Source organism: Lagenorhynchus albirostris, chromosome 12, assembly GCF_949774975.1.
Source record: "Lagenorhynchus albirostris chromosome 12, mLagAlb1.1, whole genome shotgun sequence".
NCBI classification, from domain to species: Eukaryota; Metazoa; Chordata; class Mammalia; order Artiodactyla; family Delphinidae; genus Lagenorhynchus; species Lagenorhynchus albirostris.
In genome coordinates, this window is record NC_083106.1 from 28,759,749 (window position 1) to 28,831,837 (window position 72,089).

Here is a 72,089-nt window from a genome sequence, read left to right on the forward strand (position 1 = left end):
AAACACTGTCTTATATTTTTCTTTTATTATCCAGAATCTATAATGAAACAGTTCTGTTTTCAAACTAATTTTTACCCAATACGCACCCAATTAGAGCTTTTTGACTTTCAAAAATAAAAAGGGGGGAATACTTATAATTTATATGTATATATTCACAGTTTTTATTTATTAAAAAAATGTACAGCACTTGTGAAAAGCCAGAAGACATCAGACACACTCATTTCTTACCAGCTTTGTTAAGTATAGTGGGTCACCCATGACACTTTGCCAGGCGATACTCAAGCAAGCAGCCCTGAAACCAGACCCGGTCAGATTGTCTTTCTCCCTCTTTTCTGAGAAAGCATTTTGATGAGCTACTGATCTACATAGTTTTCAAGTCACTCGAATACTGAAAAATATTACAACAAACATCTGGATCATCGTGTTTCCCCCCCTTTCCGCTATTTCTTTTTTGTGAGCACTGCCAAACAGGAGGTCACTTAATTACTGTTAATTAAATCTAAGTGGAAAACCTCAAATTTTTGAAACAGTCTGCTCAGAACCTATAACTTTCATTGAATTTTCTTCTGTATATTTTTTGAGGTTGCCTATCCCACTGGATCTCAAAATGAAGCAAATAAACACAAATGTAAAAAATGAGAAGTCTTAAAATCACAATTAAGTCTTTCCCAAGAAAGAAAATATAAAAGTTAGCCATTGGCCCCAACTTATGAGGGAGTGAGAGGCAGGGTAGGGGAAGGCATTGAGAAGAAAGAAGATAAAAATAAACATAAAAAATAATACATATTGTTCAGTGCAGCTTTCAAGATTTTAGAATATGGTAGGGAAAATGGAGGTTAAGATGCTCCAATTTTTCACAAAGGTTTCAAAACATTCTGGAAATTCAAGGTTTTAGTGGAAAACTGTGTTGTACTATTACCTCTATTAATTTTAACTGAGAAGTTAATATGACGCTCCACTCAGCTTTATTTCTAGGTAAAATCATTGTTAGTAATTACATTGTTAGTAATACTGAACTCCTAAACACAAATGGCCAAGCACCACTGCAGCCTGATCCTATATTACCATTCCTGGGCCCATGGGTGAGCCAGAGAGCCACTGTTTCACAAATGCATATTTATTATAACTTTAAGAGGAGCAATCCCATATACTGAGTAGTCGCTCTTTAGCTTCACTAAATAAGACACAGCAAGGGGAAAGACTTATCTTGCAAAATGGCTTTCAAGTTCAAATTGAACTGTAGTATAATTAATTACACTGTGGCACAGAATCAGCTTTTGGGCACTTCTTGCTAAAACAGCACAATGTTTCAACTTCTGACAAGACTCTTAGTAAAGCCTTGAGTACCAACCTAAGATTTTTACTTTCCTCTAACCAGAGTTGAGTCTTTCCAGAATAACAAAGGTACATATGAGGTACAACCCATCACAGCTTCTTTCTTATATTCATCTTGTAGGTAAGAGTTTCTCTTTTTAAAACTACAACTTTATGACTTTTAAAAGATAGTTAACATTTTCTATCATGTTAAATTAGCAACATAAAACATTACGCTGAATTTATAAAGTTCTACTCCAGTTCCCTAGAATTTATATACATGTTTTTATTTCTAATCTGCAAGAAAAAAATTCCTATTTGATATTTGGTAACAGAGCATTAAAAGATACTATACACATGTGGCATATATATATTTACAAAATACACTTCAAAAAGAAGCCAACACACTTTAGCAAAAGTCTAAGCTTGCATAGATTAAAAAAAAAAGAATTATGAATACAATTTTTGTTAAAATAGAAAATGGGGAATAGAATGGATATGAAGAGTGATCTTTTCCAAACTTTTATTTGTGCACATTCAATTGAAAAAGATAACTTTTACAGGTTCTTTGGTGCCCATATTCAGCATACAAAAATGTAAAAGACTATTCACAAATAAAACACATCAGCTCAAACTGGAAAAAAATAATGACAACAACAAAACACTTTAAGGTAGTGCACACTGTGACAGCTCTGCTCGTGGGGACATGAAATTACTGCGAAAATAAATAGAATGTCCTTTTGTAAAAGCAGCAATGTCATGTCTTGTAAACTTCCTTTTTATATTACAGCAAGGTTTGAAATAAAATCCAAAGGGACTGGAGCTTACACTGTAGCCGTGAATGAATAAAAGAGTCTATTTCCTCAATTACTGTTGGTCCAGTTTTCCTTTTGTTCTGAGTCCAATGTGCAGCAGGTTTTAAAAGGTGCTCAGTTTGGGATTCTAACCAATTACGTGATGACTTACAAAATTTCTTTCCTGCTTTCAAACACAAATGGGTATACCTGTTCCACAGCAGTAGCGACGGCCTTTACGTTGGGCCCTGTAACAACACAGTGGAGGAAGGGGTGAGAAGAGGCAAAAGAGCACTAGGAAAAGCTGATTTCCCAGAATTACAAATAACCAAGTACTTTAGAATTTGTCAGGTTGTTTTAAAAAAAATCTACACTTACATAATTATACACACAGTCACAGCAAGAACCAAGAGAATAAGATTTTTTTATGGACAATTAAAGGGAATCAAACACAAAATGATGATATTCATCTTGTTTTAGGGCACCCTTGTGAAAAGGGAGTATATAAAGAAACCACAGAGACAATCACAAAGTACTATAATACGCTTATTAAAGGAAGGAGTAACAAGCGGGACTACACAGCTATTATGCTTTTGGTCACTGTAGCCTGGCTTTTGGTTAGGCTACGACTGAAGCTCACAGGAGTATCGAGGAACCCGGCAGAGCTAAGCAAAGCTGCTACCAGAGCGTTGGGAAACCAGAGGGCCGTTATAAACTGCACGGTCTAAACATCCCCACAAGTTTACTGCTATTTGGTACTCACATGTTTACTACTAATCTGGCCATTCACCCTTACAGCTTACTCTGCCCGTTAAAAAAAAAGCACCAGGGATGAGGTTATGTTATGTGTTAATTAATCTATATAGTGCTAGGACTTTAAAAATGTGTAGCCTTTTATCTAAATAGCTAAAAAAATATATAAAAAGGATAATGAAAAAATATTTTGATAAAACTTATTCTGAATAAATACGTGTTTTCTACTAACGTAAACTTACCTTTTGAAAGATCCTAAAAAACGTACATATGCATCCACTGTGGACCCTTTGAAGGTACTGACCACGTCCTACCCTGGGCCGATCCTTCCTGACTCACCTCAGTCCCTCCACAGAGTAGAGCTTTGCCCATGGGAACCACTCAGTATATGTCCACTGAATTAACAGTTCATAGGGTATTCCAGAGGTTAATATGTAACGCATACTAATTAACCAGGTCAATGGTCTTCAGTTTGCTACTGTGTTGTTTAAATCTATTAACTTAATATATATTTTACATATGCATTATTTTCTTCCATACTTAGCAGGGACTTGTCAATAGATCTGGAGGCCTCTGTAAGGTCTGGGCTCCAAAGTGTAGAAACAGAGAGTCCAAAGAAGGAAAGAAATGGACTTGCTCCCCCATTTTTAAGATTCAGGCATGACTCTGGCAAGAGCCTGTAAGTCTCCAAGGAAGATGTGAAAATCCATGGCTGAATCAGAACTAAAGCTTTTTTGTTGAAGGCTTACAGGTGTCAATAATTTTTATTTTCCTCTAAGGATTGAAGGAATAAAAAGAAAATTCAAGGACACTACAGAAATTTTCCTTAACTCAGTTTTGCCAAAGGTTGGGTCTGACTCTCAAGTAATGTCTCTGAACAATTTATAACCATAGTACCATTAAAAAAATCATCCTGCATGCTAATACTACCGTTGGACATCTATGCCTACCTAGTATTCTGAAACTACCCCTTCCAAGTAATTAAAACAATTCAAAAGATATAACAAAATACACATAAAACATACCAAATAGGTACCAATTATATATGAATATTTTGCTCATGTAAAACCTCTATGAAGTTCATAGAATGGGTTTCTCTTGAATATTTTAAATGCAAGATGTCATAAACTTAAAAATCATATATAAAAATACATACTAGAATATTTTAAATTCCCAACTGAAAACTATCCAAATGCCCATGGAACAATATATTCACGTACTGGGTACTAAATAGCAGTAAGAATGGCTGATCTACAGCTACATGCAGCAATACAGATGAATCTCACTAGGGTTATGATGAAGACAAAGAAGACCGACACAAAATAGTATACGTAAGATTTCAAAATAGTATATAAAAGCAGGTTAAACTAATCTACTGTGTTAAAAGTGAGGAGACTGGTTCCCCTAGAAGGGCAGAAGTGGCTAAAAGGGACAAAGCAGACTTTATCTCTATTTTGGTACGGACACCTCTTATCTCATTCAATCCATAATTGACAAGCTTGGTTTCAATATCATAAAATACCTGTTACTGTGATACTTCCTGTTGAAAAAATCTGTAATGTAGCTCTTAGAGATTTTATCCGATAACACACAGCAGGATGAAGTTCAGGCTCGTAACTATGCAAAAAAAGCCAAAATTAATATAAATACTTATAGCCGGACAAGTAACTTCAAATTTGCTAGGTTATCTTGATTCTTCAAAGACCTACCTGGCATGAGGTCTATTGTTCTTTGTGAATTCTGGCAAACGTATTTCAAATGGCATGTTACATACTGCCAAAACGTTAACAACCTTAAAATCTGTAAATATTACCTTTAGGAGAGAAGTAAAATGAATGAATTATTTTGAAACAAACAAAAAAATCTGCTCATCATGGCAATCTTAATCATTGAATTGTAATCCTTAAATATAAGAACAAACAAGATAAACAAAAACATTTAAAGCATGGATTTAGTGTTTTAAGTTATCAGGGGCTCCTTAATGCTATAATTAAAGGGGGGAAAAAGGGTCAAAAACTTCATTAAAAAAATAAACAATGCCTGAGATAACTGCATGATCAAAGTGCTACATCTGGGGTCTTCTGAATCTTATTTCAGTTTAATTTTTCAATACTTTAAACCCATTTAATATTTAATCTACTGGGATAAGAGGGAGAACAGTGAGGAAAAAATTAAAGCAGAGTCCTCCTTGAAGTGTCAGAATGCAAAGCCATCACTTAAAACTCAGAAAGTACTGGACACTGAGCTCCAAACGCCTGACTTTTTCTTATATGCAGTCAGGTAAAATGGCATTTCTGCGAGTTTAGTTAGATGTTTGTTTCTTTTGGGGGACAAAATGAGGAATAGTGTGATAGAATTGTGCTTTTAACTCACTGGGATTTCTCTCAACATTTCTAATATTATGCTAAGAAAAGAGGCTCCGAGGCTGAAAATAAAGTCCTCTCAATATTAATAACTTCAGCCACTCCTACCAAGATCTTAATGGTTTTACCCTGTCATCTTTTCAACTGCCCCTAGTAAAACCACAGATCTGGATGAACTATCCTCCAGCTCAGTACCGGCACAAGGCAGTGGGAGAAAGTCACAAAACGTGCACAGTGGCCCCGCTGTCAATCATGGCTCTCTACCCTGCACGCCCATCCAGCACCAACACACCCATGTCCCCCCAGCACCTCAGTGCCTTCCTAGCACCTTCCACCTCAGAGGAGACTGAAGTCATCAGAGAGAAACTCAACCTCTCATCACCTCCCACCCAAATCCCAAACTGCCTAGGCCCACCTGTTCAGGAACCACAGCTCATCTTTTTCTTTCATTTACTCATCGTTTCCAGGTGACCTAGCAAGTCCAGGATATGTATTAATTTTATTCAAATGCATGACTCTACAAAATCACATTTGATAGGGCTGGCCTGCTAGTAACAGTCATTTTACAAGTGTGAGAGCCTGCTAACCAGTGTATACGTGTCAACAGGGTCCTGCAGCTCTCGCTCATCATCCTGATACAGCATTCTTGTGATGATCAAAAACAGAATTTTTTTTTTGGTGAGAAGTGAAAAATGTAAAGAGTTGAAAAGGCAGTTAATCTGTAAGGAAACAAGTCTCTCTCTCTCTCTATGGCGAAAGGATTTGGGAGAAAGCCAGGATTCCTGACAAATACCCACACGGGCAAGGTCTGCCACTAAATTTTTGTGTTGAAGGACGGTATTATACAATGTAGAAAAAGGTCAGTCATAAGAGGACTTTCTGTGGAGATTTCTTTAGTCCGTTAAAAAAAAAATGCTAACTTTACAAAAATGAATCCTTGAGTATCTGCAGCTCGGACAGCTTTTGAAAACGTTACCTGAAATCCTAGTTTCTGGAGACTCCGGGCTAAACGTCTGGCACCAAATTTAGCTTCTTCTTCACTGTGGTTTGAAAGAAAGAAAAAGACGATCAGTTACACAGGAAATAAATTTTATACTGAGGAACACAACAAACTGTACACGTGACTTTGTTTTTAAGTCTAGAAAAATGTCCTTCCCATGAGGGGAAAATTAAAAAATGAAAATCGAAAACCCAAGTAACATTTACCTTGTTGCTCCAGTGCAAATAATTTTTCCTGAGGACCAAATCGTAGCTGTAATTCTAGGCTTTCTAAGCTTCATTAATACTTTCTGCAAAAAAAGACAACCAGAACTCCAACAACCTGATTACACAGTAAGTGTTGATTTTCACACACGGTTCTACTTTATGTGGCCATTTCATGTTTAAGTACTATGCCAAGCTTACCCAAGACTGAAAAAACTGTTCTCCAAATCACCCATTCTGAAATCAAGAACCACACTGAACACAAAGAACGTATTAATCCAAAAGGACATTTAATCCATTAAAAATTCAAGGCCTGTATAAACCTCTCACTGTATACCTGAAATCAATGTACCACAAGGATGTACACACTCCAACTCTCGTTCCACTCTGTTCACATAACTGGAATTTGCAATTTGCACACATCCTCAAACATGCCAAACTTGTCCACGCCTCAGGAGCTTTGCCTAGCTTACTTTCATCTGGAATATTCTTCCTTCAATGTTCTCCCTTCACTCAGGTCTCGTACCAGATGTCATCTCCACAGAGAGGCCTTCCCTGATCATTCCACCAAAGTACCCATCCCTTCACCCCTCCCTGATTTCTAACCCTGCTTTTCTCTGCTTCTTGGTGCCCGTCACTACGTTATACTGCATCTTACAGCTGAGATGCCCATTACATATTCAAGGTTGATGTGCAAATCCTGAATGCAGGAGGAATGCTGGAGCTGGAGATGTAATTTTAGATTCCTTAGAAACGAAAGGCACTTAAAGCTATGGGTTTAGAAGAAATTACCTACAGTGTGAGTATAAATAGGTCAAGGACTAAGGTCCAGGATAAAATGTGAATTTAAATTTTCACTGCAGCTTTTCATTTATGGCAGTATTTATTATATGGCCATTATGTATAAAAGAGATAAATGTTTACTGAATACGTAACAAATATATGAATGAGACATTTCTTCTTAAAACTCTTGTTACATTTTTAGTTCCTTCTTTTCTCTGTCATATGCCATATTATCAAACTAGAAAGCTATTAAATCTGGGGAGACAAAATTTACCACAGATGCAAAATAAAATCTGAGCTAAAATACATTATAAAATTTCATACGTTAAGTGGCTGTGGCTGAGAAACATTGAGGTTATTCTACGTTTAACTGTCTTGCACTACCAGCTCGTCCATCAACTCAGTTTTCAGTTAACCTTCCTAGAAAAAATGACTTCTCTACCATATGGCATGCTAAAGTTCCAAAGCAGCATAAGCCTTTTCCTCTCTTTTTAGCAGATATATTTGCTCCTTTTTTAAAGTGAAGATGGCATTATTGATGAACCTGAAAACCTTTCATTGTGATTCACTGAAATCTTTAATTGAGTTTAATTCATCTTTACTTAGTTTCTAGCATGAAGAACTAATGAAAATTTATCAAGGTATACTGACACCTGATTTTTAGAGCTTAAACAGAGCCTTCATACACATTCTTAATTTTTATAATAAATGTATAAGGTATTGTCATCATTGTTTACTTAGTATCTTCACAGCACTATAAAATTAGGGTAATGTAGCACACACGACAAAATTCAGATACTCACTCCAACGTCACGCTTATAAATTACATTTGCTCCCTCCAAAGCAATCTTTCTTAAGTTCAAATGGCATCTTGTTCTAAAAACACAGACTACATTTGTAATTAGAATGTCCAGTGCAACATCACTGTCTGCATCCATTGGGGTAGTTTAAAAACTTAGCTTCCCACCACGAAGATCACATCCTGAGAAATAAAACAAAATAAGATAATTAAACTCAAATGTTTTGTTAATATATTGTTCACAAGTAATCTTGAAAACTAAAATGCAAGCAGTCGATCTCATTACTTATTGTTCAAATGGTACTCAAATCAAATCATATCCTTTCTTCTCCCACGAAAAATGTCACTTTTTAAAAGATAACATGTCATATAAAATCCTTCCAAATCTGGACCTAACTTTCATTCCTTAAAATTAATCAGTAACTTTTACACGCCAGGAGCTTGCCAGACGTAACTGCAGCAACTCGCCTTTACAACCACCATGCTCCAGGCATATTGCAGTTATGGCCATTCTCCGTTTACACCATGTTCAAGGGCTGGACTTTGTGGTCCCAATGTCCAACCATTAATGGTACTATAACCCACCTCATACAACCTGCAAGGGCTATAAAAAGAATGACCTACTTTTCCGCTATTTTGGGTAGAGCCATTGACTTAAGTTTAAAGAGGCAGCAATATTAATTATAACATTTATTAACAGACTTTTCTCACTTACTAGTCATTCATTCATTATTCACTTACTGAACACCTCCATCCACTGAGGATGCTGGAGGAAAAAAGGAATAAGGCAAGGTCTTTTGTCCTGAAGGAGCTCACAAACCTGTGTGTGTACGGGGGAGCTCTAACAGTTACTTAGCACAACAGCATTTTTATCAAGATCCCAATCTTCCAAAATATGTATCTTTTCAATTTGAATTTCTATAAACAAACAAGAAGAAGCCCTTGTTTTTACTAAGCACATGATCCATGTCCAGATAAAATATTCTCTGAGTTTCCACATCTTAAAAAATAAGTAATGGTAATTCAGCTTACCTACCCCACAAAGAGAAAATCAGAAAATAGTAACAATACTATTATAATTATCTTTACAATTCCTTGAAGCCACAATATGAAAATGAGCTAGGATTCTTTATACGGATTCAAGTTATTATATGACTAAGGATTCAAGTTATTATATGACTAAAAAATGAAGAAGCCAAGAGTCCAAATAAAAAAAATTCAGTTTTGTTTTCCTGCCTTTTAGTTTCTGATAGGACACAATGAGAAGTCAGACCGAAACTTTTAGCATCTCTACAGGATCATATAGCACTGAACTCTGTACTACTTGAAACTCAACGTCATTCTATTTTCTCAATCTTATATTCCCTTCAATCTGCTTATCTTTTTGTTTTTCTGTTCTTTGTGTATGTTTGAGCAACCTCATATGATTCTTATGCATAAGAGGCAGGGCAGGGGTGGCAGTGGAGTCTGAGGGATAGATATATAGGTGGACAGATTAATAAGCAGAGGACAGAAACAGTTATCAGTGGTGATCTTAAGTGCAGACTCCATGTTTGACGCACCACCGACTAAGTTCTCAGGACTTAGGCCAGTTATGCATTCTGTCTGTGTCTTGGTTTTCTCACCTGTGACATGGAATAGACAGTGCCTACCAGACAGTGTTATGGGAATTACATAAAATGTACGAAAAGTACTTAGCACATATACTTGGAAAATAATAACACAAAAATAACAGTGATTAGGGATAAAAATAAGCTCAAAGCCACAGGCAGAGCAGAGATTTCTTAGCATTACTTCCCACGATTACATCACAACCCAGATATCGAGCCACCTGCTATTTTCCTATTAAAAGTAGGAAATAACTGTGAGGTAGAGGCTCCTGGCTGCTCACCCCAACATCTATTAGGGTCACTCTGTACTGGTCAAAGAAATGTAAAATAAATGGTTTTGTGTCTTTTGAGAAGTCTGCTTAGAGGGACCAAATTAACCAGCGAAGACCCTTTTGCCTTTCTGCTCTTCTTCATTCTTGCTGCATGGAGTCTGGACGTGAGAGCTGGAACTCAAGAAGCCATTTGGGATCATGAGATTATGAGATGAGTATGGAAGAATAGTAAGACAGAAGCAGCCCGAGTCCCTGATACTGTGAACCTCCTTACTAGCCCTGTACTTTCTAATTCTAGACTTTACAAATGTGAGAGAAAAATCAATTTCTATCTTAAGGCCCCATGGTGGACTTTAGTTATATGCAGCCTGACACACATCCCATGATAAGAGGCCACAAAAAGCACTACTTAACAGAGAAATTACATATGAAGAAACGATGTCAAATTTACTGTTTCACATAGACTTTTTACAACAAACAGGCTAAAACAAATTGACTCAGATCTACTACTCTTGAGTATTAAACTGCTGAACTGTCTGGGAGAGAATACAAGGATAACATATAAGGTAAAAAATAAGTCAAGAAAGAAGGGGTAAAGCAAATCTTTGAGAATGCAAAGAAGCCTTAATTAATTTGCAATTAATTCAAAATTCATGATTGTTTCTATACATAAGCAACTTAAATTCTAAAAATGAAGTCATGGGCATAGACCATCATGTTAGGAATATTCATATTTATATGAGTAAGCTGTCAAACAGTCTCAGAAGATATATCATTGCTTTAATAGGTTTTAAATCAAGAATAAAATATGAAGAAGTCAGTACTTAAGAAAAAAAAAAAGGCAAGGCATACTACATGAAAGATTCCACCTTTTTCAAGCAGTACCAAAAAAAAAAAAAAGCCCATTTGCAGTTTATCTATCTTGTAAAACACGAGTAGTACTAAATATTAACAAAGATTAACTTCTTAAAGCTAAAGCATTTCATATCACTTTTAAATAGGATAATTCAAATGGCAATCCAGTGAAAGAGACAAATCTCAACTTCTACAGAGCATCATACCCCTTTCAATTCTGAGTGAAGCTAAATCATTTATCAATGGGTAAGAAATTCTACCTGAGGAAACTTTATTGTCAGCATTAAAGAGGAATGAATTGATTACCTCTTAAAGTAGTTCAAAAGGCTTAGATTATTCCTAAAAATACACACACATAACTATTTAAACACAGTTTAAACACACACACACACACAACTATAAAAAACATGGGGACAATTAATTCCCACTAGGGAAGAAATATTCCAAATTGCTTGTAACTATTATGGTACCTACAGTTAAACATCTGGACCATTTATTTCACCTACTAAATTCTGAAAGTCAAAGACTACATCTTAAATGTTTGTACACACCCATGGCTCAGCAGCATATCTGGCACATAGTAAATGTTCTCTTACTATTTGGTGAATGAATGCTAGAAAATCCAACATTTCAATCTTCAATCTATATTAAATTTCTCATCCACCTAGAATTCCAAACTATTTCTGTTAATACTAGGCATGGAAAAACTTTTTAAAAACTAAAAGCAAGTCTGAAACTTTACTTCCAAAGGCACTCATTTTCATATAAATGAAGAAGAGCTAAGAGTCTTTTTCTTTCCCTTAATATAATATCCATGAAAATGCATATGTAGTACACTTTACTATATTGCTTGATGGTTTACACATAAAACTTTTTAAACTTGTTTGTACAGTTCCAAGGGAAATGTGTTTAAGCAACTCCACGAAAAAGAATAGTATTTTAGAGTGGCATTTAAACTTACAAAGCTGTTAAGCCTGCTGACACTATAACATGAAATACTTAAGATACATAAATGGCAAAAACGAACATCTATGTACCTACCACCCAGCTTAAAAATAAAATTTACAATACAATTGATGTCTCCTCATGCACTTCTCCCAAATTACATGCTCGTTCCTTCCCTCTGGAGAAAATCTCTACTCTCGCTGAATTGTTTTATCATTCTCATATATTCCTCTTAAAGTTATGACATATGTATTACATCCTTGAACCCAGTAAGTCATGTTTTCAAAAAAAATACATTGATGGATTTGGTTTGCTAATATTTCAGTTAGGATTGATATGTCTATGTTTGTAAGTAGAATTTGCCTATAATATTCCTTTCTTGGACTGTCTTTATCTGGTTTGAGTATCAAGGTGACACTAGACTTATATACAAGTTAGGTTGGTTTCTTCTTTTTTTTTTCAGTTTTTATTTTTTAAAACATCTTTATTCGAGTATAATTGCTTTACAATGTTGTGTTAGTTTCTGCTGTTTAACAAAGTGAATCAGCTATATGCATACATACATCCCCATATCCCCTCCCTCTTGCGTCTCCCTCCCACCCTCCCTCCTATCCCACCCCTCTAGGTGGTCACAAAGCACTGAGCTGATCTCCCTGTGCTATGTGGCTGCTTCCCACTAGCTATCGATTTTACATTTGGTAGTGTATATATGTCAGTGCTACTCTCTCACTTTGTCCCAGCTTACCCTTCCCCCTCCCCATGTCCTCAAGTCCATTCTCTACATCTGCGTCTTTATTCCTGTCCTGACCCTAGGTTCATAAGAACCGTTTTTTTTTTTAGATTCCATATATATGTGTTTACATACTATTTGTTTTTCTCTTGCTGACTTACCATAATTCAAAAAGAGTCATGTACCACAATGTTCACTGCAGCACTATTTACAATAGCCAGGACATGGAAGCAACCTAAGTGTCCACTGACAGATGAATAGATAAAGAAGATGTGGCACATATATACAATGGAATATTATTCAGCCATAGAAAGAAACGAAATTGAGTTACTTGTAGTGAGGTTTCTTCTTTTTTTAAAAAAAAATCCTCTGGAAGACAGTTTTAGAAAACCTTATCTGAAAATTGTGTGGACCTGTTTCTTGTTTCCTTGGGGGATTTTAAAAGATTAATTCAATTTAAGAGATTTAAGACATTTGATGTCTTCTATTTCTTCTTTAATCAGTTTTCCTAAATTAAATTTTCTTGGGACATTTTGCATTTCTTCTAAAATTTAAAATTTTATGGCATACAATTTTTCATGGTTTTCTTACAAATTTTAAAAACTCAACTTTAGTATACTTACCTCTTTTTCATCATAGTATCATTTATCCCTGCTTTTTTTCCTATCATCAATCTTGCTGAAAAGTTTTTCTATTTTTTGTTTCTTCAAAGGACAAACTATTGGCAGTTAGTTGATCTTTATTAAATTTTTTGCCTTATGCTCATTATTTCCTTCCTTCTACAGATCTATTTTTTTCCTAATTTCTTATATTAGAAAGTAAGTTGGATGCTTAATACTTCAGTTTTGAACTTTTTCTCTCTTCTCGTATGAACATTTAAGGCGATTATAACCAAGTGCTTTCGGTACATCTGAAGTTGGATATATTATGTTTCCATTATCCCTTGATTCTAACAATATTTACATTTCCATTATTATTTTTCTTAGACTAATTAGCTATTTATTTAGAAAGTCTTTGCCTTTAGACATATACAGTTTTTAAATTTACTGGTAATGAGGAAGTGCTAACTTAAAAGAATGAGATACCACTATTTATACTGGTAAGCATCAAACACTGCTGATGAAGATGTAAGTAAACCAGCATTCTCTTAGAATCTGGAACAATTTCTACAGGAGATAATCTAGCAGTGTGTATTCAAATAATTAAAAATATGTGTATATGATGAATTGCAGTCAACCATTAAGAATGCATCTTGAAAAAAAAAAAAGAATGCATCTTGAGAAATTATTCAACTGAGCAAAGTATAAATAAGATTATATACACTGCAATTCTGTTAATAACAGAAACCTACGTGCCCATCTAGAAGGGATTGGTTAAATAAAGTATAGCAGTCTCATATAACAGACTACTGAACAGACTTTATAAATTACAACTACATGGATGTAGACGGAGGTTCATAATGTAAAAAATAAATATATGTTTGATAGAGTTCATTTTGGTTTATATATCTCTGTATGTACTAAAAATGCCAAAATGTTAACAATTATTCTATTCAGAGAATTGGCAACAGAGTGACTTTGGTAATTTCCCCACTGCCCAAGGCCTAATATTAAGACATGGTTTAATAATGTGTTTGTCCTGTTTCTCAAGTAAATGCCTAACATGTGTTTGTCAAATATTTCCTTCTAATAAAAAGCAAAGTTGAAAACTGAAGCTGTCCTACTTCAAGAAATAACATTTCTAGCACTGTATTAAAATGCATTATTGAAGTTGAAACAGCTTCTTCCCTGCTCACTGACTTTTATGGACAAGTTAGATCCTCTTTCCAGTGGTATTCCAACTACAACCTTAAAGCATCATCTGGAAAACATCGCCACCTCCTGGTTTTTAAGACAAATTACATCCGAGACTACTACATTTAAAATTTTCCACACCAGGAAAGACATTTTAAACTAAAAGGGCACAATAAACACTGTTATAAAAACAATGCAAAAATAACCCTAAAAATCTAACTAAAAGCCAAAAGAATAAAATAAACATGAGAATACAGAAAAGTAGATTCTAGCTACTTTTAAGTGTACTCAAATTGCATCTGAGGATACTGTGGGTGCGGGTCCTCAAAGGTTTAACCACGGAACTACTGTCCATGATTTGAGAAATGGCAGAAGGAGGGAATGACTGGATATAGTACAATTGCAAACACAGTGTGAACCCAGGTGGTGTCCTAGAGATCATTCTTCTACAAATAAGGTACGCCATTCAAACTAACCTCGTATTCTTTATAAAGCCCCCAAAACAGCAGCTTAGGAAAGAGACATTTTGTGTTCCTGATCCCAACAGATTACTCGATCGTCTCTCAACACATGCCTAGGACTAAGATGGACAAAAGCCTTTTAGAAAGAGGGTCTTCTTTCATATCTGTTTAATACTACAGCATAAACCTTACAAAAGGGCAGGGTGACTTAGTGTTTACATTTAGGTGTGTGATACTGGGTAAGTTACCTGACCTCTTTCTAAGTCTTAATTTTTTCTTCTGAAAATCGGCGATAACATCACTGCATCTCCCCGGGTGCTTTTAAGGATTAAATATGATTATTTATGTCAAGTACACAGCATACAGCATGTGTTCACTAAATGGTAGCTATAACTGTTTAAAGGATTCACAGGTAGTAGAATATCGCAACCAGATAGTATGATTTAGTGAATTGACACAAAACTTGAGAACAGTCACATTAACAGAAAAAAACAGAGATCATAAGAGGTTAGCCAGGGGTCAGCAAACTACAACCAATGGGCCAGGGCCTGATTTGTTAAAAAAAAAAAAAAACAAGTCATACTGAAACACAGCCATGCTCATGTGTTTACATAATGACTCTGTGGCAGAGCTGAGTAGTTGTGACAAAAACCAAATGACCTATAAGCCTAAAATAGTTACTATCTGGTCCTTTAAGAAAAAGTGTGCAGATCCCTACACTAGTGCAATGGGGCGACAGCGATAAAATAAAATTTAGTGCTAATAAATGTAAAGCTCACATTTTTACCTAGAGTCTGTCATACAGAGTGAAGTAAGTCAGAAAGAGAAAAACAAATACTGTGTATTAACACATATATGTGGTATCTAGAGAAATGGTACAGATGAACGGATCTGCAGGGCAGGAACAGAAACGCAGGCATAGAGAACGGACGTGTGGGCACTGGGGTGGGGGGAAGGGGAAGGTGGGATGAACTGGAAGATTAGGTTTGACACAAATACATTACCATGTGTAAACAGATAGCTAGTGGGAACCTGCTGTATAGCACAGGGAGCTCAGCTCGGTGCTCTGTGATGACCTAGATGGGTGGGAGGCGGGGGTGGGAGGGAGGTCCGGGGCGGGGGGGGGGGATATATGTAAATATATACCTGATTCACTTCATTGTACAGCAGAAACTAACACGACGTTGTAAAGCAATTATACTCCAATAAAAAAATAAATAAAGTGAATAAAACATCTGTATATCATGGTCCTTGATTGGTTCCTGGTTTGAACAAAACAGTTATAAGAGGAAATTTGGGTATGATAGATGACATTAGGGAATTACTGTTAATTCTGTTAGGTGAAATAATAGAGTGGTCATGTAGACAATTATGCTTATTTTTCAGACATGCATATTGAAACATTCACGGGGGAAATGCCATGTCTGTAATTTAAGATACAGGAATCTTCCACTGTCTGAACTCGGTAACAAATAGATTTGGATAAAGTTTCAGATGAGTCCCTCATTATCTGGAATCTTACCACAGGAACCAAACAAATTTGGACAATCTATTCTGAGGTACAGAATGAATCTGGATAGTAGGTATAATTTTATTTTAAGACAAAAAAGTACCATACTACTGCCTCATCTCTTACTAATGATTAAATCTAGGTGATAGGATATATGCGTATTCGTTACACTACTCTCCCGACATTTCTGTCTAAAAATTTCCACAATAATTTTTAAAAGCTGTTTTAAAAGAAAAAAAGAATTTCCTTACAGTAAGTCACACTAAGACAACATGGATTTTAATTATATTACTTACAAAGAAAAAGAAAAACTAGGTTAGAAAGGACTATTCAGAGCAAAGGAATTACTAGCCTCTTTGCTACTAAAACATCTAGAATATCCTGACCTTATCATTTAAAGAGGGCACTGATATCCAGATATCCAGAGGAAAGTAGGATGTCATGAGATATAAAAATAGTTGTATGAGGAGAGTCTCAGGACATTTAGCACAAGAAAGGAAAGATAGCAGTTGCTCTCAAATGTCTGAATAAAAAGGAAACTGAAAGATCCAAATGAAGTCGCACGGAAGCAGGCCCCATAAAGCCACACCCAAAAGCAAATACCTGCAAAGCAGAAGCCTCAACAGAAGGTAAGTGTCCCAAAAAAGGGGAGGTAGGGCAAAATACTTAACCAAGTTGGGAATGTTATAGGATGATTCTCTTATTAGGTAGAAGATGCCACTAGATGGTTTCTAAGATGCCATCTAATTCTCAAATCCCAGGATTCCAACATCTTACATGAAGACATACTATAGACAAATTTACATACTAAATTTCATACTAGAATTACATACTAAATTTCAATTTTCATTCTAGAACTATTATGTTAGTTTAGTTAAATTAACATCCCAATTCTGAACTTCCCACCTTCCCTTCAACAAGCGTTCGTGTTCAAACAGGCAGTAAAGGGAGAAAGATGGGCTGAGGGGCAACGGCGGAGGCAGATGACCAAATTGCAAATTCTTTGTTTGGCATGGTGACATCATATCATGAAGACATTTCTCCGCACGGCCCAACAGCTTATACTTTATACCAACAGTCCTTGGGGTTGGCATTTTTGTGTTCTAGCCACATGAAGAAAGAAAGTTTTATTAACAGTATGCCTGGGCACAAAAACCCTTGTATATTCCAAAGGAAAGGATTATGTAGTATACCACTCATATAAAACAGTTAAATGCTTAAATAAAAGCAAAAGTATTTGATGTACAAAACCATCACTGCATTAAGTTAAACAGAAAGTTAAACTATCTTCATTACATATGTCTCCACCTTCTATCTCTGACTTAATCTAAATACCAATTCTGAAGACTGGTAGCAAAATGGTTATTACAATTTTTAAAAATCTACATTAAGAGAATTACAAAGATACTGTTTTTATTTTATTTTTTCTTTTACACTGGAGCATAGTTGATTTACAATGTTGTGTTAGTTTCAGAGGTATAGCAAAGTGATTTAGTTTGTTGCTTAGTTAGTTTAGTTTTTACGTATATCTATTCTTTTTCAGATTCTTTTCCCATATAGGTTATTACAGAGAAAGATACTGTTTTTTAAACAACTCTGAGGGTTGCCAGCAACTATCTATTAAAAAAAATAGTAAAGAGGAGTATATTAATATGTTTTAATCAATGAACATATTTGTAATGATGCCTAAAAGGTGGTGGAGGAAGATTTAAATGATGCTGATTTTCTGAAAATGACTGCTTAAGGAAAGATAACTCAATGGTTTACACTGTCATGAAAAAGTTCCAGTATAAAAAAGTATTTTGCAGTTTAAGAATACATAATCAATACTTACCCCATATTAATAATGCTTAAACAGTAGCCTGCTTAAGAATTTCACTATTTTTTTTTTTTTTTTGTGGTACGCGGGCCTCTCACTGTTGTGGCCTCTCCCGTTGCGGAGCACAGGCTCTGGACGCGCAGGCTCAGCGGCCATGGCTCATGGGCCCAGCCGCTCTGCGGCATGTGGGATCTTCCCGGACCGGGGCACGAACCCGTGTCCCCTGCATCGGCAGGCGGACTCTCAACCACTGCGCCACCAGGGAAGCCCAAATTTCACTATTTTAATATGTGCTAATATGTATCTGTAAAGTAAGAAATTTTGGATGTCTAATGGATGCTATGTGACTAGGGGCTGGCTCTAAACTGTTTCTCCCCTTATTTGCAAAATACAAACAACACTATTTACTCACCATATGATTGATTTGAGGTATTAATGAGCACCTCACAAATTATAATATGCTCTATTAAAGTGTTGTCACATTAGTCAATGCTAACATTAATATTAATTTTAACTAATGTACTATTATAAGAGGAAAAAAGTATTTTACTGAATACAACTTGAAATCTGGCGATTCACACTCAAAGATGAGAAATCTGGCTTACAGATTCCTTATTATGTAAAAGCAAAATTTATTTTGGATAGATTTCTTAGTATTTCAATTACACGGTCTTAATATATGATTTAATATATGATTTTAAAAGATGGCATGTCATTTTCTGATTACATAAGAAATACTTAAAGAAAAAAAAAGTCATCCATAATCTCACCACAGTGATAACTACTGCTGTTTTTCTATGCTCATGTAGGCACATGAGCCTGCTAAATCCATATATTTATCTGTGCATATTAAACAAGATTGAGATCATATGCATATGGTGGTGTATCTAGTCAACAAAGGATTTTATAAAAACCTTTGACAACCTGAGATAAGAAAAATAGCAATATTGAATTGATTTTCCTTGAATACTAATGAAGGTGAACTTTGCAAATATGAATACTTGTATTTATTCTATGTTAATTGCCTCATACCCTTTGTTCATTTTCCTTCTGAGATATCCTACTGATTTATAAAAAGCTCTTATATGTAAAGAAATATCAGCCTTTTGCTTGCTTATGCTATTCCTTCTGCTAAAAATGATCAATCCCGATTTCTATACCTAGCTCATTCCTACTTGTTCTATAGCTCAGCATCACCTTCATTCAATCAATTCTATAACAATGAAACGGAAATCTAAGCATCAGGCCCAGTCCCAGCAGATGGGGGTCCAGCAGTGACCAAGACTTGGCAGAGGGAACAGCTGGTGTTCTCAGCTCTGAGGTGAGTGGGCAGTGTGAAGTGTTCAGATGTGAAGAAGGGCCAGCCTGGCTAGAGCGGGAAGACGGAAAGTGGCATGAGACCTGGCTGGAGATGCAGGGAGGGGTTAAATTATGCCTTCTAGGCCAAGTTAAGGATTTTCATGTTTATCCCAAGATAATGGTGGGCTAAAGAGAAGCAAGAAATGACATAATGTATTTGCTTTTCATAAAAATCTATCACTGCCATTTCTGTAACAGGAGAATGGACTGCAAGGTTAGAACAGGCAGAAAACTCAGTTAGGGTCTAGTGCGGCAGTCCTGGTGAGAGAGGACAGTTGTGGGAGCAGGGTGGATGAAGACGGAAAGAAGTAGACTGAAGAGAGACATTTTTGGGAGGCAGAGTGAACAGAGCTTTGTGACTGATATGGGAAAGAGGAAAAGGGAGATGGAGGATGACTCTAGGTTTGTGGCCTAAGATACTATCTACTGGGACAGGAACACTGAAGGGAGAGCAGGTTTGCAAGGGGAGATGGGGAAAGGAGGAGGGGTAAGGATTCTGTTTTGGACATGTTAACTTGAAGGAACTTGTGAGACATCCAAGAGGAGATACAGACAATCAGATAAGAGCCACTGCTCAGGACAGGCCTAGGTCTAGACTGGAGGTGAAAACTTGGAAACCCTCATACAGAAGGTAATTAAAACCATGATGGGTAAAATAAGAAATCAAAGGAACTAAGACATCTGATCTCCAAGACTGAGCCAGAGCGTCCATTACCATGATGAATGCTCCGAGTCTCATGACCACGCTGCTAGTTGTACTACTACACAGCACTTTCCCACACTATAGTGAAATTTTGTATTTCTGTCTCCTTGGTAGACAATAAGCTCCTTGGACGCGTGATCAATTCTTACTTATTTTTGTACCCAAGTCTTGGAATAGTGCCCAAGGCATGAGACACATTCAATAAAGTGTCTATGAGAGGTTAACTGCTAGCTTGAGATTATTAAAAAGCAGCATCTCTACACATGCACACACAAACACACGTTTTAAGAGCGCAGGCTCTGGAGCAGATTACTTGGGTTAAATCCAGACTCTACCACTTATCAGTCGTCGTGTGACCTTGGGGGAAGTTATTTAACGCCTTTGTGCCTCAATGTCCACATCTGTAGGATAAGGCAGATAACAGCACCTAGTGCCAAGTGTTGGGAAAACTAAAATTTCATGCAGAGCATTTAGCATAGTACTTGTACACGGTAAGCATTCAAATTTAGCTATTCTTATTGTTTCTATAATTATCTCCTTTCTTCATCTTCCACGGATAGAGAAATGTTCAAAAATGGAAAGGATTTCCAGTTATTCATTGTGGTTCTCCAGCTTTGGAACACAAAAACAGATCATGTTGCTTCAGGGCTAAAAGCAAGGGTAAAAATAAAGAATACAATTTTGATGTATCTGGTAAATGATCAGTATTTAAAAAACAACTAAATTTAACAGTGAATTAAAACAACAACAACAATAACAAAACCGTTTCAAACCAAAACAAAAAGTAGTTGTTGATTGTGTGGGTTTTTTGGGGGGTGGGGAGTAGGGAGTCTGGAGGAGAAGGAGAGAGAAGAGACGGGGAGAAGAGTCTGACCAAGTCTACTACAAATTACAAAACGGACATTTTGCCAACATTTACTTAGCTAGGTACCTGCAAAAACAGGAAAACTGAATATTAAATTGTAACAAAACTATTCATCTGTTCATTTCATGTAAAGTGTAAATTTATCATGTTCATTTTAAGTGTAAGGCCTCAGTTCTTCCCAGAAGGTCTTACATGCATCCCTATTTTCCCATATTATGAGCTATTATTTAAAAAACGAGGAAGTTTGTCTCTTTACAGAGAATCTTAATATTTGCCCTAAGTTACCCATAATAAGCAACTACAATTTGTGAGACTACTCTAGCCATTAAGCTGATGCTAATAACACAACAGAATTTTTTAAAGATTATCATTTTCTTCGCAAGTAAAAATATTAATTAATTAGGTTGCTAAAAAAGGGAATAAACTCCCTTTCAGCTTGTGGTTGGTGTCAAGGTTGGCATGCATAAAGTTCAATTTTTTTCCATAATCTGATTTTTATTTCAAGGGTATGAACACAGGATTCAAACTTGAACTGCTGACAGCTCATCAAGAATTTAATCCAGAGAAAACACTGCAAGTTGAAAACACAACAGGTGGAATTTCCTATTTTGACAGTTTCCTTTCAACTGATTTTATAGGTTTACCCTTCATATAAAATGTCTGCTCTAATGGAGACAACCTGTTTAAGGTCTAGGTCACGTATGACTGCCATTTTTTAAAAAAAGGAAGGTAAGATTATGAAATTAGCTACTTGGAAAATAGTGTACAGAGTTCAAACTTTTCTAGTTAAAAAATAGTTTTTACTATTTAGTAAAAAATGTAACATACTTAAATAAAAGTAAAAGGGACTGCAGAATGAATACTCTTCCCACATGTAAGCACCATTAAGAATTTCCTGTCTTACTCAGAAATGGGCAGATCTTTCACTGATTGAGGGCTGTACCACTCAAAAAAGATAAATATGTAGAACTTGGTTGAAGATCAGAAGAAAGCCATAAAATTTTTTAAATTGGAAACTAAGGTCTGTGAGAAGGACTAAAGGGCACTGATTTAAACCTAGCACAACAGTAAACTGAGTAATTGATAATAACGTACAATTAAAGAAAGTATTCTAACACAGACGCATAAAAAGAGTGATAAGGAGGTTTTCTGATGGGAACATTGGTTCTTAACTTTTAAGAAAAACCCAAAACAGAACAAACAAAATAAAAGCTACAAAGAGGTACAAGCCCCAAAGATATTGATTAACTAACCTTTGTAGGGCCCTGATTTTAAAAACATTTCCAAGTTGTTTCTAATGGGGCAGTCAGTTGAGAACCACTGGGCTGAAACGCCACAACAGGTCAACAAAATAATGGAATTTCCCTTTCAGCAGGTCCTTAAAATGGGTTATATTCTCATATCAGGACTGTTTATCATACAGAACATCAAGACTTCTGCACTCTTTCCCATGCATTGTTTCCTTAACTTGGATTCATGCATTGAACGGTCACAATCTGCCTTCTGCCTCTGCATGGGATGAAATGTTACAAATGAACTGCTCATTGCTGAATCCAATGTCACAGCTGACACTCCCTCCTACTGGACCTCTCCAGAGCATAAGCCCTGGGAACCCCTGATTCCCCCGATTCTTCCTCACCATCCCCTATCCTGGGCTTCTGAGGCACCTTTCCTAGGTTCTCCCCATCTCAAATACTGCTCTGTCTGCCTCTTATGTCATAAATTCTTCAGGGAAGTCCACGACAGTCCCTGAAGGGCTCAACAATTGGTTTCAGAGGTGCAAACCCCCTTGAAATCATATCCACACAAATGTGGATGTACATCTGAGGAGGCCATTATTTTCTTCATATTCTCAAATGAGTTTAAGATCCTTGAAGGTTATAAACAACTGCCTTAAATCCCTTTCCAATTTAAGCTTTCCAGACTTCGACTGCTACCCATAAATTTATGGCTCTTACTTCAATCCTGACCTATCAGAGATTTGAAACCATATTCCTGTCTGGTAGGCATATTCATTAAGGTAAACCAACACATCCAACACTAATAATTAATCCCCTCAGAAACACCTGCTGTCTCCAGATTCCTAATTTTAGTTAATGGAGCCGCCACCCCTCTCAAACCTGAATCCGAAATTTCAGAATCATCCTTCATTTCTCCTTTTTCTCCTACACCCAGTTAGCTTCTCGTCTAGCTTCTTTTCTGCATCCCAAGTGTCAGTGTTTGACGTTAGGCTTTCACGTGCCATTAAGGCTACAGCCTTCTAGTGGAATTCTCTGCTTGCAGTCTCCACAATTTAGTCCATCTACCAAATAAGCTACCAGAATTGTCTTCCTAACTGTGCCACACCCCTGTTTAAATAAATCTCTTGGCTCTCTTACATAGACAGCTTGGAATGCAGTGAGTTTCATGTCTCCAAATTAAGTTTTATAACCTAATCTTCCACTTCCAACACACCTTAACTGCTTCACAACTTTTTACCACTCCTCTTGCAACAGCTGACCCTTTCCTGATTTTATATCTGCCTAGGATGCCCCTTCCCCACTCCTTCAACTAACAAACTCTTACTCACAACTGTATTCATTAGCATGCAATGGATGTGAACCAAGCACTACGGCTAGACACTGGGAATACAGCTCAGAACAAAACAGTCAGGTAAGAAACCCTCATGGCAGTTGTATTCCAGTGGAAGAAACAGACAATGAAAAAGGACAAGCCATGAAAATAATTAGAGAATGTGATCTATGTTATAAAGAGAAACTCTAGAGTGATCCAGGAAGGTCCCTTAACTTCCTCAGAGATGAGAAATTATTCTTAAAATGAGATCTGGAAGGCTAAGCAGGAGCCAGCCACATGCAACACTGACAGAAGAGACCCCAAGTGAGGGCCCAACAAATGTAAGGGCATTGACTGTATTATAACTGTCCACTCTACTAGACTGTAGGCACCATGCTCCTTAAAGAGAACAATTTAATATAAATGTCTTTAGAATGTGGCTTAGTGGCTGGCACTTGGTCATCAACTCAATAGACCGGTTTTAGTTCAGACCCCCAAGTCCTAAAGGGCAACTGTGTTCTAGGAGTTTTCACAAATACAGAAATATAATACCGTTCTGATGTAAGGAAAGAATAATTTTGGTTAAAACACACATACAGACCCTTAGCACTTTTGGTATATATTCTCTTTCCCTTTTCCTAAGCTACACTCTCCATTTCAGCCCCAAGGGTCCTAACTCATCCATATCCTAAGTTTATTCCATGAAAGCTGGTTATAGACTAGCTACCCTGTCAGTTACCTTCAGCATAACAACCATCCTTTAAACAGGGTGTGATAATAAAGCCATTATTCCTCTCTTTAGAAAGTGAGAGTGAGGATACAATACAGACAAATTAAGTTAAGAATATAGTTTCAGACATCTGAAACTCTTCTAATTTAACAGGCCCTAAACAAAAAGCCTACAAACAGTAACTAAAAGGCACACATTCTTAATGTACAGACAAATTAAACTATCACCTAAGTAGGTTTACACTATGCATTGAAGCAGAATTTTCAAGATTACCGGCCAGCCAAAGGTTTTCTCTAAAGACTTACATTATCAATATGCTGCTGAGATAATGGAAAAAGTATTATTCATAGAGCTTTTTATCAGTTGTGAACTGTTGAGCCACATCACATCCCTTACTTCAGGTCCTCCCCCATCAACAACAAAAAAGAGGAGAGAACTGAGTTAAGCAATCTGGTGGACCTTTGAGATGAGCACACCAGGTTGGTGTTGAGGAAGATCTAATGAACTGGTGACTGTGCCTTCAACATGGCTGTGGCTCCTACCACCACCCTAACCTGCCACGTCCTGGGATGTGGTCAACCCATGAGCAATTAACGGTTGCTCATTACAACCTCACTAGGTTGCACATACATACAAGAAACTGGAGATGCCCAAGAGGTTCACTGCAGCCATAAGCAGGTGAAAGATAAAAGGTTTTGTGGTTCAACAAAAGTATCTGGCAAATTAAAAAGAATGGAGAGGTTCTTGCTCCACATAAGCTGCAGGTTCATCGTGAATCTTAACAGAGGTTCAAACAATGATACGGTCTATAAGTGTTGGCCATACTCATAAACCAAATGCCCATCTTCAGATTTGCACTTTTGGGTTACACACTGATTTTATTATCTTCATATCTGAAAGATGGCAACACCTGTCCCTGAAAAAGGGTGGTGTTAAGAACACCGGAGAAACATTAACAATGTATTAGACAGAATAAAACACCCAGGTTTTATTCTGGGCAACAGTATTGACACTTTGGAGACCTGCTGTCCTAAAAATCTCCCAATACAGTCCTCAGAATATCTAAAATTAAAGGATATATACATGTGCGAGTATATATATGAAACAGCCATGATCATTTCCTTGCTTATCTCAATATTTTTTTAGACCCAGAATCCATGATGGCTACAGGAATTATGTTAACAATATTATATCAATACCTCATCTATTCTGGCCAATGTAGTTATTAGTACGCAATGAAATCAACAGTATCAACTAAATGTCACTCTCTTCAATCAGGAAAACAGAAGTCATGCCTCTAAATACAAGCATATTTGCCAATCTTCTTGGCGGGGTGGTTATAAAAACCAACTAAAACAAAAACTGCACAATATAGAAGAAAGAATTATAAAACTTTATCCCTGTAGATTTAAAGCAAAACATACTTTTAATAATGTTTTATATAAACTTCTATATGTTTTATAAAAAATATGATTTCAACTAAAAACCAACACCTACATATTAGCCAATATAGGAAAGAACAGTTTGTGATACATTGTACTTAAGAGAAATATTTATTTTCTAGTCAACAGTTTCAAAGGTCCACACAACTAAACTAAAACATTTGGATTTAACATTAAAAAGTTAGCCATTTCAATAGAAGCCTAATAAACAAAGCTATAATGATCAGGTTATCCCCTACCAGGCAGCCTCAGTATTTGGTGTCAGCCTTACCATAAACAAATAATCTTGCAATCGTATGCAGTCATTCCTGAGCCACTTGAATTATTGGAGCACAGCAGTAGTTTCAGCTACCTCTAAAATTACAAGAAAGCTACTATGTAGAGCACATTTATAGTGACACAGAAAACCCAAGTGATAATGACACCAATAAGTTTCAAGTTTACCACCACCTAAGGCTATACAAGTAAAAAACAGTGTCTTCTAAAAAAGGGCTAATTCTGCTAAATGAAACCACTGGGGTCTATTCCTTTTATTCAGAAGTACCACACAACTAAACAAGCAGTGAAGTCCACAGGGAAATAGCATTTCAATAGCTGCAACATGGTGCCAGACCGGGCTTTGTTGGCCGTCCTTTTCCAAGAAACAGAGATGTCTCTTTTTACTGAATCCATCTGCCATAAGTGATAACCAGATGTCTGTGTGATGATCCAAAATTAAAACAAAAGTGCTTCCCCCTCCCAAGACCTAACAGCAGAGATGAGTCCAATAGCCAGCATCACAAACAATTTCACTGTTTTAATAGCCTCCAAAGGAAAGAAACAAAGCATCTGAGTGGTCTAGTGGTTCACCTTTAACGTACTACACCTCACACCACTGAGTCAAGCACCAGCTAGTATTTTTTCAGCTAACTCTGCAGAACAGTGTGCTAAGTGCCTTACACTTACTTTTCACAGCAACCCTATGAGGTAGTACTTATATGAACCCCATTTTGAAGATGAGGAAACTGGGGAACGAAGGCAGTGAAAAAACTTGCTCAAGGCCACACCACTAACAAGCAGCATCGCCACCACGCTGAACATAGGCAGCCTGTCTCCAGAGTCCATACTCTTAAGCGCTATACTAACCCTAATCCCAAGAAAGCGTAACTGATTTTGATCAAAACTGGTTTTACAGGGCTTCCCTGGTGGCACAGTGGTTGGGAGTCCGCCTGATGATGCAGGGGACACGGGTTCGTGCCCCGGTCTGGGAAGATCCCACATGCCGCAGAGCGGCTGGGCCCATGAGCCATGGCCGCTGAGCCTGCGCGTCCAGAGCCTGTGCTCCGCAACGGGAGAGGCCACAACAGTGAGAGGCCCGCGTACCGCAAAAAAACAAAAAAACACAAACAAAAAAAACTGGTTTTACGATGAAAATACTTGTAATTTATCAGAAGGAAAAAGGTTAATGCCTGATCTCTGGAACCATTTAGTTAATAAAAACAAATTCTGACTTTCAAAATGTTGTGAGTTCTCACCTAGTGAGTTAAAAAACAAAAACGTATCATGGATCAAGGTCTATGGACAGAAGTCTATGATGGTAAACACAATTATAGTACCAAGAGTCATCCACACATGTCCTGAGAAGACTGTCCTTCAGATGCAACCTGATTTTCAGTATTCTTTCTTGATGGATGAATACTGCATGGTCAAAATCGCCAGCCAAAGTTTTGTGCTGCATTTTTTTGGTGAAATTTCAAACAGCTTCATTATGGACTCCCACATGAAGGCTGATTTGAACTGTCCCAGAATTCACCTTGTGTTTTTTTTAGCATTTAATGGGATCGTCAGCAGCACACCTTCCATTACAAAACAAGCCATTTAAACCAAATTGTGAATTTTGTCACCCTTTAGTCACAAGATAAGACCAGATAAGTACAATTTTTGATATGACCTGATTCCTTTCCACTAATGACGTACTTCTGGAATCTTGCTTTTTCACAACTGTACAAACACATACACTCCATTTTTCTTCTAAATAAATTGTGTCACAATACAAAAATCAAATTTGTCTACGTGGCCTGGAAAGACCTCAGATAAATATATTCTTTCACCCTTCTGAAATTACCCGAAGTGGCAGTCATGTAACAAGAGCAAATACTGTATCAACTCAAGGCAGTAAACCATTATTTTTATTATCTGAATTGGTTAAAAAAAAAAAAAAGCCCTAATCATGTTTGAGAAATTTTGCTGTTTAGAATTTGCAGCCAGTATAAAAAGTTAATTTTAGGCATCAGGAATTAGATTCCTAATTAGATTAGATGCCTAAAGGTTCCCCTCATCCACTAGATAAGTCCCTGAAGTGAAAGAAATGAAATATATATACATCCTTTTATTAATATGTTAATCTTCAAAATACACACATATGCAACATGAACATACAATATGATGGCGAATTACAGTCCCGATCCCCAAGAAACTTCTAATTTAGCAGGCACGATGAAATCCATACATCAATAACTATAGCACCAGGCAGTATGTAATAAAGGATTTAAAATTCAAATTTAGGTTTGTCATGTTTTAGTATCTATGCATGTCATTTCTCTGCTATCTACAAGTGCACAAAAAGCACCTGAAGAGAAACACTTCCATCCAGCTTTGTACACCTGCCGTGGCATCAAACATATTAAAGGTACAACAAACATGAGTGTAAATTTCAGGAAATCTTTATTTATTAATTCAAATGTCACAATACAGCTAAATTTTCAAAGCACTACAGGTGTTGAGCCATTGTAGAAACATTCTACTATCAATTCTACAATCAATTTACACTTTATTTTTCATAGCAATAATAATTCATCACATGGTCTATGATGCAACAGAAAGAAATCAATCACCAGGTAATTATGGGCCTCCTCACCTAAAAACAGCACTAATACCCACTCAACTAGATTATACAATATTTGCTGATTTTTAAATACTGTGCCACACCCGTACTAAGAAAGAACACTCTCCAAAACTATTCAGCTATAGATTCTGCATGTATTCATTCTACCTTACAGCAAACTCTGCACACTCTATATATGTATACATCCACACAAATTTCGACATGACAATTTTCCACATGAAACAAAATTGTGGGACTCACTTAAATTGTTCCCTCTAATTGGGCAAAGTGTAATTTCAGTCAAGTATTCAGATGCAAAATGATCAGAAAAGATGGATGTTAAGAAAAGGTTTTTAGAGTACAAATTATGAAAATCTAAGGTTCAATTAAAAACACACAGCAGGCTCTACAATACTCTTTTATTTTTAAAAAAGTGACTACATCTCCAATTACAGTGTTACCACTTGGACTTCTGAAACACCTTTTATTCCTAAACGTTCAAATATTTTTACGTGTCTTTCAATCTTTTTACGTGTATTTCAATGCAGTCTTGATTCTTGGTTTAAGGCTCTTACCTGTTGTATTCAGAATAAATACAGAGCATCTGACATGATCACTCCATTTTCCATATCAGGGGAGGGATACAGAAGGAAAATGCAACAGACAAAGTAACATTAATGAAAAGGATATACAGGCCAAGGACATATGTTGAAAATTCCATAAGAAACAGAAATAATACAAATATCATAAAAAATCACTTTTGATTGGGATGTGATTAAGTAAGGAGAGGAACTAAGACAACACAAAACATTGGGAGTGTTGGAGCAGAGAGCAGGGAAAGCAGGGATTGTTAATAAAGGTGGAAGTCGGGGCTTAAATCCTTTCCCCCATCAAACACAGAAGGGGTACGGGATAGCGGCAACAGCAAATAAAATCTAAACGAAGTGAGTGTGATGGCAGCCCTGAGACTGAGGGAACTCACTAAGTCTCATACACACTGAGAAAATCCTGGGACTCAACGTCCAATACCCTCAAGTGTGGTCACCCCCCAGAACAACATTCACAGAAGTACAGCTACATGAAGAAATTAAGAAAAAGTCCTTGATTCACTAACCTAAAGATGACAATATTAGGTTTTTCTTCTTAAGAGGTTTAAAATGCAATTTTAAGTTTCCCAATGTCTATACTTCCCATCTTTGTCAAAGGAAACTGCCCACCTCTTTGCACATATATGAAATTCCGTAACAAGAGATGCTGCACCTCAATTCCATGAAAATGCCAAAGTCAAAAACTCTGTTCTGGCATCAACCAATCAAGAGCACAGAGCGGCAGATCATTACGAAAAAAGTGGGCTGGGGGACAAGGATGAAACCTATTTGCTTAAGACAAGCCAGACTTAGCGAAAAAGGTAAGGAACAAATAGAAACTGTGGTTGACATCACTGCTTCTGTTATTTATCAATTTTATTTTCATCTTTAATCTTCAGCTTTATATAAAGAGCTTTGTTCCCACTGGACACAAAAATAGTATTACTGTAGTATGCATACATGGCCGTTTCAGCACGCCACAGGAAAACCTCATTTACTGACCTAGAATGGTTTTGGAAAGCATAAAACCATTAAATAGTTAGAGACGTAAGGCTTAAAGAGATAGCATAAACTGGCATTTAACATATCAACTGCGAATAATTCTTTAAACCACACAGTGATAAAAATCCTTTCTCGATTTGAATGAACTGCCATTTTCTCAAACTTTCCAAGAGACTGCAGATTGTACTAGAAGAGCTGAACCTTCTCATATTTCTCTTTCCCAGTTTCCCCAAGGAATCTGTTATTATTTCTTCACACAATAATCACACCAAGCTTGTTTCCGTTTCTTTCCTTGAGCCAGTTTTAAGGCACTGTTCTTAACCCTAAATACACAAGCCTAACGCTGGTTAACTGCCAGTGTCGCTCTGGAACTGCAGGTGACAGATGCAGTCAGAGAGCTCACAGATGTGGATTGGCTGCAGTCTGAATCCTATCGCAATGAGCACACTGACACAGCCCGCAGATGCACATCTCGGCAGAAGGAGAGAGTTTAAAAACCGTCATTCCCAATTAAATTTACTTTTAGAGCTTCTACTGGCTATCATTAAGCGCTTGCTTATCCCGACTCTCAACCCTGCTTAGCCCTACCTACTATCCATTTTATCTTCCTCAGTTCCAGATCCTTCTTCATCAAGTCTAATTTCTGTTAATTCTACTACTAATAATAACATAAAGCGAGGCTGTTGGCATTGCCAGAACCAGGAACCGACGAAGGTGCTATTTGGGAGCCGGCCCGCCGCGGCAAAGGCCGTTGGAAGTTTTCTGGGAAGCAACGGACCCGCTAGCATCTTTGCACGATTTCTCTTCCCCTGGGGGAGGGCTCCATAGAGACGGATGGGGAATCTCCCTTCTCCTGTCTTTCCCAGTGGTGGCTAACAGGAAAAATAAAATGCCTCTTTTCTTATCCTACACCTCGCTGGATAACGCTCCCAGGCAGTGACGCCCCACCCCCAACCCGTTATCCCTGATGAGACCCCCAAATATCACCCTGTCCTCCTAAGAACTGGACCCTCCCTCGGCCCCCGGACCAATTTCCTACATCTGAGCGCCTCTCCCTCAGGCATCCGCCCGCACACACCCCACCCGCAGCACGGCCCCGGCTCCGCACACGCAGCCCCGCGCCAAGTCGCCCCGCACCCGGCACTCAGGCAGCTCGGTCGCCCGCGCTCCCCCCGCCCAGGGTCGCCGACCGGGTTACCGTGGGAAGAGCGGGCGGCGGCAGAGGACGCGGCGGCAGCGCTGCTGCCGGTTGCGGCGGGCGCGAAGGATAAGCTGGAGGACAAGGATAATGATGAGGCGGGCGCGCTCCCCAGTCTCCATGGAACTCCCGCCCCGGCCCGTTGCTAGGAGCCCCCGAGGCTCGGGCTCAGTCTTTCGTGCTTTGTTGTTCCGGGTACAGGGCGGCCGCTGCTTCCCCTCGACAATAAATAGACGAGACGCGGGGGAGCACAGAGACAGCGCGCGGAGGCTAGAGCGCCGCCGGACAGGGCGCTCCTGGGCTCCTCGCTAGCCAACCACTTCCGGCTCTCACTGCTCCCGTCACTTTCCCCCGCCCCTTCCTCCGTTTTCCTTTCCTCCTTCCTGGTGCCCAGGTCCGGCCCGGCCTGTTGGAGACCTTGGCGAGGTGGGGCTGGTGGGTGTGGACTAGGCTAGACTTGTGCTTGAAAACCGCTTGAAAAGATTTCGAGAAAACTAGGTATCCCTTGTACATCTTTAGCTGGTAGCTAAACATGAGCACGTAATTTCTGGCGTAAAGTATAATATGAACGGATTTTAGGGTTTTTTGTTTGTTTTTTGTCAAAACCTTGGAACTTTCGTTAGCTCATTCAATTTATAGAAAAGGTCCACCATTCAACATAATTAGCGAAGCTAGCCCTAAGAACTATTTTTTTTTCTAATTCTAACGAAGACATTTTCTGTGAAAAAGTCCTACTTCGCTTTTTCGCGTTAATTTACGACTTCGCGATCAAACTCTCATGAATGAATTCTAATCCTAGTCCTAAAATAGAGCGATAGGATATGAAAGATGAAAGAATGGATACACGGGTAAATTGATAGATTAGATAGATAGATAGATAGATAACGCAGGGAGTTTAGGTCAAACTTCTGTCGCCTGTCCCTTCGATATTCCTTACTCAGCTTGGGTTTGCGATCAGGATTCTGCCTTGGGAGCCGGGAGGCACTTCCGAGGCTTCTAAGCGGCGTAGCCGGATCCAAGAAGGATGCGAGGTGGGAGAGGGCGGCTGCAGGCTGGGACTGGGGCGCTGGGCAGGAGCAGCGGCGGCTCGGCTCACGTGGAAGCTGGGCGCTTGGGACTGAGACCCTTCCTCGGCTGTGCTCCCAAGTAGCCGTGAACTGACCCGGGGGACTCCCAGGGGTGCACATTCGCCCGTTTGAACGGCTGCGCTGGGGTCCTCGAGGACCCTCGCGGGGTGACGTGAAAGGTGCTGCCTGTGGGAGCGAGACCCGAGTAACGGCCCTGGGAACTCCAGGCAGCGCGGGGCCCCGCGGCGCCCCCCCAGAGCCCCACTCCCAGGCCGGCACAGGCCTCTGCTCTAGGGCTGGGCTGCAGTCAGAAGCCTCTGGCCCTGGATGAGGCCAGTGGGCAGCTCTAATTTAATAAAAGGCCATGAGGCGGGCTCATGAGTACCTGGCCTCTGATTGGTGTGAATCCTGCATGAAAAATGATAACACCACAGTCCTTTTGAAAGACTTGGGCTGACTTCTGGGGGATTTGGGAGTAGACAACCATTTGAGTGTTTCACTACTTACGGGGTCTTCAAGGATGCCTCTAGATCTTTTGCTTCCCACTCTGACTGTTCAGTAAAATATCTGACGTTTAAAAGCACTGTAGAATTATGGAACTTCCATTTTGTTTCATTTTCTTTACTAATTTATTTTTTGAATAATATTCAATAATTATAGCTTGTATTATAATTATTTAATGAAGAAAATGAACAAGAATATGTGTGATGAAGAAGAGGCTGGGTTAGAGAGTAATGTCTGCTGGGTAGTGAGGAGATGACTTTCGGGAAGTAACATTTTAACTGTTATCTGAAAGGGATGGGAGTGGAAGGGATGCACATAGTGTTCCAGGCGGAGGGAACAGTATGGGCTAGAATTTGCTGTGCTGGAGTATTAGAGTGGATGGGGCATCATGATCAGAGCTAGGGGTAGAGGACACGAGATGAAGTTGGAGAGAAACGAAGGCCTTGAACCTTCAGTGCCTTGCAGACCATGCAGAAGGGAGTTTGGATTTTCTTTCAAGTGCTAGTGGAAGTGAAGGGGTTTAAGCTGTAGAGTGGCATGGTCTGATTTACCAAGGAAGTGGCAGGGGAAAGGCTCTGTCCCAACGGTTACTGCCACTGCTGAAGAGTCAGCTTTACAGCAATGGTGACTGGTCTTTATGAGGCGCCCTCCTTGCAGGAGACCAGCAATATACCTGGTATCAAGCATGGCAGTTGCTTTGGGCCCCCTTTTGTCACAGATCAGCCCACAGTCCGTCTCTTATTCTGGAATTGGGTTTGATTTTACTGCAGGCACCGTTCTCCATAGACTCATTGAACGCTTTAGCTCAAACACCACTCCTCTGACCCAGGAGTTCATTTCAAGATGAAAGAAGTAAGACAATGAGATAAAGCCCATGGGCTTCACTGGTCTTATAATGTGCTCCATTATTCAAGATCCAGGTAAGATTATAATATTATTCATCATTCAGGTGCCAGGTAAGATGAGAATATACAGCGTATGTTCTGAACCAAGCCTCCCCATTCATACAGAAATTGATATCTAGGCTGGGAAAACAGTAAACCTTATCAGTTAGGTATGTGCTACTAAAAATGTGATTTATAGACAAAAGCCAGTTTGTAAACTACTGATCAACAATAAAATAGGTATAGAAATCAAGAGGAGCATTTTGAAACTTTCAATAATCTGACATTACTGTGACATCTAAGCGTGCAGTTTTGTATTTATGAAAACACTTGTCTGTGTTGGGTTGGTAAATAAAAACAAACAAACCAAAACACTGATCCTTCACCACAGTTATGCCCACTAAGGCTCCAGCTTTATGAACTTGGTTAAGAAACAATCAGGTTATTGGAATATGTTGGCTACTACTTCTCTCCCTTAGTGCTTTGAGAGAGACAAACTGTGGTTCAGCACAGCCTTTCTGAAGAGACAGGCAATAGTGGGGTGGTACTTAGACAGCATTGTTAAGAGGAGTCCTTTCTGCCAGTGATTTAGTTATCCTATACTGGTAGGGATTAGATAATATCTACTCTGCCAATTGAAACAACAAAATTTTCTGCCCCACATAAAGTTAACATACTAACTAGGAATGCAGAGTCCCAGCAGAACAGTGGAGTTGGGGATCCTCATTTCTCAGGATTCTACTCGAATATCTCCTGCTGTACACTCTGTACACCAACTGAAAAAGTAATTCCTCCCATTATGCCAGTTGAGTAGTGTGCAATTTATAGGACAGAATGTGATACTGTAACCTGGCTTTATGACCCCAGCTGTTCCCTCCCTCTGCGCTCAGATAGCGTAGTGTCTGTGGCAAAGACAGTGAACTAAGATCTAGGGAGAATGATACAGAGGCCAGGCCAGTTTCCAAGGGAGAGAAGCAGGAAGGGCAGAGTCCATATTCAAAGCTTACATCTCAGTGAGATTTCTGTTAACAAGCTAATGGATTTCCTCCAAATGACACTGTTTGAAGGTATAGCCAGAAAATCCTCAGCCTGGCAGAAGGCATCTCCTGGTATGCTGTCTCAAAGACAATGTCCCAGTCTCTGTCTCTGTAGAAAGATGAATTCGCTTGTTGGGGCAGTCCCAGGAGATTCCTTCTCACTATTCCTCTAAGGCAGGGTCTTTCAGGATAATAGATAAAGGAAATCTTGGCACTTTGATTGGCTCACCAGATATCTCAGTCCTCTGCTGGAGAAGAGAGTTGCTTCTTACCCTTGTTACTCTTGTCCACCAGGATACGGTGTAATCTCACAGCCATCACATATTGCGTCTCCTTTTTGCCCTTTCTCGTTAGTTTTTGTTATCCCATCTCCCACCTCCTTTACTGTATATTTGTGCATTGGGGAAAATTTTATTATTCATCCTTTAGCTACATTTGGACCCGATCAAGATTGACTACACCCAAGGACCCTGAATCTGGGCTGGGTATGACTGAGTTTTCGCCTCCCACTGGGTAGGGATTGAGTACATTGTCAATTGTGTATGGATCATTGCTTTATGTTAAGAGAAACTATAGCTATGGAGAAATCAGTGTGTGTGTGTGTGTGTGTGTGTGTGTGTGTGTGTGTGTGTGTGTGTGTGTGTGTGTGTGTGTGTGTGTATACACCGAACTGCCAAGGGTGATGTGAAGGGAACATTTATTGTTTTGTCAACCCAGAACTCCCCTCTTACTTTGGAAAGAATACTCTTCCCTCCTATTTGGGGCAACTACTTCTACTCTTTATCTACCTCCAATCTAATATGTGTCCAAATGGGACGTGCAGTAGCCGCAGTGATCGATAGAGCAGTGGGTTTCTGAGCTGAGCTAAGGCAACTATATAGTATCTGTACTGTAATTGAGTTATGGCTCTTCGTTCCAAATTCAGTCTTTGTGCCTGTTCTGTGAAGGTAGATCTCGACCCGTTGAATATTCTTCTTTTGTTAGTTATCACAGTGTTACACTTTGTCAGTAGAAAAAGTGCTGGAGCAACACTGAAGGAGGAAAAGGTTTTGCTTCCTGGTTCCAGTGTGCTTCCCTGCCAGGCACCTGAAGCATGGAAGGTTTTTCTAGAATCCACCTCCTGCAGCACAGGTGGCTTCCCCAGCCCCACTCAGGGGTCTGAAGGACAGTCAGTGGTGAAGGAAAATCTTCTAAGTGGGCATAATTCAAATAGTATATTTGTTTATTCACCATGTCTGGAGTGAGAGATGACTAGAATGGGCAGTTGCTAATGGTTTTTCTAGATGGAATGGGATTGGAAGATTGGAGATGAGGAAGTATGGGGAAGAGGTATATGAATGGATTTCTCTGAATGGTCACAGACTGTGAAGATACCTGTGTCCTATCTGAATGCACATTAAAGGTACCCACTGTAGAGGAGACTCAATAATCAGGTGGATAAAGTGGTGCACTCTGTGGGTGTCAGCCAGCCTCTTTGCCTAGCCACCCCAGTGCTCGCTCAATGGGCTCATGAACAAAGTGGCCATAGTTGTAGGGATGCAGGCTGTGCATGTGCTCAGCAACCTGGATTTTCCAATACTAAGGCTCACCTAACTGATGCTACTGCCAAGCGCCTAATTTGGCAAAAGCAGAAAACAACATTGACTCCCTGATACAGTCCCAGTCCCCAGGGTGATGAACCAGCCATCTGGCAGGTTGATTACATTGGACCTCTTCCATCATTGAGGGAGCAAAGATTCATCCTCATTGGAATAATCACATGTTCTAGAAATGGATTGGCCTTGACTGCTCATAATGTTTCTGCCAACACCACTGTCTGTGAACTCACAAAATGGTTTATCTACCACTGGTACATTACACACAACACTGCATCTGATCAGGGTGCTTGTTTTACAGCAAAAGAAGTGTAGCAATGGGTCCATGTCTATGAAATTAACTGATCTTACTACATACACCATCACTTGGAAGCAGCTGGCTTAACTGAAAAGTGAAATGACTTACTGACGACACTGTTATGATCCAGTTGGGAGGCAACACTCTGGAGAAATGGGATTCTGTTTTACCGGATATGTTTTGAATCAGAGACCATTATATGGTACTCTCCTTCCTACAGTCAGAATACATTTGAATCAAGGTATGGCAGTGGGAGTGTCTCTTTTCACTCTGAGGATTTTTCTTCCCTTACCTAAAAACTTTGACTCCTGCTGGTGTGGAGATATTTGTCCCCAAGGGGAGAATGTTTCCTTCAGGAGATGCAATGGTTCCAGTAAATTGGAAGATGAGGCTATCAACTGGTCATTTGGGGTTCCTTATACCACTGAAACAAAAAGCAAAAACGGGGTAATCTACTGGCTGGAGTGATTGATCCTGATTACCAAGGGGAAATTGGCTTGCTTATTCTACACAATGGAGGCAAGGAGGACAGCCTGGAGCCCAAAAGATTTTCTGGGCATTGTCTTAGTACTTGCATGTCTAGTATTAAGGATAATGAAAAATTAAAGCAACCAAAAATAAAAAGTAGGGTTCCTGAGGACTCAGAACCTTTGAAAATGAAGATCTGGGTCATTTCACGAAGTAAAGGATCCCAACCAGTTGAGGTTCTGACTGAGGGCAGGGGAAATACGGAATGGTTAGAGGAAAATGGAAGCCATAGATACGAATTATGATCTTGTGAACAATTACAGAAACGGGGACTGCAGTATCTTTGTATATTATCTATTGACTTGTTATATCCATGTGTTTATTTGTATTTACTAATCATTTTCTTCCTTTCTCTCCTTCCGATTTTTATTTTATATTGAAGTTGTCAAAGTTGTATTCGTTTCCTAGGGCTGCTATAACAAAGTGCCACAAACTTGCTGGCTTAAAACAACAGAAATTTGTTCTCTCACAATTCTGGAAGACAGAATTTTGAGATCAAGGTATCGGCAGGGTTGGTTTCTTTGGGAAGCTCTGAGGAAGAATATGTTCCATGTCTTTCTCCTAGTTACTGGCGACTGGCTGCCTGGTAATCCTTGGCATTCCTTGGTTTATAACATATCACTCCAATCCCGCCTCCATCTTCATATCGTCTTCTCTGTGTCTCAGATCCCCCTCTTTCTTCTCATATAAGGAACAGTAGCATTGGATTTAGGGCCCCCTCTAAATCAGGATAATCTCTTCTCTAGATCCTTAATTTAATTATATCTCCAAAGACCCTATTTCTAAATAAGGTCATGTTCACAGGTACTGAGGGTTAGGACTTGGACATATATTTTGAGGCCACAGTGCAACTTACTATAGAAGTTAGCTTTACAATCAAGTCTTTAGGTAACAGAATATTCAGTGGAACTGTGACTGAATTTGAGGATTAATCAATACAGGCAGCAGTGGATACAATGACCCCTAGGAGTCTGTCTCCTCATTTTGGGGAAAAGGTGAGACGTTCACTTGTAAGAAGGATAGCAGTATCTTACTAGAATACATAGAAACACAGCATTGATTTATCATAGACAGGTGCATATAGAAGCTAAGTTGTCACAAGTTCCTGTAGTGCACGAGGCTCCTACAAAGTGAGTAGCTTGAGTGTCTGCTTCCTGCAAAACATGCAGCTCCCGCAGTTCCTAGCTCCTGCAGCTACCTCCGAATCTCCTCATCACTTGGTATTGTAGGATATTGCCTCCAGTCAGTCATCACCTTGTGAACTACATTCCCCAGCACCCAGGGCCAGTTTCTAGTGAATTTTTTCTGTCAAGTATCATAGCAAATTCTGTGTCACTTGGTAAGCCATGGCCATGCCCTCTCCAGCAAGGTCTGGAGCTCAGCCATGGAGGGCTTTTCTCTTGGGTGTTCCATCTCAGACCTAGAGGTGGCATCTGTTCCTTATTTGCACTATTCCTGTATTCCTTAGAGTTTTCTTTATTTCACACTAGCCAATTCCGCAATACTCCAATCCCCTGTTATAGATAAGAATTATGTTGTACTGTCTCTGCTCAAATTACTGTGTGATTTATGTCTCCTGATTGGATTCACGACTCCACTTTCCTGGCTCCTGTGATTGGTTGGGAAGAGGACATATGACCAAGTCAAATCAAAGAGTTTTGTTTGTTGAGATGCAGCTAGGAAAAAGAACAATTTCCTTTTTTGGTAGTGAAACTGGGAAGGTGTGAAATGAGGGCAACAGGCTGACGTATCCTCTTCTGTAAGGCAGAGAATGGTAATCACTAGGAGGTAACAAAGCCGACATGGAGACAGAAGATGGAGAGAAAAGAGAAGCAAGTGATTGGCTGGAAAGTTCAGTGGTATAGAGAATTCATTTCTCCTCAATTGTATCTATAAATTTAATGTTATCCCAATCAATAGCCAGCAATAATTTTTTAATGAAATTAATCAGATTCTAAATTTCATCTGAAAAAGAAAACGCAAGAGCATAACATAGACAATTTTGCAAAAGAGGGAATATTATACTGCCAGATATAAAAACACATTAAAAAGCAATAGTAATTAATGAAGTATACTTCGGGCAGGAATGGGCAAAAATATGAGTGAAAAAGAATAGAAAATACAGATCCATGTAGTTAAAGAAATCTACAAAGTGATAAAGGTGACATTTCAACTCTGTTGGAACAGGATAAACTATCAATAGATGGTATTGAGACAGTTGGCTATCCATTCGAAAAATATATAGTCATATCTTTATTTAGTAACAAAAATAATTTCCACATGGATTAAGGATCTCCACTGTCTCTGATTTTAGCTCCGTTTTGAAGAAGTTCTTGACATTTGTCAAATGCATGGGTTTCAAAGATCCTCAGCTCTATTAGGTTTTATCATCAAATCTCTATCCATATAGTTTATTTTAAAGTGACTACGTAATCTTTCAGTCGACACATGTAATACATGAATACATTTCTCAGTAGAAATTCAGACAACACAAACATACACAAAGTGAAGTCTCCTTTAGTCCCCCACCTCCTGCCATCCCATCCCTCCTCAAAATTAACACTGTAGTGTGACATTTCCTTTATACGGTTCAGAAATTCTCCAGTGCTCTAGTCTTCTGGCATCATAGACTCCTTTTTAGTGCTCTGAATTAATTTTTATTTATATTTCTTCTGTTAGTTTAATTGAATTTTGAAAGACTAAGGAGGTAAATATGTTTTTAGGCCACCTTCTTGAAACAAAATTTACTTGGTCATTTGATTAATAATTCAATTCACAACTTAGATAAATAATAACATTATTTTGAAATATATAAAATAAAAAATTATTTTGAAAATGCATCTTGCCCTCTAGTGGTGAGAAAGTTATCTACTTGATTTCTACTCTGGAAATCCGGTCATGCTATTTAGCAGTTCAAGTAAGCTGGGAGAGCAAAGTGGAGTCTGATGCAAAAAGAGTGTCCTTAGATTTGTATTGTTTAAAAGAGGAGTTAAGGTATGCTGAACGTTAGACATTGTTGAGTTGTTAAATAAGATCACTAGAAGACTATTGCTATTATAAAAAGTAAAAAATAGACTATAAATTCCCATCTAATAGAAGGCCAAAATTAAACAACAAAACAAACGGATGTAAAGTCAAGAGAGAAAGAAAACACAGAAATAGTAGAGCAAAAGAGATCATAAAGTAAGATAGTGGAAACAAATTCTAAATTTCCAGTAAACATAATACATGTAAATAGATTAACCTCACATGCAAAAAATCAGAAAATATAGTAATAGATTAAAAATAATTCAACTATATTTGTCTATAAATATATTAAGATCACCAGTTAAAAAATAGAGATTGTTCTGGTGGATTAAAAAATAAAAAAACCAAGAGAACTATATTGTTTGCAAAATATTCTTTACATTTAAAGAACAGAAAGAGTGAAAGCTAAAAAATGCAAATGATTCCAGAAAAATGCTAAACATTAAAAACCAGTAGCCATATTAATATTGTCAAAACAAAAACAAAATTGATGATGAGAAATTGACAAATTTAGATCAGAGAAGATATCCCTATAAATCTCTCTGATTTATTGAACTATAAAGCAGTTAAAAATTAATAGAGCTATAGTTTTTTGTTTTGAATTTTATTTTATCTTTTATATAGCAGGTTCTTGTTAGTTATCTATTTTATACATGTTAGTGTATACATGTCAATCCCAGTCTCCCAGTTCATCCCACCACCCCTCCCCCGCCCACCCCCACCACTTACCCCCCTTGGTGTCCATACATTTGTTCTCTACATCTGTGAATAGAGCTATAGAAGTTTTAATCAACATAATTAACAAGTTTTACTTGCTTTAAAGAAGAAAGCCTGAAAATTGATATGGGAAGTATCAAGTTAGAGAAAGAAAAACAGAAGAAACTCCAAGAAAGCTGAAAAAATACATTCACTTCAAATGGACCAAATATATATGTAATGCAGTCAAGACCTTCTCTCCTAAACAATGCTGCAAAAGACATTTTAAATTCTTCTCTGTCTCCCCTATTTTAGACACCATGCAGACTATTATCTTTCTTTTTCTTTGTTTTTATAAATTTTATTTTATTATTATTTTTTTGACTGCACTGGGTCTTTGTTGCTGCACACGGGCTTTCTCTAGTTGCAGTGAGCGGGGTCTACTCTTCGTTGTGGTGCGCGGGCTTCTCACTGCGGTGGCTTCTCTTGTTGCAGAGCACAGGCTCTAGGGCATGCAGGCTTCAGTAGTTGTGGCATGCAGGCTCAGTAGTTGTGGCTTGTGGGCTCTAGAGCGCAGGCTCAGTAGTTGTGGCGCATGGGCTTAGTTGCTCCGCGGCATGTGGGATCTTCCCGGACCAGGGATCAAACCCATGTCCCCTGCGTTGGCAGGCGGATTCTTAACCACTGCGCCACCAGGGAAGAACCTGTTATCTTCCTATCATCTTATTTTTTCTTCAGAAGAGTTACAATATTACTGATTAGTTATTGATTTTCCTCTGAAACTATGCCCTGATTGGATTGGAGTGTTTTTGTATTTTTCGTAGGAGGAGCTGTTAGAGTTACTTTCATTAGGAATTGATGCTTTCTGGTTTTCCTCTGAGATGGTAGTTTTATACATAATGATTGATTTTAGTACATTTTCTAGGGTATGGAAATTGACCACAACCAGTGTTTTCTAGGTCATTTATAACTTCCATCACAATCTCCCTAATTTCTTTTGCCCTGGAGACCCTCAAACATTCAAAGAGGTTTGCTGAGCTTGTTTTCTTACCTTCCTTTGGCGAAATGCTGGGAACACCTCACTTCATGCCCTCCCTCATTACTTCCTTACTCTTCACCTGTGCTGGTCAGCTTGCTCCTGAAGGCTTTGTCCCATCATCCTTTTCTCACAATCTTCGTAGATTCAAGTTCAGTGGCAAGTCACCTTTGGAATCATAAATCAGAGTTTGGAGATCTATTCATTTCCATAAATAAGGAAATAAGGGCCCACACTATTTTTCCTACTAGTGTCCTCCAGAAACTTCGGTCTGAATCAGTTGGTTTCTTCCCAAACTTACTACTCATTCAGTAACAATGAGGATCCCTCCTTGAAAATACAGAAGAGGAAATGAGAGACAAGGCTGCCATCGTGTGGTGTGATACTTGAACAGAAAAGTGGAGTTTATACAGAGAAGTGTGAGAATTGGGGAAATTACACAAGGTGAAATTTCCATTAGTTAGAACAGTAATTACCAAGTTTTAGTAATTACAACTTTTGGACCTAGCCATGTAGCTGCCTGAAGTCCCAGGAAGATATTATAATTGACCCATGTCCATAGATTGAAAGGTCTATGGAAGGCACTTAGGAATCTATAGTTTTCATTTAAAATTATGGCTAGATATGCATAATTTTATTTGATAAAACAAAATATAAGATATTAAATTCTTAAAATTCTCTTTGTTCCTACCTTTTTCACAATCAGATACTTTTGGCATGATAGCCATGTTATATAAATGAGATAATTTAACTAAACAGAATTTAATGAATGCCAAGTGAAGCAAATATTTAAATAGATTTGCTCTAGTTTGAGTGTCACAGAAATGGGCACTGAGATCTTTTTTTGGTTAAAAATAAAGGGGGGCCCAAGAGGAATCCCTGCTTGAGTTGCATAGAGGCCCGCTCTGTGGCTGGGATGCTACTAATAACCAGACGTAGGGTAAGAAGAAAGGCAATGAAACATAATTTCGCCAAAATATTTGCCGTATCAGCTGCTATCTTCATCCTAGACAACTGTAAATTACTCATGTCAAGTATCCACATGTCTGCCCTACCTCACTTGGAATTAATGAAAATGGGCAAGGGGCACCATATCAGAAACTCTTCTTTCCCCGCTAATCTAACAGGGTTAGAAATGGGCTTCCCCCTCTAAGACTGCTTAACATTCTTAAAGAAGTCTAATCATCTCAAGGGAGCAATCTCTTTTATTAATCAAAAGCAACTGAAAAATGTATTAAGCCCATTTTTTATTTTTAAAACTTAAAAATATAGAATATTTGAAATAAAGAAAGTGTACAACACAGGGTAACTGGATGGGCCCTGGCCTCATAATCATGAACTTGAGCTCTGGAGTTAGACCTATTTTGGATTCAAATTCCAGTGCCACCACTTATGTGATAACTTGGTGAAATTATTCAACTTCTCCAATGTTCAGTTTTCTTATCTGAAAATGGGACTACTAACCGTACTCACAGGGCTGTGGCAAAGATTACAAAGCAAAAGGCATGCACAGAACTTAGCACAATGCCTAGCATTTACTCACTGCGCCATAGATGTTAGGCTGATAAAATCTCCCAGCAGGGGACGTGTGTGTACAACTATACTGTAAGTGTAATCACAATGAAGCTATCAAATTTCTTACAGAAAAACAGCACTTCTATTTCATTTTTTAACGCATTCTTGGAAAAGATGTTGTCCTAAAAGTAACAGATTCTTGCCAGCAGGATTTCTCAAAGGAAGGACCTTAGTTGAGGCACCACGTTTTAGCCTAGAACATGGAATTTCTTAGCACATCACACAAAAATTAGTCTCTTGGTGCGAAAGGCTGAGTTAGTGAACACAGCAGCAATTTTCTAGTGAGATGGTCCTAGGCTTAGAATTTTAGATCCATCAGTTACTAGCTGTGTGTTCTTGAACTTTAGTTCCTCATATGTTTGTTAAACTAAGAAGAACAGTAGCATATACTTACATACTGCTTACTATTCAATATATAACACTGTAGATTGTGTTATCCTGCATCAGGGAGATAATGTATGCAAGCATCTGTCCTAGAGCAAATCTCTAGTTTGTTGCTCTGGAATTCTTTGATGACGGTGGTGGTGATGGTGGTGTCTAAAGAAACCTTAGGGTTTGGATACCTGGGAGGTTGATTTACAGATCCATTTTGTCTGATGAACAGACAAATAAAAACACAGGAAAAGAATGGTTTTGCCAGTGTTCCAGTTATCAAGGTATTGCCTCTCAGCTCCAAATCCACCCTTTTGCCTGCTCAGCTCTAAATCCAGCGTTCCGGAGCTAGATTTTATAAGCATCTCTCCTTTGCAGCTGGCGGGATATTAAGCTTTGTCAGTAGAGGGCGCAGGAGGGACACTGAAGGAGGAAAGGCACCCTTTCTGTTTCACCCATTTGTGCTCCTTCTAGCAGCCTCCTTCGTGGGCCAGCTTCTGCAGGCCAGGCTCCTGCAGTGTGTGTGGCAGCCTGCAGAGCCCAGTGGCCAACAGAACATAGCACCTCTCTGCAGGGGCTTCCACCCAGCATCTCTGGTGGCTTTACAACAACTTCTGAGGTGTGGCACCTTTTGTGGATGGTTTTCCCTTGTAGCATTCCCAGAGGTCGAATTCCCAGTGACTTCCAACCAAGGATTCCAGTTTGCCAGGCTCTGTTTGCCTCCACCCCAGAAGATCGTTCCTTGCATGCTGGTCCCAGCTGGAATTCCTTGCTTGCCAGCCTCTGCTCCAAGCACCTGTGGACCAGCTGTGGTCCAGAGCAGCACAGAAATCTTCTCTGGTGGACTTCTGCGGTAAAAACTGAATCCTAGCCTTGGGAAGGGGGCCTCTCTTACAAGTTTCTTCCCTCTGTGGGTAAGCCCCATCAGCCCCAGGGTTCTCCCTTTCTAGTTAATCCTCTGCTGTAGTTAATAACTTTTTAAATTAAATTTTCCCTGTTCAGATAACTGTATGGTTTCTGCTCTCTGATTGGACACTGACTATAAAGGTGGGTCCTTAATCCAACTTCTGTGGAAACCCAGTGAACTCTGCTCTACCATCAAAGTACCTTTCTTGTGAAAAAATTTCCTCTGTTTCTTATATCTTTCTGGGAAGTTCTGAATAGAATGGAGAGTTTGCTTTTCTATGTCGATCACGTCCCTTTTGTCAATCCATCCTTGGCTCAGATATATACATTTCACTAAATGGGCAAATCAATATTGATGGGAACCTGCAAATGTTATGCCTGTACCAGTTATTAGTTGATTTAATTTGGCTGACTTGTAGCATTCTAGAATTATAGTTGGCTTCATCTCAGTCTCTCCTCCCTTTTTTCTCTTCCTCTAACCCCCTCACCCTACCAGTTCCTGACCCCCAAAAGTTGAAACAGGAAGCAGTGGGTCTGGAGACTAGTAAGGGAAAGGAAAGATATTATCGGAACAGAGTATCATTATAACCTGACCCCAACCTTTCTCTTATGGGCACTGTCCCTTGTCGCAGACAGATGCATCTTTACATCAGGTGGCCACTTCAGTTTCTATATGTGGACTGTAACTTACTGCCCCTCTGCCTCTCCAGGTGGTGTGCTGGGACTGGACCCATGGTAACCTCATGCCTGCTTACTCTCTCCTATAGGGGGACAGGCTCTGGGTATATAGATCCCAGCAAGTATCCGACTCTTGGACCTGCCACAGGGGATGTTAATCTCTATGACCTCAGGGGGAGCCAGTCCTGTCCTCCCCCCACAGGAATAACACCTAAAGCTCTGGGGAGGCTCCCCAACCCCCAGTATGGCAGGTTCCTCCTTGCTTCCTTGGTTTGGGGTGAGGTGGGGCTCTCAGCTGAGCCCTACACCACATGCAATATCTTCTTCCAAAGAGAGTCTTCACATGACAATCTCCTTTCTCTCCATACTTTCCTGTCCCTTTCATATTCTTGATTCTTCATAGAGGGCTCTGTTGTGAATCTTAACATCTGTTATCTTGTACTGCCTCAGTGAAAGCTTCTATATGAACATTCTCTTATGGGAGACTAATCCTAATGGTAATTATTTTTATGAATTTCTTTTATAAAGAATAAAGTCAATGCTATAATTTTTATATCAAAATTCATATTAATAATTTATATATTTATAATCTAAATTATATTTATATATAAACAATATAATTATAAACTATATATATTTCTAAACTATATATGTGTATGTATCTATATCGCTCTCTGAGTCTAAGGAAAACTTTAAGACAGACTTCATATATTTGGTATATTTGTTTCTAATTGCAGCTGTAACAAATTACCAAACAAACCTATTGGCTTAAGACAACAGAAATTTATTATCTTACAGTTTGGGGGGTCCGAAGTTTGAAGTTGGTTTCACTGGGCTAAAATCAAGACGTCAGCAGGGCTGCATTCCTTCTGGAAGCTTAGGGGAGAATCAGTTTCCTCATCGATGCCAGTTTCTAAAGGCTGCCACCATTTTGGATCATGGCTCCTTGCTACCTTCAACACCAGCAATGGCAGTCCAGTCTTTCTCATGCTGCATCAGATTGCATTGGGCTCACTTGGGTAATCTAAGCTAAAGCCCCCTATCTTAAAGTCAGCTGCAGCTGAATAGCAAGCTTAATTCTATCTGCAGCCTTAATTCTCTTTTGGCACGTATATCAGAGAAGCAGAACCAGTAGGAGACATATATTAAGAGATTTATGGCAAGGAGTTGGCTTATGCGATTGTGGGGGCTGTCTAGGCACGTCTAAAATACACAGGACAGGCTGTCATGAAGGGCAGCTGAAACTCAGGCATATGTGGAAATTTCTGTCCGCAGGTGGAACTTTTTTTCTTCAAGGAAGCCTCAGCTCCACCTTAAGCATTCAGTTGATTGAATGGGGTCATCCAAATTGTCCAGGACAACTGCCCTTACTTTAAGTCAACTTTAATGGATCATGGATTTTTTATTTAGTACCTGGGGACTATAGCCTAGCCAAGTGGACATGTCAAAAAGACCATTACAGTCCACTATTTGTCTACTTGGCACACACACACAACTCCATAAACCATACTTAACCTCCACATAAAGACATCAACGGAATCGTACTTCCACCCGACATCACACATACTCCATACAACCAAACACACTAACCCTTTCTCCAGAAGAGGATGCAAAATCCTAGGGTAATATTCACTCTTCTTTTTGATATTCTTAAAAATGTGATATAAAGTTAATTGTCATTAATATATCTTAGATGATAAAGGAATAAGAGGGAAGAAAACAAAAATAATTGCTTAAAATATATACAAAATATTTATAACAAAACCAGGAAGAAACACTCGTAACGATTATAACCCTAATTTCTGCAGCTGGTTATATGGTTGTAGCTGGTATTTATAGCTATCTTCTTCCACTATCCATTTCATATTCCCTTGGCCCTCAGCAAGCACCTCAGCTAGTCGTGGTTCTTTACCTGGTGAAGTGACCCAAATCTTCATTTCTGAAGGGTCTGGGCCATCAGTCGTCCTGGCTGAATTCGATTTTTTTACAGCTTTCCATTGATTTAATTACAGGATATGATGCTTAATTTTATGTGTCAACTTGATGGGTCACATTATTAAACATTATTTCTGGATGTGTCTCTAGGGGTGTTTCCAGATGAGATTAGCATTTAAATCGGTAAAGTGAGTAAAGGAGATTGACTTCCCCAATGTGGATGGGCATCATCCAATCCATTGAGGGCCTGAATAGAACAAAATAGGAGAGAAAGAGAGAATTCACCTTCTCTGCATGATTGTTGAACTGGGACATAGGTCTTCTCCTGCCCTTGAATTGGGACTAACACCATTGGTTCCCCTGGTTCTCAGGCCTTTGGCCTTGAACTAGAGCTTATACCATTGGCTCTCCTGGTTTTCAGGTCTTCAGACTCAGATTACAACTACACCACCGGCCTTCCTGGGTCTCCAGCTTGCAGATGGCAGATCATGGAACTTTTTAGCCTCCATAATTGCATGAGCTAATTTCTTATAATAAATCATATATACATATTATTTATATTTATACATATTTATATAATCCTATACATTCTGTTTCTCTGGGCATGATAGTACAGTTGACCCTCATTATTCAGGGATTCTGTATTTTTGAATTCCCTTATAATCCTCCAATCAAGACTAGCAGGCTTTTGTGATCATTTGCAGATATGGACAGAGCAGAGAAAAATTTGAATCAATTTCTGGGCATGTTTCTAAGTTAGGTTATACACAAGGCTACACTCTGCTTTTTGTTGCAGCTCTAATATAAAGATAACCAGACGGGGCTTCCCTGGTGGCGCAGTGGTTGAGAGTCCGCCTGCTGATGCAGGGGACATGGGTTCGTGCCCCGGTCCGGGAAGATCCCACGTGCCGCAGAGCGGCTGTGCCTGTGAGCCATGGCCGCTGAGCCTGCGCGTCCAGAGCCTGTGCTCCGCAACGGGAGAGGCCACAACAGTGAGAGACCCGCGTACCTTGAAAAAAAAAAAAAAAAAGATAACCAGAAGATATAGCCAGTAGGACAATGCAATGATAGTACAAGAAGTTCCAGGACTGGGGCCAGTTGGACAGGGTTTAAATTCCAACTCTGGCACCTGCTGGTGGGGTGGCCTCAGGCAAGTCACTTAACATTTCTGAACCTCATTTTCACTTTACAAAAAAATGAAACTTTTTGAAATAGTTGTAACATTTTTCCTTTTGTGAAATAAAGAAAATGGAATTTACCAGGATGAGTTGTTTTAGGATTTAAGATTGTAATCTATGTGAGAAATGTATGTATACATGTGAAATACAGACATATTTCCCCTGGAAACAATGGTTCAATATTTACTCCTCAGTGTTTGTATGGGCTTTGTAGAACATAACTACCACAAATAAAGAGAAGTGACTGTACTAACAGGTGCCCTAGGGTATCTCCTGTATATTCTTCTTTACTTTCTGTATAGTAGCAACTCAATTTCCCTTGTTAATCAGGATAAATCACTCCAGCCACTAGAATAACCCCTTATTTACCTGTGTATTCAGAGGCATGAGGACCCCAAAGTGGCCAGATGTCAGTTTCAATTTCCATTTCAGTGGAATCATTGTTTTGTCTCCTGGTGGAACCATTCCTCCCTTTGGAACTAGGACCTCTAGACCAGCCTAGACCAGCAGAACATAAGTTTATGTGGTTAGGTAGCAAAATCTTTGATAGTGAGTCATCAGTGATAATCGTGAGTGAAGCCATTCCCGTTGCCACCCTTTGATTCCTGGACCTGTGAATCCTGGTTATGGGAGACTGATTTAGAGGATATGCTGCCTCTTGGAGGACATTGCCCCAACCCAGGAAGGTATTGTCACTTAGCCAGTGCTGTAACTGAGTCTTCAAAAGGCCATTCCACTATTCCAGAAAACTAACTGCTTCAGGTTGATGGGGAACATGATAAGACCAGCGATTTCCATGAGTATGGGCCCATTGCTGCATTTCATTTGCTTTGAAATGAGTTCCTTTATCAGAAGCACTGTTGTGTAGAATCCCATGATAGCAGATAAGGCATTCATTCTACAAGTCTACTCTTTGGCACGGTCTGAAGCTGCTGTACACAGGTAGAATTTCTTCTTGATTAGGAAAACCTCAGCTCTGCTTTTAAGGCCTTTCAAGTGATTGAATCGGGCCCAACCAGGTTATCCAGACAATCTCTCTTACTTGAAGTTAACTGATTATGGACTTTAATTACAAAATATCTTCACAGCACCTTGAATCTGTTGGTTTATGTCTCTTGACAAATTTGGGAACCTTTTAGTTATTATATGAGTACTTTTTCAGTCTTGTTTTCTTTTTCCTTTACTTCCAGGACTCTGATGATACAAGCGTTAGATCTTTTGTTATAATCCCACAGGACACTGAGGACCTGATCAATTTTTTTCAGTGTATTTTCTCTCTTTTGTTCAGATTAAATAATTTCTATTGTCCTATCTTCTAGTTCACTGATTCTTTCCTCTGTGCCCTCCATTCTGCCATTGGGCCCATCCACTGATGGTTATTGTATTTTTAGGTTTTAAAATTTCCATTTAGCTCCTTATACCTCCTACCTCTTACTCTTCTTGCTCTTCTTTTTCTTCTTCTTCCTCTTCCTCATTCTCTTCCCCTTCCTTTTCTCCTCCTCCTGCTAAAAGAATATGTTTAGTTTTGTAAGAAGCTGACAAACTGTCTTCCAAAGTGGTTGTACAGTTTGTATTCACTCCAACAATGTATGAGAGTTCCGGTTGCTCCACATCCTCATTAACATTTGGTGTTGTTAGTATTCTGGATTTTGGCCATTCTGTTGCTGTGTTGTAGTATCTCATTGTTGTTTTTAATTTACATTTCCCTGATAACATATAAATTGGAGCATCTTTTTGTATGCTTAGTTGCCATCTGTATATCTTCTTTTGTGAGGTATCTGTTAGGTGTTTGTCCTTTTTTTGTTTGTCTAGTTTTTGTTTTTTCCCCTTCCCAGCCCTCACATTGCCTGCTCCACTGATGGATGGGTTCCCCTGGGGCAGCAGATCTCTGAACTGCAAGCAACCTGTCCCCTGGAAGACTGTGGTGTGTGGGAGCAATTAAAATAACAAATCTACCTACCTGGGCCTGTTACACATTTCACCGTTACCCCCTCTTTTTACCCATTTCTTAATCGCTTTTTTTATTATTATTATTATTGTTGAGGTTTAAGAGTTTTCTGTATATTTTGGGTAACAGTCCTTCATCAGATATATCTTTTTCAAATACTTTCTCCTAATCTGTGGCTTGTTTTTTTTATTAGCTTGACAGTATCTTTTGCAGAGCAGAAGTTTTTAGTTTTAATAAAGTCCAGCTTATCAATTCTTCCTTTCATATATTGTGCCTTTGGTGTTGTATCTAAAAATCATCAAACCCAAGGTCATCTAGATTTTTCCCTGTTTTATCTTCCAGGAGTTTTATAGTTTTACATTTTACATATAGGTCTGTGATCCATTTATGTTAACTTTTGTGAAGGGTGTATGGTCTGTGTTTAGATTCCTTTTTTTTTACATGTGGATGTTCAGTTGTTCTAGCACCATTCGTTGAAAAGTTCGTCTTTGCTGCATTGTATTGCCTTTGCTTTTTTTGTTAAAGATAAGTTAACTATATTTAGGTGGGTCTATTTCTGGGCTGTTTATTCTGTTCCATTGATCCATCTATTCTTTCACCAATACATACTGCCTTGATTATGAAAGCCCTAACTTTGTTGTTCTTCAACACTCTGTTGGCTATTCTGGATCTTTTGCCTCTCCATATAAACTTTAGAATCAGTTTGTTGATATCCACAGAATAACTTATTGGGATTTTAATTGGAATTGCATTCAATCTAGAGACCATGTTGGGAAGAACTGACACCTTACAATATTGAGTTTTCCTACCTATGAACATGGAATAGCTCCCCATTTATTTAGTTCTTTGATTTCTTTCATCAGAGTTTTGCAGTTTTTCTCACATAGATCTTGTACAGGTTTTGTTAGATTTATACCTACATATTTCATTTTGGACAGTGCTAATGTAAATGGTATTGTGTTTTTAATTTCACATTCCACTTGTTCATTGCTGGTATATAGGAAAGCAATTGACTTTCATATATTAACCTTGTATCCTGCTACCTTACCATAATCACTTATTAGTTCTAGAATTTTTTTGTTGATTCTTTTGAATTTTCTGCATAGATGATCACGTCAAGAACAAGCAGGTTTATTTCTTCCTTACCAATCAGAATACCTTTTATTTCCTTTTCTTGTCTTATTGCATAAGTTAGAACTGCCATATTGATTGTCTTTTTAAATTCATTTTGAGATCTTCCTGGTTCTTAGTATAGTAATTTTTTTATTGAAACCTGCGCCTTTTTGTAATGAGAAAATGGATCTTATTTAAGCCTTCTGTTTTAGCTGGCTTTTTCTGACACTACTCTGGCAGGGTGCCATTGTTCCTTGTTAATGCTTTGTTACTTGTAATCAAACCTTGTTACTGCCAGACAGAGGTAAAAGTCCAGATGACCCACTTGGCCTCCACTGAGACTCAAAGGTGCGGTGCTCCTTGTTACTGCTTGGACAGGGTAGGAGTTCTGGTACCTCACATGGCCTCCACTGACAATGCAGTGGCAGTGGTCTTGTTACTGCTGGACAGTGGTAAAAATCTTGATTCTCCAGTAGACCTCTAACACTACCTCAGCAGGGAAGTGGAGGGACACCGCATTACTGCCAGGTGGGAATGGAAGTCCAGTCTCCTCGCATGGTCTCCACTGACACTGCAGGAAAGTTACTCCATGTTGTTTCTTAGGCTCCAAGGTCTCTGGCTGGTTTCAAAGTCTATTTTTGCTTTATACAAAATGTCCAGAGTTTTTAGTTGTACTTAGCAGTCAGATAGAGAAAAATACATCTATTTCATCTTTCTGGGAGCAGAAGTCCTCAGCAAAAGTTTTAAAACTTTATAACACTGAATATTATCAAGGGTATGAGGAAATTGGTACTGGGAGTATAAATTTTTTCAAATTTTGGTGAGAGCAATTTGATAGTAGGCATCCAAAAATTTGAACAAGATCAGCAATCCTACTTGTAAGAATCTATTCTACGCAAATACTAACATGAGTACATAAAGAATAAAGGTGATTATTTTAGCATTTTTTATAATAGGGAAAATAATCAGAAAAAAATTATCCAAAAATAGAGAAATGCTTAATATGGTATCCATAAATGAAATTGTATGACTTTTTAAAAGCAAGCTGAAAAATAAAACTTATTGAATGTTGTACACATACTAAAATTGTTAAGTGAGGCTTTTCCTGTTGCTTTGGGCAACTAAGGCTATAGGCTATGGGCAAAGGATCATAAAGTAACCTATTCTACAGTGATACCCTCCAGGGAACCTTGAACATTTGCGGCTGACCTCTCTATTAAGCCTAAAAACAAGTGGGCAAAATTAGCTCTGCTGCCTCCAAATATTATCCTAGTACATCCCCTGCCCTTCCTCCAGCCTCAGCCATCATCTCAATGTTCCCTTACAGTCCTATAAAAAGAAGACCTAGGGATAGTGATAGGGTTGGGAAAAGTCTTTGAAGTCAGATGCTGTTGGTTTATGTGGGATATCTGTTTATTCCCCACTGATTTCCATGGAAAAAGGAGAGGTGATGCTTACCCCCCACTGCCCCATCCGCACAAATCAAGTAAGGGAGAGAAGATCAGGAGAACTGCTTACAGACATTAAGGTTGCGTGAAACACTGTGAGACTGATCTCGTCCCCTGAAGGAAATTTTGGGATTTGGGCTAAAATAGTTGATCCATCAATCGGCCCATATACGTACATGAACAGGGGAAAACAGAACTGGAGACAGATGATAAATGGATGAGAGCTGACCACAGGGTGAGAGGACACCAGAGGCAAGAGGGAAGGTGCTGAAGAGGTTGGGAAAGCTAGACATGAAGATGTAGAGACAAATTCCACTTCATGGAACTGTGCAGAAGGGTGGCCTCATAGCATCCTCTCCCCTCCAATATCCCCCTCCCAGAAGAAAGCCTGCAGAAGAACTTACTCTTGAGCCCAGGTGAGAAGATATATTTGGGCCCTTGTTACATAGAGGGCAGCCAAGGCAAGTGAGAAGCAACAACCAGCAGAGGACCACCAGAGTAGGCAGTCAATAAAGAAACATCCTCTCTCATCCTCCCTTACAACCCGCACAACCGAAAATAAGTTCTTAAATAGGTAGAGGAAGAGATAAGCCAGACCTCTGTCCCCCTTGACTCCAACCCAAGTCAGTGACCAAACTCACTGCAGGTCTCTGGAGCCATGGACCATGGCTAGCAGAGATGGGATCTGCATCAGATGAGATTGGAGTTTTAAACTGGACAATACTGAATTTGTCTTTTAATTACGAAGTGTTGGAAATGCTATGGTATCTGCCCAAGATATCATTAAGGATCTGTTTCCCACTCAGAAGAGGAAATTCGACATAGCATAGTAACAGGAGGAAACTGAAACTGGTTTCATTTTTATCCCTGTGAACTTAAACCTGTTAATCAACATGTTACATGTTCATGTGTGTATGCATGTATGCAAGTGTGCACATATATTCATTAGTCTATATGTGTATATATTTTCTAAGCAAAAAGAACTGTTTGGAAGTTTCTGTGCTCCATTATTTACAGTGGCCACAATCTGGCTAATATAAAGATGGAATTTATAACAACCAATAGGTTTTTAATTTGAGAAATAAAAGGGTTTTCTTTATCAATAATGGATGTACGCACTGTATGTTCCAGCCAGATAACAGCATGTCCATAAATTTCACAAAGTTGAAAAGGCTTCACCAATTGATGAGAATAAATCTTTCATATTTGTATCCCACACATCCCAATGGGCTAAGTCCCCACTGTCTTGCCTAGTCATCTATAGTCTTTTTCTTAATGAATTTCTAAGAGTTTGACCCTGTAGAGGGTCATTTTCAATGTTGGAATCTCTGGGGGACTGGTTGGGTGGGGGCAGGAGGTAGATTGAAGCATCAGGGCTGTCCTTTCAAGGTAATCAGAAACAGTGGCTTCTGGCTCCGTTGAGCCAGTGTTAGCACTTCTAACTTCCTGCTCGGTTTGAGGTTGACAGCTGTCAACTCTTGTCCTTGAACCAGCTTCTTTGGAAGAGCAGGCTCCCTGTCCTCCCATGGGTTTCTGCTGTCTCCTCTGCTAATCTCGGGACTGTTTCCTGGTATTCTTTTTACACTAACTATTGGAAGTCTTCTATTTCTGGTGACTCCCTCTTTAAAAAGGGGGTTCCCAGAGCACAGTAATTTGCTCATCTGGAATACTATTCTTTCAGCCCTCAGTGGCTAGTTCAGAGGATGGTCGAGCCTAGTTTTTTATTCTCCCTGGAAAAAAATGCTATCTTCAATATCTGTACCCTGCTGCACAGCTGGTCCACTCCTTTTCACTCAGCCTTCACTGTCTTTCCACCGCTCCAGATTACTTTGGGGACCCGCAGGTTATCAGGTCTGTACATCTCTTAACTCCAACTATAAAGAGAGTTTCAAGTGATTTCTCACAGGACTTCTGAGCTCCATGCAAACCAAGGGGTATGCCTGGGCATCTGTTCTATACATCCCTCAGTATTTCATAGCAGTAAAGCTAATCACGCAGCAAATGTGACCAGAACATTTAGGGACACTCTACGGGGTGGTGGCGACTAACTCCGATAAACCATATAACTCAGCAACTACCCAACCCAAATGCTACCAAGGGAAATAACTTGCCTTTCCTAGCAATCTGAACAATTTTGGGGGCAGAAACTCACAGTCTCTCTCAGTAAAAGCTGTATAAGAAATAAGTGAAGTTACCCCGACCTGGCTGGAAAACAAGTTGGAAAAATAATGAGACATCTTTGACAAAGACCTAGAAGATAATGTTAAGCATTCATAATGGTTCATTGCAATGGGTATTCTTACATACTGCTAGTGGGAGTTTGAATGGGTACGACCTTTCTGTAAAGCAATTTTGCAATATTTACAAAGAATCATTCTTGGAATCTATCCAAAGTAATAATCTAAGAGGTAATCAGAGATATAAGGGTGCATAAGGATGGTCAATACAGAATTATTTATCATAGGAAAAATTAGAAACAACTTAAATGTCCAAAAATGAATGATAGTTTCCCCATTAAATGGAAGATTACCCAGTCATTAGAAATCATGTTTCCAAAAAATTGTATGATGTAGCAAAAAGCCTGCTTCATAATATTAAGTGACAAGTAGTAGAGTACGAACCGCATATACAATATTAACCTAATTTTGTTATGTTTATCAACCTATATCTCTGGAAGTAAATCTTTTCTTTCCAAATGTTTTAAAATAATCATAGATTGCTTTTATTATCAGAAAAAAACTTACTTAAGAGCATTTGTTTTAATTTGGCAACACCTATATTGGGACTTTCTGGTTTGGGGGTAAAAGTCTTTTCTATAAGGCACATGAGGTAAAATTTTGTTTTTAAAAGTTCTTGAGGATGCAATAGAAAGGCAAAAATTTGGAAACAAGGTTACTCCCTCCCCCAACAGCTGCACAGTTATAGTAGTCTTAGTTTTTTCATGTTCTCCTTCAGCCCTTGCACAAAAACAAATATTGTTTTTTTAAAGTTGTAAGTTGACCCCAAAGGGGATGATGGTATAAGTTAGCAGATAAGAGAGAAATCTGTTCATCTCAATCCCTCATTCTCTTTCCCTACTCAATGGTTAGACTTCCTTATATGAGCAAGAGAAAAAAAACAGTTAAATTTAAAATTTAGTCCAAGTAGTGATCTAGGTAATTGCTGATGGGGTGTAAAGTGAGAAGCAATTTGGCAAAATGTATGAAGAGCCTAAAACTGGTCATGCTCTTTGGCCCAGAATTTTACTTCTGGAAGATGCAGACAAAGATCCAAAATGGGTATCGTGAACAAACTTATGGTTACCAACGTGGAGGAGTGGGGAGATAAATTAGGAGTTGGGGGTTAACAGATACACACTACTATATACAAAATAGGTAAATAACAAGGACCTACAGTATAGCTCAGAGAACTATATGGAATATCTTGTAATAACCTATAATGGAAAAGAAACTGAAAAAGAATATATATATATTCTAATATTCTAATATATATATATATATGTAAAAAAAATGGGTATCATGGCCTAAAGTGAAATACCATCTAAATATCTAAAAATCATGGAATGGTTAGGTAAACTGTGGATAGGATAAATAAAATTTGATAAGACATTGAATCTTTTGAAGGTTCAGTAATTCTTCAGAGTGCCGTGCCTTTGGGCCATCATCCTCTTTTCAGCCCTATTTTGCTTGTTCAGCCATTGGTGGAGATAAGCCCAGACCAGGGTCAGAATGGTAACCAAATAGATATGCACATATCATTTGTTTTTGAATTTTTTCTAAGTATTATGTAACATGCAGAAAAGGAAATCATTCTAATGAGAGAGAGAGTCTTAGAAGGAGTCTCGTGTTCTTCTTGGTTCTGTATTCAGGGCCAGCATATGTTCTAAAACTAGTCATGGTACCAAGAGTTTCTGGGTCTTCTTACATTTAGTTGAGAGTGGTTGGGCATTTTCCTGGCCAAATACCAGAAGTCTGGCTCAAAAACCACATGAAAGTGTTTTCTAGAGTTATGACTTTTTAATTTAATGATGAAGGGAACTTTAAAAACATTGCAGGTGAAGAAATCAAGGCACAGTGAGATTAAATGATTAATCATTAGCTTGGGGTCAGAGTAGCTTGGCCCCTAAAGCTCAGGCCTATGAGGTTTTTTTTTTTTTAATAAATGTTTTATTGTTTTACTTTGGAAATTTTTAGATGTTTAGAAAAGTTGCAGAATTTTTTATAGACTCTGTATCTTAACTCACTTTCCCTATTTTAAAACTTTTTACATACACAATTTGTCAAAACTAAGAAATTAACATTGGTACAATTATCCTAAATCCATACTTTATTTAGTTTCCTTTATCACTACCAAATGGCTTTTTTTTATTCCAAAATATTATTCAGGATACCACATTTTACTTGGTCATTGTGTCTCCTTAATCTCCCTTGATCTATGACAGTTTCTTTAGTCTTTCCATTTTTCATGACCTTGATAGTTTTGAAGAGTACTGATACTTTGCAGAATATCTGTTAATTTGGATATGTCTGATTTTTAAAAATAATTAGTCTGGTGTTATTGGTTTGGGGGAAGAGTACCATGGTGTCTATGAGCTTTTGAAAATATCACTTAAAAATATCCTAATAAATTAAAGTATACCTGATAATGTAATATTGAAAAAGTTAGTGGAATTCAGTGTCATATAGTTTATGAGTTGCTTTATAAGATTCAGAAGAGAAGAAAAAGCAAAAGACAGGTTCTGGAGATAAAAAGCTTTGGGAAGTTCGTACTTGTTTGAGGGGAAGGCCCCTGAGATGATGCAGAATGCTTGGCAGGTAAGGCATAAAAAAGTTACGCTCAGCTATTATAGGGCATGGCTGACTCTGATGGTCTATCATTCATAGTTTTGGTGTTGATTTTCCAGTAGTGAACATAAGTTTCTGCTAATGCACCTATCATATCCTGAAAATGTTTTGCTTTGGACAGAGAGCACATATTTGCAAAATGACTTACTATATCAGTGTGGTAGAAAGGTGGCCCACTATATATAGCCAACCTCCAAATGGCCTGAGATCCAATTCTAGCTTTGGGAAAATAAAAGCCTCCAGGACAACCACCTTGGATGCAAAAAGTGACGTTTTGAAATCACTTCCCCAGATATTTGTTCACTCCTGGGAGATTGGTTAGTCTGGGGTAGAGGCAGTGCACCATGTTGGACTAGCTTAGTGAGTGAGAGGCTGAGCTGTCTGCAGCACTAACTTAGAGTGTGGCAGAAGCAGCCAGTATGTCCCAGTAGCCCACCCTTCTGGAAACTGGTACAGCAGGTGCAAGACTGCCCTGCTCTTTCAGGTCCTTGCAGAGAAGAAAGTCTGCAACTACTGGAGAGTAAGACCTAAGCTGGAGATAAGAAAGGTGTCATCTTATCTATTTTCAGTGTGTAACACAGGGTCCTACATACAGTGGGTACTCAGTGATGATGCATGGGATGAAATGAGCTACTGTATATCATCATTCTAAGATGCATTATTTTTCACATTTCTAAAATTGAGATGCGCCTTAACACTGGTCTATTTGTTTGAATTTTCTATATTGTTGGTATTATCCATGCTGGGTTAAATTGCCATGGAAAATGTCTTTTAAAAGATTATACTGGGCTTCCCTAGTGGTGCAGTGGTTGAGAGTCTGCCTGCCAATGCAGGTGACACGGGTTCGTGCCCTGGTCCGGGAAGATCCCACATGCCGTGGAGTGGCTGGGCCTGTGAGCCATGACCACTGAGCCTGCGCATCCGGAGCCTGTGCTCCGCAACGGGAGAGGCCACAACAGTGAGAGGCCCGCGTACCGCAAAAAAAAAAAAAAAAGATTATACTGCATCAGAAGATATTTTATTTTGGTATATAGATATCACTAATAAATATAATTTTGTTATGCATAGCAAGGCATGGAAATAGAGAACCAAAGTATAGGAACAAATGCATTTTTCATTGGAGGAATATCCATAATTCTGTACTTTCTTGCAAAGGCACGTGCAGATGCTTTATAGAACTTAAGAAAGGAAGTAAACCATAAGTAGATGACCCTGTTACATTTTGTTACTGAGGTACATGCAACAGCTTGCCTGTCACATGCTGTATTAGTTTCCTGTGGCTGCTGTAACGAAGGACCACAAACTTGGTGCCTTAGCACAACAGAAACTTACCCTTTCTTGGCTGACAGCCAGAAGTTCTACATCAGGTTCACGAGGTCAAAATCAAGGTGTATGTATGGCCCCGCTCCGTCTGGAGGTTCTAAGGGAGAATCCATTTCTTGTCTCTTCCAGCCTCTGGTGGTTTCATCACTCTAATCTCTACCTCTGTCTTCACATGACCTTTTCCTCCTCTGTGTATCTAATCTCCCTCTCCTTTTCTCTTATAAGGACACTTGTAATGGCATTTAGGGCCCACAAATAATTAAGGATAATCTCTCCATTTCAACATCCTTAACTTAATTGCATCTGCAAAGACTTTTTTCCAATTATGATAATACTTACAGTTTTCAGGGATTAGGATCTGATGTCTTTGAGGTCACCATTCATCCTCTTATACATGTCAAGTAATGAAACTAGTGTCAGAGGAACCTCCAAATTTCTAAGAATAGGTAAAAGAAAGGTGGGTATGATTAACTTTTTTTTTTTCAGTACGTGGGCCTCTCACTGCTGTGGCCTCTCCCGTTGTGGAGCACAGGCTCCGGACGCTCAGGCTCAGCGACCATGGCTCACGGGCCCAGCCGCTCCGCAGCATGCGGGACCCTCCCAAACTGGGGCACGAACCCGCATCCCCTGCATCGGCAGGCGGACTCTCAACCACTGCGTCACCAGGGAAGCCCGGTACGATTAACTTTTGTTGGTATTTTCTTTATCCTCCCTTCTGACAAAATCAAGAAAGGGTAAGCACTGAAATTTGCAGAATGTGTATCAGTGGCTTGGAAGAAAATCACAGTAATTATAGAGGAAAAATCTTCTAAGAAATATTCTTTGTAACCCAGAGGACAAAATGGGTGGTACAGCACTAGATATTGACAATTCAAAGTGGGAAATAATTCAGAAAGGCTAGACTCTGAATATGAAGAAGTTTTAGGAAAACCTTAATATGGCAGATTAATTATAAAAGTGGTCCCAAATCTCACCCTTCTCTGTATCCATGCTCTATGCGATGTGACTGCAGCTTTTCCCATCAAGAAGTAGCATCTATTTCCCCACCTCTTGAACCTAGGATGCTCTGTGACTGGCATTAGCCAATACAACGCAGCCAAAGTGACACTAGCAAGTTTTGAACCCAAGTCCAAGAAGCTTGTGAGTTTCTCTTCCCTCTGCAGTCACCATGAAAGAAAGTACATGCGGGCCTATTGGATGATGAGAGACACGTGGCTCTGTCACCCTCATCACCTCAGCCAGTAGCCAGCCTGCCATCAGACATATGAGTGAGGCTATCCTTGACCAGCTAGCTCTCAGACAAATTGCCCCCCAACCACAGATATATGAGCAAGCTGAGTGAGAACAGCATAGCCCTGTCCAGAATAGCAGAACTGCACAGCTGACTTGTAGACGCATGAGCAATAACAAATGCTTACAGCATTAAGCCATTGGGTTCTGGGGTAGTTTATTACATGACAAAAACTGATACGTAATGGGTGGAAAATCACTAGATTTTAGTGATGGAGTAAATAAATAATTCAGAATGAATTGCACTCTGACTACAAAACAGGTTTTTGGACTATTTTAACTAACTTATTTTGCTTATAGTTTCCTTTTTTTGTATCTTTAACAGTGGTAGAGGATAAAAAATATTAGTAAATCTAAAAGAGTTTTTTAAATGAGTATAAAACAAAAATTCTGATTGAAAAAAGCATCATGTCCTGCCCTTCTTGTAAGGATTTCTTTCTTTTCTAGGGCTATCCTATTACCCATCCTTAATTTCTTTTATGCTGGGGAGTCTCCTATTTTCAAGGCAGGAGACCATTTCAGTTTAATTAAGTAGAAAAATTCTATACTCAGCTTTCTGCCACTAATCCACCATATATCTTCTGGTGATCTACTTCCCCTCTCTGTGTTTCAGCTGCTTTACATGAAAAGTAAGGATGATAATACCTTCTAGTTAGGGTTGTTTTGAAGATGAAATATGATTGTTCATATGCATGGTCTCTGTGTAATGCAGATGGATGAAGAAAATTAATAAAGCTGAATCTATACGAGTTAGCATTTTCCTAAATATGCGCAGTAATAGCACTGGCATACCAGTGGTGATTTTCTCAATAAAATTATTCTATTCCATAAAGTAGATCATTTGGTTATATGTATATATGTTTTCTTGATGTTGGTATCTCTACCCTTTCCCCCCATTACAAATACAACATGACCTTTTTCCAAACACATGTTGCTTACCATTGGTGTAGCAGAATAAAACCAGGTGGCCCATATGCAGACACCTCAACCCTGATTGCATTAGATTACATTTGTAGCAAACAGATTTGGGATTCCTGTCTCACCCAGAGCCTACATCTCAAAAGACTCTGCCCCAGCCATCAGGCAACCTGTCCATCCATCCCCAGCCAACCAGAGCTGACAGGACAAGAGGCGCACAACTGACCTGGGGAATTTAATCAGAGCCTCTTAGAACGAGTCTATAGTAGTCCATATGCATATTCCTTATCTTAAGAATTCAAATTAAGAGGTGCTGAGACTAAAATTTTGGATAGTAGAGCCTACAACTGCATATTCTTATAGAATTGGGGCCATAGCAACCTAACAAACAAGTTCCATCTCAAATAAAAAGTTCAGGAGAAGTAGAAAGTAAGTCAGCACAGAAAATCAGAAGAGGAAATGCAGAAGACTGGCAGAGAAAGCAGAGATAAGAGCCCAGAGAGCTCCAGAGAGAGAGGAAGGGAGTTGTACTCTTGACTTTCAGTTTCCCAATAGATTTTCCCCTACTGTTTATTTTTTGCCTGGAGATGTCAGCCAGAGTCCTTGTACTATCTTTACAATGCCTCATTCCCCTTTTTATTTGAGCCAGTTTGAAGGGATTTTTGTTCCATGTAACCAAATGAACCCTGTTGGTTTAAAAAATTCTCCTGGATTTAGAGATGTCTTGGGTTTCTTTTTAGTCCTTGGTGGGGAGAGAAAGAATGCTTGTTAAGAAAAAAAAAAAAAAGTTGAAGGAGCTATTGAGTGGGTGACAGATGCCTGAAAGTGAGAGATTAGAGGGCAGCAGAAGAAGATGGTATTCACATAAAGTGCAAAAGAAGAACAAAAACTTTCTATTAAGATTCATTAGTGAATAATTCCAGGAACCAAGCAGAAAAGTTTAGAGGTGACTGGTCCCCAGGGATAGTAAGAATACTGAAGGGAGACATGCATTGTTTTGAAAGACACAGTACTTACTATAGACATTTTCCTGGGATTTAGTGCTAAAAGGAGAATCCGCATGTGGTGAGGACTAATGTTTCAGGTTAATTCCCCATCAACAGAATTGATGATGAGTTTTTTCATTATAGATTTATTTTTAGTTTTAGAATACGTGTCCATTACCAAATTCTAAAATTAAAATTAGATGATATATTTAAACCACCTTTGGTTATAGCAATGCAATATGAACTTACCTAGAAAACAGAGGTATCTCTAAGAAGCCTATTATTAAGCTTTATACATTCAGTCCTCTTCAAACACTTACCACATGCCTGTCACTCTGCTAGGGGCTGGGAAACAAAAGTGGATCAGTCAGACATGGTCCCTGCCCTCATGGAGCTAGTGAGGATAAGTACAAACTAAGTAAAGAAACAGAGAAATGAAAGAAAATAATGATTACCTGTTATTGATAATGTTATAAATGTTGAAATACAGAGTTAGGAACCGGGGACTTCCCTGGTGATCCAGTTAAGACTCCACACTCCCAATGCAGGAGGCATGGCTTCGATCCCTGGTCAGGGTCATGGGGGAAATTAGGATCAGGATCCACTGTGGACAAGGTGGTGAGGTCTGTTTTGATCACATTCAAGATGACCTGAAGCAACTGGGTTCTCCTGAGAATTTAATAATTCTATATAATAATTATTCTACTCAATAATTACTACTGGGTAGATAACTGTTTAGGGGAGATGCATATCATTCTTTCAGGCACTTTTATAACTTAATGACCAGAAGAAGAAGAGAGGAAAGGAAGAAAACCAATATTAATTAGTGCCCATTATGTACCAGACATCGCCCACATGCATTATCTTACCAGAGCAATCATTACCTTTTTTAAAATAATTTTTAAAATTGAAGTATAGCTGATGTACAATATTATGTAAGTTTCAGGTGTACAATATAGTGATTCACAGTTTTAAAGGTTATACTCTGTCTATAGCTATTATAAAATATTGGCTATATTCACCATGTTGTACAATGTACCCTTGTAGCTTATTTTCTACCTAATAGTTTGTACCTCTTAATCTCCTACCCCTATATTGCCCCTCTTCTCCTCCCTTTCCCCACTGGTAACCACTAGTTTGTTCTTTATATCTGTGAGTCTGCTTCTTTTATGTTATATTCACTAGTCTGTTGTATTTTTTAGATTACACATATAAGTGATATCATACAGTATTTGTCTTTCTCTGACTTATTTCACTTAGCATAATGCCCTCCAAGTCCGTCCATTTTGCTGCAAATGGTAAATTTTCATTCTTTTTATGGCTGACTAGTATTCCATTGTATATGTATACCACATCTTCTTTATCCAGTCATTTGTTGATGGGCACTTAGGTTGCTTCGTATATCTTTGCCTTTTGGGTAGCATTTGCAAAGCAGTCATTATTATACCCATGTTTTCAGATGGAAGAACTTAGGTCCTAAATGGTCAAGTTTCTTACCCAAGAATTCAGTCAAAAGCTTTTTCCGCTATACCCTCCACTAGATGTAGATCTAACCCGCACAAATGGCAACAAATTACTTGCTTATCACCACCTGGATTAATTTTAAAATAAGGATCCTTTCAGTTGTATAGTCTACATTTTATCCTATAAAGTCTCTCAAATTATCTCCACTCTTCAAAGCACCTTTTAAGCTAATGGTTCTGACCTAAGGGCCATATAAATTCAAAACTAATAATGTCATCTTCTACTGGGAGGGGAAAGAACAGACTTCATCTGAGTGTCAGGGGCAAGGGCAATTCAAACAACCCATCCCCAGCTGATGCCATCTGGTCCCAAGATGTCTGCTTGCTTTATTCTTTTCTCAAATATACACCCAGATTTCAACTAAGAGGTTCCGTTTCTTTCTGGTTTTTTTTTTTCAGAAATTTTATTTTTTAAATATTTTATTTATTTATTTATTTATTTTGGCTGCACCATCTTCACTGTAGCACGCGGGATCTTTTAGTTGCCGCATGTGTACTCTTAGTTGTGCCGTGCATGTGGGATCTAGTTCACTGAGCAGGGATCCAACCCCGGCCCCCTGCACTGGGAGCCCGGAGTCTTACCCACTGGACCACCAGGGACGTCCCGGTTTGTTTCAATTTAACCATGGCAACAGCCCCACTCTCAGTTTCTTTGCTTCACCTGCCTTGTATCCTAACTTCTTCCTTCACCATAGCCTCAGAGAGTTAATGATTCACTGGCGGTTCAACATGTATTGAGGTGTCGGGCGCTAAGCTGGATGCTGGGTACAATAGATGAGACGACGTCGCCTCGAGGAGTCTGGTCTCATAACTCGAAGACATTCTCAACTGTTCTCTCTGCCCTTTCCACCCCTTTCTCCTCCCTCTGCCCTGGGAAGGGATCTGTAGCCTAGTCCTTGGGGTGGTTAATATTCCCATGAACGGGCTGGAGGTGGACCAGCTGAGCCTGCCAGATAGAAAGATCAAAGGCGCCCGGAACCCCGACGCCTGGAGGAAGCCAGCCTGGCTCTCAAGAATGCCACTGGCACCGTGCGAGTTTCCTAGGGCATCGCCAGAATTTGGAGAAAAGGATGCAAAGCTAAGAAAGGAAGTTCCTCTCGCCAGCTGGCTGGAGTCTGCGCCTTTCCTTGTTGGCTGAGCAGGGTCATTACCCTAGAAGCTTCCCTGGGCGGTGTCTTTGCGCTGGACCAGTCCGCATTGGCACACGCACCCGGCTGTCTCGGAGGCGGCTCCCGGAAAGGGATGCGGACCCAGGAGGCAGTGTAGGCTGGGGCTCGAAATCGGATTCTCCATCCTTCTCCTCCCGCCCACTTCCAGAAACTTGTCTCCCGGGTAGAAAAGCCTCAGAGGAGCCGTTCCCTACTCCGCCTCTTGGCTCGGGGCCCTTTCCTGCCCGAGAGCCCCACCCGGCGCTTGCCACGTTCTCCCTACCAGCTCGAGACCCTGCACCTCAACCCCAGGCTGACTTCCCACCAGCCGGAAGCACAGGGCCCCAGCCCAGGGCAAACCCTCATACTCCCCCTGGAGTGAAGGGGAAAGCCTTGCTGACCTGGATTGGACCGCGGGGACCCTCTGCGCAACCGAGAAGTTGTAGAGGGCATGAGTCCCGCGCGCTCGGATTTCTCTCCCCCTTAGGGGTCGCAACGGAGCCAACAGCAGCCGGGCCCTAATCCATCCAGGCCTTTAATCCATCACCTGAAATCTCTTTGAGAGCTCAAGATGGACGCGCACACACATCCATACACCAGGGTTGCACAAATCTTTTATTAATATTTTCTGAGGACGAGTGGTTTGATGTCTTGATCGGCATTTAAGCGTTAAGAATACACTGCATGCCACCGTGGAGCAAGTAGAAATGTAAATGAAACTGGAGCCCAGAACATGCAGCCTTTAAGAAAAAGTAATTCCCAAATATTTTCTTTCTCTCCGCTTCAACGTCTTTTGTTTCTTTAATGAGACAGATCCCCAAACAATGATTCTGAGTGTGGTTTCCTGACCAGTAGCCTCAGCATCTTTTGGGAACTTGTTAGAAGTAGAAATTCTGGGGCCTCACCTCCACCTCACACCTCTGGAATCTGGAACTCAATGGATGGAGCCCAACATTCTACTTCCAGGAGCTGTCCAGGTGATTCCCATACACGCCCAGGAATCACTGGCTCAGAAGCCTCCCTGGGCAGTGTTTCCCACTGATCACTAAATATAACTAGCAGGTACCAACCTTGTTTACTACTTATCTGTTTAGAAAGAAGTCTGAAGTGACAGTGGGGAAGACTGCTGGAAGCACAGAGAGTTGCCTATAAGAAGTCATAGAAGCAATCAGAAGGGGGGTGGGAGAGAGAGAGAGAGAGAGAGAGAGAGAGAGAGAGAGAAGGGAGGAGAAGGGACTTCCCCAGCTTCAGTCCACTTTCAGTATCTGTCTCCTCCTCCTGAGAACTCGCAGACATGCTTATTTGAAACATGTCATTTTCCTTCCAGGCTTCTACAACGTGCTTTGGTTGTTCTTCTAGACTATCTTAGAAAGCACCTTCTAAGATACTTTTTATAACTGAGCGGTCACACCTCCCTCACCCCTAACTATCTGGCTTGTGGTAAAGGGGGTCCCCCACTCCTTCCGATACCACTTGCCTCCTTTACAGTCGAGACATGCCAAGGGCCTGTGCTGGCATGGTAGGCTCAAAGCCACACCCCGCTGGGACAGGCTTGAGAAGAGCACCAGACATTGGGACGTCGGGCATGGTGGGTGCAGGACTGACGACCTGGCAGAAGAGAAGGGTCCATGGGAAGGAGAGATGTTTAGACTGTGGATGTGTGTGTGGAGGGGGGCGGTCCTGCGCCAGGGCTAGTGGTAGCCACAACCCTGTCATTCCCACCATGTTGCTTGCTCCTTTCCGTGGACAACCTTTGGGTCCCCTAGTGTGCCCAGGCTCAAAGGCTGAGACCCCTGTGCTCAGGGTTTCCAGACAGCCAGGCACCAGTGTAGCCCGTATATTTGCTGGTCCCACTCCCTATCTTTGTTCTCTGAATTTTTCTGGACTCTGGATTTCTAGGAAATCGTCACATTGGTATAAAGCTCTGGACAAAATGGGAGAACATCGAGGAGGGGTAAAGGGGTGTGTGTGTGTGTGTGTGTGTGTGTGTGTGTGTGTGTGTGTGAGAGAGAGAGAGAGAGAGAGAGAGAGGGAGAGAGAGAGAGAGAGGGAAGTTGTAACCTTCAGCATTGCATTGGAGGGGTGTGTTGGTTCCTGCAATAAAAAGACCCTAGCTTGTGCATGCTCTCGAGCTTCCTGCCTGAGTACTTTCAGGTCTGGTCGGGTCTAGTATAGGCAGCTCACCGCCAGCCACTTAGTACAAGTGACCCATATGTGCACGGATCTTTTCCATTACAAAGCTGTTGCAAAACTATAACTTCATGTGAGCACCACTAAGTCTTTGTGAGGTGAAAGAGGAAATGTATGAGTACGATTATTATTATCATTATAATCACGTTTATCCCCACTTTTGGAGATGAGAGAACTGAGAATCCAAACACTTTGAGGAAAGAACTGGACGCAAAACTAGGGCTTAACTTGCGTGTCCCGCGTGCACAGCTTCCGGCCTTGCGCTGAAAGCACAGACTGCAAGTTGTCGGTGGGAGGCATGAGGACTTTTTTAACAAATTGTTTTGCTGTTGGGGGTCGTCAAAGAATGAGCAAGCAGAAATTTCTTCTCTGGGGGCCGCCTGCGTAGAGTGCTCAGAATTTTGAGTATTTATTGTAAAAACGTGAGTGGGAGCTTGGAAAATTTGCTGAACGTGAGACGCAGACAACTGAATCACGTTGGGACGCATCTCTGACTTGAACTGTGGATCCGTCCATCGCTCTGGTAGAAGCGAATTTGGGAAAGGTGGAGGTGGCCAGAGCTTAAAATGCTCTCTTGAGGGTCAAGTCCGGGTAGGGGGTTAAGGGGCTGGGAGGGAAGCCTGACACCCTGAGAGGTCCTCCGACGTGCGAATGGCAGGTACGTGGATGAAGAGTCACCCGCGTTCCCAGCGCTTGGAGAATGGAGATGTGGACTTGGTAACGTGGTAACTGTCTCTGGCAGAGAACATCCCTCCTGGCACAGCGGTTCCCCGGGTCAAGAGCATCGCCGGCTCCTTCCCTGCTGTCCAGGCTGAGGGCTCCACCCCCTAAGCGGCCTTTGGTGTTGGTTGAAGGTAAGTGCAAGAGCGGGGGAGCCCTTACTCAAGGTACCTAACTGAGCCGAGAAAAAGGAAAAAAAAAAAAAATCGAAAAGAAAGAGCAAATGAAGCGGAAGTTTCAAGGCCCTCTGCGAGGAATAACAGTATAAATAACCGAAGACGTCTTGTAAACACTGCGGTCATAACCCCGAACATTAAACAGCCCCGGTGGCATCTGGCGCATCGGCCGCCGCTGGCTGCGCTGGGGCAGAGAGGGAACCCGGTCCCAGGCTCCTCGGACGCGCCTCTCTGTTTATCTCAACTTAATCTTCCCCAACGAGCTGTTCCGTAGCCTGGAAGATGTTTAAATTAAAACCCAATCCACCGGAAGTCGTGGAGAGGAGCTGAACGCGCTGGCTAATGTAACCGAAAGGCAGGCATGCGCGTTGTTATAAGTAATCATCAATTATTAATAAGAAATATAAAATACACGTTGCAGCCCTTTGAAAATCGTACAACACATTCCAAAGGTATGGCATTTATGTTCTTCATCGCTCCCAGTACTTCTTCACTGTTTTGCAGCTATGGGTTGCTTGGGTTCACGCACGCGCCTGGAAAGTTATAGAATGTGGAGTTTACCTTCCTGCTCGTGTTAGCAATTAAACTGTGGAATAACTGAAAATCAGATTTTTCTTTTCTGGTGCGTTTTTCTCTTGAATCGTGTAACTGTTAATAACTTTAATCCTTCCCTTTCTTTGTTTACAGTTACATTATTTCTAGTTGTCTGAAAAGTAACGTGCAAACTTGAGGGACTAGTTTCTTTTTGAGGTTTCAGTGCAAAATATGATCTGCACCTTCACAGTGGAAATCGTATTTAATCATTGACTATCTCTAGAAGTTTGGATTGAGATTCAAAAGAACCACTTTTATTTTATAGCTCCCCCATAGTTCCCCATCTTTCTATTCCAAATATATATTTTAAAAAATCACACCAAATGTCAGGGCTTTTAGCAATATAAAGAAAGATTTATTTTTGAAAGTAGCAAAACTTGTTTGAAAAAAATATATATCTTTAAGTGAATTACTTTATAAATGTGACTGTCAAAGTCAGCTATTCTATGATCTACATTTTACAACATATTGTACAAAAGATACACATTGATAGGCTCTTATTATCTATTTATATATTTATAATTACATATTGCACTTGGACCAGCAAGGCTCGCAGAGTCATTCACGGTAGAAGTTAATAAAGTTAAATAGATGGGAATCGTTGTAAGTACAATTGATGTCCTCTGGTTTGGAAACGAATCTCCTCGTCGCTGTAAAGTGTTCTCGAGGGGTGGGAAAGGGAGAGGAGAGTTGCAAGGGGGAAGAAGAGACAGAGAGCAGGGAGGGCAAGGGTCGCCTTCCCGGGGCCCGCTCCCCCCCACCCCCCCGCCCCGGGAGCGCGCCTTTCCCAGACTCGCACCTCCAAGGTCAGGACGCCGTGGTTCCACATAAGCGGCTTGCGGTCACCACTTCTTTCAGGTCACTCTCGGGTTTCCCGGCCACCATAAAGGGCCACGTCTGCAGGAGAGAAGAGGGTGGAGGAGGTAAGTGGCCATGGAGGAGGGGTGGGATGAGGCGGGAGCCCGAGACCAAAGGAAAGGGCGCCCAAAGGAAAGGGCGCCGTGGGGGGCAGGCAGTGAGTTGGAGAGGCCCGTTATCTCTGCAGTTTTCCCGGTGACCTAGTGCGCCCTGTGGCTGGGTAAAGCAGAAAGCGGCGTTGGCGCCAAGCCACAGCTCGAGGTGGTAGAGCAAAGAGGGGCTCGCCCTGGGTTTGAAGTGAAACCGAAGAGAGGAGACCCTTGGAAAGCCCAAAGTGGCTCCTGCCCTGCCACAGCCCGGAGGCAGATGCTAGGGTGAACCGGAGCAGGGAAGCCGAGAAGGACCTCGCGCCACTGGGCGCCGGGTTCAAGGTGAAGCGCCCTGCTGGCCCTCTTCTGACGTGCTGGTCAGGCTTCCCAGCCCTCTCTCTTTCACCGCTATGGATTTCCCTACTTCTATCTTTAGTTTCCTCCATCACAAACGCCGGTTTTAACCACAGTTTCTAAATTAATCGCCAGCTCTTAAAAACAAATAATGTTAAAAAAAGAATATAGCCGTGTGTTTTCACATTGTGTTCCTACTGGGCTGAGCAAGCATAGCTTTCTCTTCCCTTCCCCGTTCTGTGTATAATAAAGCTCCCTTAAGTTTCTTATTCAAAGATGAAGGCAGCAGCAGTTGTAAATGAAGGCACTGCTTTCATTTTCGTTCCAGATTTTAAAAAGCTGTTTCCTCATTCAAAAACCCTGACTTTTAATTAGAAGGAAAAATATTTTTCACAGCAAAATGTGGTTTTGCATCCCCCCCTGCAATTCCTGAAACCAATTCAGAGAGAAGACAATTCAAACCTTCAAAACTCTCTCTCTAGTGCCCACCGATAAGAAGACTTTTAAGAGGAAAACCTCTCCTTCTTATCATATATAAACAGAGGTGGTAGTTAGTTTTTGTTTTTCTTTAGCCCCTGGAAGGCTTAAAATTAAATCAAACGAAAAAGGAATTAAAATATAGTTCTTAAACAGTAAAATGCGGTTGAGAAAAATATTAGACTCAATGAGCATTATTCTTTAAGATAAAAAGTATCATGTTCTTAAACTTGAAGGAGAGTGACCTATTTTAATATTATTTATTACACTAATACTCGTGATAATGTTCTGATTATGCTGGTATTTGCTAGAAATTCTGGGATTCGAGAATGTTAATCCATCTGTAGGAGAAGTGCAGAATATTTAAACAGTTGGGGACTTATGTGACAATTATGGGGGGGCATGATGTGTCCATATGTAAAGGTTCTACATATCCTTGGGAAAGAAACAGAGTTGGCTGTTCTTATTTACAGGAATTAGAGGGGGCGGGGAATCAAGTTCTACCCTTCAGCTGAAAGAATAAAAGTATTACTAAAATGCCGCCTCAGCGCGCAGCATCTTGTCCGTGTTCGCTGTCCCGCACCGGCCCTGAAGGCGCTGGCGCGAGTGCGGAGGGATCCCTCCTCTTTGCCAGCTCGATACGCCTGCAAACTCCTAATTGGGCTGCCACGTCAAATACTCGCATAAATCAACGCATTCCCGCGGCTTGGAAGGCAGAGAGTGAGGGCCGTGTGGGGATCGCCTGCCCCGGTTCCCTAGAGACGCTGGCTGGCGGTGACTAAGATGCGCGGCTCCCAGGCTGGCGCGCACCCTCTCACCGGGGACCCAGTGCAGCCGCGCTGGGTCGCCCCCGCCCCCCTCCCCGGGACGCCGCCGCCGCACCGGAGAACTTACCAGGTTGACCGGGTGAATATAACCGTTCTCGTACTTGTCGTTGGCCAGGATCTGCCTCAAGTGGGCGATGTAGCTGGACGCCAGCCTAAGCGTGTCCAGCTTGGAGAGCTTGGTGTCCGGGGGCACCCAGGGCAGCGTGGTCTTGAGCCTAGAGAAGGCCTTGCTCAGCACCCGCATCCGGGCCCGCTCGCGCGCGTTGGCCGCATTGCGCTGGACCTGCTTCCCTTCCTGGCTGACCCCGCTCAAGGGGCTCTTCTTGGTGGGAGCCTTCCTCCTCTTGCCCAGGCCGCCGCGGCCCTTCTGGGGAGAGCCGGTCTCGCAGTTGGAGCTCTCCTCGGTGCTCTCGTTGGAAGTCACAAACTCCTTGTTCGAGTCCATTTTCAGCCCGTCGCAGTCCAGCATCTCCACCTCTTGAAGGTCGTCCACATCGCTGAGGGAGCCGGTGGACATGTTTGGGGGAGAGGATGAGAGAGACAGGGAAGGGAGAGAGGAGAAAGGGAAGAGAGGAGAGAGACCCCGAAACCAATGGACCCCCCGAACGTGGAGTGTGGGGCAGCCACCTCGGCTTGGGAGC

The 72,089-nt window shown here is 40.0% G+C and overlaps 2 protein-coding genes across 2 annotated transcripts; both read right to left on the reverse strand.

Annotated features, from left to right (window-relative positions):
• Positions 1-1,823: 1,823 nt before the first annotated feature.
• On the reverse strand, positions 1,824-31,576 carry TBPL1 (TATA-box binding protein like 1). Its single transcript, XM_060167604.1, has 7 exons — positions 31,307-31,576; positions 8,014-8,192; positions 6,431-6,513; positions 6,201-6,264; positions 4,571-4,674; positions 4,384-4,478; positions 1,824-2,356 (listed from the first exon to the last, which is right to left on the reverse strand). The coding sequence occupies exons 2-7, from the start codon at positions 8,146-8,148 to the stop codon at positions 2,277-2,279; spliced, it is 561 nt and encodes a 186-aa protein (XP_060023587.1). The 5' UTR covers positions 8,149-8,192; positions 31,307-31,576; the 3' UTR covers positions 1,824-2,276.
• Positions 31,577-69,612: 38,036 nt separating this feature from the next.
• TCF21 (transcription factor 21) lies at positions 69,613-71,965 on the reverse strand. The gene is made up of 2 exons (XM_060168157.1): positions 71,516-71,965; positions 69,613-69,740 (listed from the first exon to the last, which is right to left on the reverse strand). Exons 1-2 carry the CDS (start codon positions 71,963-71,965, stop codon positions 69,651-69,653), a joined length of 540 nt encoding a protein of 179 aa, XP_060024140.1. The 3' UTR covers positions 69,613-69,650.
• Positions 71,966-72,089: the final 124 nt, after the last annotated feature.

Bases quoted from the DNA above. Each gene is read 5' to 3' on its own strand.
- TBPL1 (XM_060167604.1), bottom strand. From the start codon at position 8,148: ATGGATGCAGACAGTGATGTTGCACTGGACATTCTAATTACAAATGTA. The intron at 4,479-4,570 runs GTAGGTCTTTGA...TTTTTTGCATAG, and splicing joins AACAATAGACCTCATGCCAG to TTACGAGCCTGAACTTCATC. The intron at 2,357-4,383 runs GTATTTTATGAT...GTGTTGTTACAG, and splicing joins AGGAAGTATCACAGTAACAG to GGCCCAACGTAAAGGCCGTC.
- TCF21 (XM_060168157.1), bottom strand. From the start codon at position 71,965: ATGTCCACCGGCTCCCTCAGCGATGTGGACGACCTTCAAGAGGTGGAG. The intron at 69,741-71,515 runs GTAAGTTCTCCG...TCTCTCCTGCAG, and splicing joins ATATTCACCCGGTCAACCTG to ACGTGGCCCTTTATGGTGGC.